Source organism: Anguilla rostrata, chromosome 13 (assembly GCF_018555375.3).
Source record: "Anguilla rostrata isolate EN2019 chromosome 13, ASM1855537v3, whole genome shotgun sequence".
Classification (NCBI taxonomy): Eukaryota; Metazoa; Chordata; class Actinopteri; order Anguilliformes; family Anguillidae; genus Anguilla; species Anguilla rostrata.
Window position 1 is genome coordinate 14,625,844 of NC_057945.1, and position 72,089 is coordinate 14,697,932.

Below are 72,089 nucleotides of genomic sequence, written 5' to 3' on the forward strand. Positions count from 1 at the left end.
CGACAGAATTATGATTGATGTTGTGTTCACCTATGACAACGGCTGTTCAACTTTATATTCAGTGCATGTACTCATGAATCCTCATCAGTAACCCCCCCCCCCCCCCCTCTCCTTTTTGGGTTGTTTTAAGGGCAAGTGCAAAATCTAAAATATGAAGCTCTAAAATGCTTTATGAGCCTTATAAATGATTCTTTCACATATCCCAAGGTTTACCCAAGTGGTGGGTGCTAAAAATTGGTGGAGATTCACAGGAGTGTCCCCCTTCATTATAAAAAAAAATTAAATAAAAAAACCTGAGATACTGATTCCACAGAAACAAGTCAAGTGACAGGTTTGGGTTCATATACAATTAATTTAATGTGATGAGGCATGTGTATAGGGTGAGACCAACATTCTAGAAGTTATTTAAAAAGGTACAATATTTTTTACATTGATCTCTTACAAAACATCAAAGCAAAATATAGATAACATAAAAAGAACCGTTCAAACATACCTGTCACAAAGCTTAATAAATGTTGTCCATAAGAAAGCATAAAACATTAAAATACTGTAGCTTTTTTTGTTTAAAGTTTTATATGTTTTTTTTTTAGTCAAAGACCAATGAAATATGTGGCACTTGAAAGCACATCTCACTCAGCAGACACTGAACAACCCTTTTTTATCCAACGCGCTGTACAAAATATTGTCCCGTTAAGTGTCGCCCTGGCGACAGAGCCATAAAAACATGGACAAAGCGGAAAACGACTCGCTCAGCAGCAATGAGAAATACACGGGAGTCAGAAATCACCATGACGATTCCCGCCTGACTTCTCACAAGCAAAATGATTCATTAAATCAAAACAACCGAAATCCAAGGGGAAAAAATCAACTAATTCAATCACCATTTGGATTCATTACAGGATTCAATCAACACTGTCCTCACCGAGTCACAAATAAATACAAGTGTTCACTTTTTTACTTCACCAGGAGTTTGGAGAGTTCATCGATCGCCGAAATCAGCACGATGAACACTTGCATTTGTTTGTTAAGTCAATGGTCAAAGTTAAGGACAGATGTTGTATAAAACCAGGCCTTAATGTGTCCTGCCTTGCCATGGATATGTGAATAACATTCAGAGAAACATAACATGCACTCCTCGTTTTCTTATGATTTTAGACAATGTACAGAGAGGGAGGGGGGCGTGTCAACCGGCTGCCTAGTGACTGGGGGCGGAGTTACAGCACGCAGCTGTCAGCGCAGTCATTGCCACTGTCAACAGAGCGCTTCTTCAGTTCCCTGCCTCCTTTGTGGTGGGCGTGTCCCGGAGGGTGTTTTGGGTGCTCTGATTGGGCGTCCTGGGGGTGGCGCAGGGCGGCGTCCTGCTCCGGCTCCACCTGCAGGTAGGCGCGGACCCTGTGGTGACGGGCCTTGCTGTCGCTGAAGTCGATGACCCGGCACTCGTACGTACCCTCGTCCGACGGCTTCACGCTGGACAGCCGTAGCTTGTGAGAGATGTTACTCCCCGCCACTTTCACCACCTGCGGACATACACGGCACGAACAGCAATCAAATTGCACAGTCATTTTAACATGGGATCAAATGGCACTGCAAGAATGATTGCCTCAAGATAAAATCAGCCATTGTGCTCTAGTGATAAATAAAAAAACGGAGCTTATACTAGGGTAATAGCGTATACCTAGGCATGGAAGGGTGTTAGGGCAGAAATCGTATTTTCTAGTTAGTGGAAATTACATTTTTACATCAAAAACATTCTTTTTTCTTGTTTTGTCCTCAAGCATTAGCTCCTGTGGGAATACTCTGGGGACAGCCTGCATGCATTTTGAGAGCGTGTTCACGCAGTGCAGTCTACGACCTGGGAAAAACATTGAAAATGTCGACTTAGAATGAGCCTGGAGTGCCATATTATTTATGCTGCCTTGCTGAGAGAACACTAGCGTTACGATATCCCTAGCTCTGTGAATCCCACAATGCTTTGCAGCACGCTCTGTGGTAAAAATAGGACACCCCTCAGACTTCCTGGAGCCTAAAGCCTGCCGCGGACTCAGTCTAGCCTGTCAGTATCGCTGGTGGAAGCAACCCACCACTGAGACTCAGAGAAACGCTCACGCATCGAGAGCCTCCTCAAGGTTGCCACGGCATCCACGCAATGCCACCGAGTCGTTAGGAAGGCTTTCTGCCAGGGAGGCGGATTGAGGTAAAGGAGGGGAGGTTTGGGGGGGGGGCAGAGGAATATGCAGCAAACGGAGCATCGCCTCAGAGACGCTGTCCTCTCTAACAGTGCAGAACCATACACGGCTGTGGGCTTCCTACAGGGGCACCGAAACCAGACAGAATCTTGTTTCGCTTGTACCTCGCTCATCTTTCATTCTAGCAAAATCTCCACCCGTATCGCAATGTCGCTTTGTGTGTTCAACATCTCGATACCTGGGATTCCTTTCAGCTAAGATACAATAAATGTTTGGCCCATGACTATTTCTGACTAGTTCAATGTGTTCCCAACACCAGACAACAGTGACACAATGTTTGCCAAAAGGGCACAAGATTATGGAAAGCTCCTCATCAACAAATCATACACCTCTCCTCTCTTCAGTTTAAATCTGTTTAAAAACATACTTTCATTATTTTGCTTTTCATTCTTTGTAATTTAGTTAACATTTCAGTTTCATGTTCATTTTATTATAGCTCATTATTGAATATCCATTTATATATATTTTTAATCTGTTAACCTCTTCTCTACTTTTAATTATTGTTACACCTCTGCCTCATTCCACATTTGATGTTTGTACATTTTGTTAGGTGTACGTCTTGTTGGGCAACTTTGTGTTTCATGTCAGGTCCCCCTTGCAAAAGAGATTTCAATCTCAATTGGGTTTTCCTGGTTAAATAATGGTTAAATAAAAAAATATAAATATATATTTTTAAATGTCCTTGTAATTTTATTGTAGCTTTTCATATTTTGAAGCTTCTGCTATCATGCATACAAATGTTATTGAAATAAATTATTTTAAGCAGACCAAGTCAACCAGCTCCTTATTATTAATTATTATTATTATTATTATTATTATTATCATCATCTACTTCCATTTCAGAACTGAAGTGCTACTGCAGCTACAATACACTGGTGCATCATCATTAGCTTGCTAAGCCAATATTGTCCTGATCCAAAATAGCTTAAACGCGCTAACCACACAGGGGGCTTTCATTCCTGTGATGTGCCAGCATCTGAATTCTGTTCTCTTAATCACTCTCCTCCTACACAGGTGTGCTTGGATCTCCTGTTGTTCTGTAACTCCTTACTGACTGTCGGCAAATGACCAAATGCTGCAGCCTCTGAGTGAATAATAAAACTGAATGCATAAACGTTTCGCTCGATGTACTTCAAAACCACCATTTCGGACGGACCTTTATAGGAAGTGTTACTGAATCAGTGCAGTACTTTCAACCTGGCAAATACCCGAGTCAGTTATTTATCCACGGTAAGTGAAAAAGGGCACGGTTCTCAAATCCGATGAACGGAAGGCTGATCTTTATGAAACTTACGGCAGTAGCAGAGCGTCAGCACGAAATAAATCACATACTCAACCCTGAATACGGTGGAGTCAGTCTGAACCCTGATGTGAGAACTGAGTGGCTTTAAGCACCAGCTTCTCTGTCTTTATCTTCTGAGGGGGCAAACAGAAATCCATATTCGCAATAATGTGTCCGATTAAATGAAGCCAGAGTCGGGTTTCCCTAAATCAGTCAGTCAGCCAATCAGTAGGGGATCTGACATCCCAGCTTCCGGAGGCCTAGCCAGGGAACAGTCTATTGCATTGCTAATCAAGTCTCTCTGCTGGAATAGCTTTCCATCGCTCACTCCCAGTCGCTATTCTATAATTAATGGCATCAGCAGTGACTCTTTCTTGTAGTTATCGTATGCTGCCTGAAATCATCCAGGCAGCAGGCATGGCTGAAAGACCAATGTTTGAGTATTATTAGGACAGCCCTAAAATCTTGCACCATGCTACATTGTATGTCTGCTTATAAAATTCTCAGTAAATCATTGCAAACATTCAAATACTGGATGAGTTAAAACACTTGATATGTTTACATTTTGTTACAAGGCTCACACGGTTAAACAATGGACATGTTTATTTAACCAATTCAATTTAAATAACTTTGCTGAAGAGTGCTGCAGTCATGTCCAAGTCAGAATCTGAAAATGTTGCCTTTTGTATTTCAATTTTGCTGTTGCAAAGATTACAAAAGTACTACATAATGTGGGTGGTATATAAAGCTCTATGTAAACGTAGCATACATTATCATGTACGCTTTATGGTGTACAGTTCCAGTAAAGTGTTTTCCCATTATGACCACCATAAGGAAGATTTCAGGCTACCCGCTCCTCCCTCGTCTCTGCATCTCTCCAGCGGAATCAGATGGCAACGAAGCCGTTCAGCCGTTCAAACCAGACACGGAAACGACGCGGGTGACCGGAGACAGAGCAGACAGCCGCCAAGTCTCCCGGTTCGAACGGAAAACATTGATGCGGCGGGTCCGCGCCAAGGTTAATCTCAGCAAACTGCGGCCGGGTGCTCGGAGCTGTAAAACATGAAAAACTTGTCTCTCGGAGAATAAAAGTCCTCGCGCGGTCCGCGTGGACACGCACTTTGACCGATTCTGCTGTTTGAGTGCTCAACTGTTTTCACTCGGTGCCAGAGCGTATTCAAGCACAACTTGCCCGTGCCCTGTCAGTCGAGTGGCTTTCTCCGGAGATGCCTTTCTTCTCGACTGCACGCGCATCTTATTTACCGTTTTCTACATGGAATCTCGCGGGAAAGCCAACGTGCGTTGTGAGGCGATTCGGCTTTACCGGTGACATCTTTCTCACTAGAACTCAAGTCGGTCCTGGTTAGAGACAATGACTTTACACGAGATTACCATTTGAGCGTAAGCACAGCATTAATTGGATGATGAGAGAAGTGATTTCAATGTGGCGTCATTAGCTACATCAGTAGCATGGATCCGGTTTACTGTCCCTCGTACGAATGTACGGTACCATGCACTCCTCTAGTCTTTCGCCAACACCGTTTGTTGACTTCCACAGAAGCACACTTCTGAAGTTTATGCATACATCTGCATCTCCCTCTCTGTAAATGCAGCTATTTATTAAAGCGCTCTCGCACCGCCCTGATAGCACCATTCATTACAGTGCTACTTCAGAATCAAAATGGCTGTCAAACCAATATTCATACCCACCCACCCCTTTCCTTTTTGAAATGGATCTCCAAGTGAGGTACTGAAACCCTGAAACCAAATGCGCTTCCTTTGCACTATTTATGAGAGTTATTTATGTACCTGGGAGTGAAGAAAAACATCAAGCATGAGAAGAAGGGCTAGACGTGCCAGTTTAACCTGACTGCTATGTATAATTTAAGGGTTCATTATTCATGTCAAACACTCTTTCAGGGTGACCTAAAATATGAATACAACATGAGACTGACTACGGGGTAGAAAGGCTGACTATATATAGGAGTATAACCTAGTTAGCTAGCTGCATTAAAGGTATTCAACCTCCAGCCATGTACAAGAGATTATAACTTGAACACCAAATTGCACATAAATATATTGCCATTTACTACCTGCAAATTGAGATACACGTTTCCCATGCAGTTACGTGCCTACATCTTTGCAAAGAGCATGCTGATATGATGAGCACACGTACACAGTTAAGTACAGGCAATTTAGACAATGTCAGCTAGCCTGCTAGGTAATAAATTCATTTTCCCCTGAATTCATGTGTTGAACCAAAGCAATGATAAATCTGCAATAATGGAAATAAAAGTTTATCAATCATTGACAGTCAACCGTTCATCTGAAAGTGTATTTTTTTTTAGCTTTTTATCGTGCCCAGGTGTGATGTAGGCCTAACTGGGTTAAGCAGAAACATGTCAGCTTCCCAGTAAGCCAATGCTTGTTTTTGTTGTTGTTTTTTTTAATGCACACACTTTCATGCGCACATTACACTTCACACAGAAATGCCAAGATGTCCTACCTACGCAATATGTAGTTTTTGAGATAAACAAGGACAGGACTCAGCAATATAAAGCCAGATTATGGGGGCATTTCTGGGTAAAATGTAACATATACGAGAATGTGTGTACACAAAAAAACCAAAGCGCGTTGTGAAACTGGGACAGTTTCTGTTTGGCCCAAAGGGGATTATGTGACACTTGAACATTATACTGGGTAGTTTTTTTCCCCTCTAAGTTTGCACATGCCGCCCCCCCCCCTCTGCCCCCGCCCCTCCCCTCCCCAGAGGGGAGGCTGCAAGAGAGACTAGAGAGAAAGTGAAAACATTCGGTAAAAGTAGTGAGTAGACCTAGGCAGTTCACACTGGAAGTAGGAGGCAGCAGTAGAAATATAAGTAGGCCATTCCAACAGTTCCTACAAATTTCCACCGGAAAGAAGAAAACTGACAAAATTAGAACGGTTCGAAAGTTCTCGCATGCGTTTCCTATATAATTGTATTTACAGCAAATGTGATTTCTTTAGTGCAGAAGTCTCATTTTTCTCATTTCCTTTCAATCAGTAGCCAATTTAGACCCTGGAAACAAGAGGTGTGCAGACTCTTTAACCAATCAATTACTTCAATTAAGCGCTTAAGAGCAGGCCGACACAGCGGCCCTCCAGGACTCAAGTTCACCGTCGCCACTTGAGTGCATTACTTCCTTGTCATTCAGTGTTTTTCAAAGTTTTCCTCATGAAACTGGAAATAATCAGAAATGGAAAGTGTACATTCAGCCTTGACCTTTTGGACAGTGGGAGCTGGGAGCATGGTACTAACAGAGAAGGAGCTATACAGCACTACCGCAGATATGCCTCAGCACCTGGCAGGCAGACAGCATAATTCCGTGAAGAAGATGCCTTGGCCGGCTATTGGTTTTTGCATTTCATTAAGAGGAAGGGCATCGCTGTCACCCTGTGTCAGACTTGGGCTAGAAAAACAAGGAAGCTTTTTAACTACGCCCTTCCACTCGGATTCTAGTTGTCAGGCACAATGCACGGTCCTGGGCTTTTACCCCTGGGGTGATATTTATAAGACGGCTGAGGGCGAGAAAAATCTATCTTGCGTAAACGGTCATGACAATAAAGGCAGTAAGAAAAAAGCTTTTAGTTCTTAAGAAAACTCCTAACTTATTTGTAGGCATTGAAGGGTTTACCCGCACTATCACAACACAAGACAGAGACCCAGGAGATAAGATAGATAGAAAGACTGCAGGCCCGGGCCACTGGAAAACGAAGAACGATTTAGAGCTGAACAAAGCTGTCAAGGTTCTTTAAAAGGCTCCATTTTGATTGGGTAGGAATTGTGTTTTTATTTCCTTTAGTGGTTGCTGGATAATGGTCAAATGTTAAATATTTTATGAAGGGGGAAGGTGTTTTCACACATGGGTAGTTATTCAAGGGGACCTCCATTTGAAAAGGTCTGATAACCCTGATACTTGAACATGCTTTGAAATCTACAGTTTACAACTGTCATTTTGAAAGAACAATTTAAGCTAACTCACACTTATTTTGGTAGCATCCTTTGACATCTCTTCCTGGGGCAACACCTGTATTGAGAAAAAGTCAAAATGGGATGAAAATAAAGGCAAGTCATAAAATAAGAACATTCAACAGCTTCCAGAAGTTAACTATGATGTCATGGTTCTGCTTGATACCGACTGTATCCTTTGGCATTTTCATTAGAGAACTCAAATCTGGATAGAACGTGATATTTACTTGCAGTTACGACATTTACTTTGCTTGAGTGACTGGAATGGAGAGAAGAGTGTACTGGGGAGGTCAACGAATAGAAACGATTCTGTTTAACAGTGACAGCAATTATTTTATACAAGTTCATTTAAGCAGATGGAAGCCAGACCGGATCTGTTTGGGTCATAACACAGTAGTTACATTTAAAGCTATTTTAAGGAGGTAGTGTGAGCCATCTGGGAAGACTATTCTGTTGGATAGTAGCATGAATTATGCAGGAAGAGGATTTTTTTTTTTATTGAAGTTGCTTTAATGAATCCCTCCCCCCTTCCAATTAACGTGACTGACAGAACAGCAGGAAATCAGAAATCTTCCTTTGGAGAAACTCCTCGGGTTTATTTAGCAGCAAATCTTTCATTCTTTCTACTGTGCATGCCTTCCATTGACAAGAACCGGTAGCATTTCAACTTTTGACAGCGGCTGAACAGACAGCTAGCTACCTGCTGTGCTTCACCATTTAGCTTAAAGCAGACTGTTCCCCAGTCTTCTCGAAAGCAAAAACAAGATCCTTAATTACTCTGGTTTCACATTCCAATAATCCACCCATCCATTATCTATACCCGCTTATCCTGAGCAGGGTCGCAGGGGGTGCTGGAGCCTATCCCAGTGTGCATTGGGGGAGAGGCAGGAATACACCCTGGACAGGCCGCCAATCCATTGCAGGGCACAAACACATTGCAATAATGACTGTTTCATAATATTCTTGTATGATAAGGTAGTTATCTTGTATTTGCAGAAGAAAACATGCCATTAAAACACACGCAAGCATTTTTAATGAAGGACTAAGTGTATATTCTATCAATAATTTACTGTTATTCCTGAGGAGTCGGATTATGAAACAGGCTGTATAGAGAGAGCTGCTGCCGTAGTGTGTGCTGCACCATTAAATGCCTCTCTTTCTTTCAGACACAAAGTGTGCCCACACACTTATGCACACATACGGCCGCATACAAACACACACAAGAATGCATAATACATATGCATGTACTGCTGAGATTCTCTTGGGCTCGCTCCAGGTGCGTGATCTTTTTTTTCCCCCTGACCCATAGCCCTACCCCTCACTCTTGCTGTCGGTCACCTGATTGGTCATCCAGCCCTGCTTGTCTGTCCATTCTTTGTGGTTCCTGATGTACCACCACTGGATCTCCAGAGAGTAGGAGGGAGAGCCCGCCCCACGGAACGAGCAAGCCATCTCCACGTCCCGCCCACTCTGCGTTGTGATGTCATGGGGGACTTCTGTAAAGAGCGCTGTCGGGGAAAAGGATAAAGGCGATAATGCAGTGAGACGTGCTGTATCGTGAGCTCACACACAAAAAGTCATGTAGTCAGTTTTCATTATGTCGCTAGCTTGGAATCATTTTATTCTTCTGTGAAACTGAATGCTCCAAACAAGTACAGTAAGAGATAGATTAGCACATGAACTTAATCTTTTGAGTTCTCAAAACAGCATCATGTTCTTAAATTTTGTGAGACTCAGGGAAACTGACAACGGGCATTTTATGATAGCAGACATTATGTGCACTCCAAAGAAAATAATGGACGGGGCTTGAATAATTTAAAATAAATAAATGAATAAATGTAACTGCTTATCTCTCCCATTGACTTATTTAAACAAATCAACCTATGTACAACTTTCTTTGAGAATATACTGTACAGTATATGCCAAAAGTATTAGACCACCTGTAGTTTAAAAAAAAAAAAAAAAAAAACATGAGGTAGAAAATAATTCAGTTAATATATGCACATTTATTGAATAACAAACCAAAGCACAAACACTTTTTTCAGTTTCTACCTAAAATAACACCAAAAGATTACTTTTACTTAAAAATCATCTTAGACATGACTTTCCTCATTAAAGCCTCCTTTGGCTTTAATTGCAAAGGGTGGGAGGGAGGTGGAGTGGTAGGTAAATTAACTGAAATCTTGTCAACAACAACAACAACAATAATAATAATGATGATGATGATGATGAATCTACTCCTAGTTTAATTTAGAATTTTGGCATTGATTTTCCACCACATCCTTCTCATAATCAAATAATTTATAGTCATCCAAACCAGATGTGTCTGGCTCAAAAGCAAAGTACGCATCACTGTTCACAATTATTTCCAAGCCAGGACAAATACATTTTTGTTTCCGCTTCAACAGCCCATGTTCTCCCTCACCATGATCCGGCTTTCAGAAAGACCCACTGAATATCCAGTTTAAGAGCTGAATTCAATTTAAATTGTATTTGTCTCGCGCTTTTTGCAAAGGGCACTGTCACAAAGCAGCTTTACAAAATATCCAGACCTGAACCTGAATTTAATCAACATTTGTTTTCAACTTTTATTCCACAAACACAGTTTGGAGAGCAAGTTTTTGATAAATTCACAACATTGTGTCAAATGTAAAGATGCATATTGATTAAATCCGGGCCTATATATCTGGATTTCTGTACTTAAGTGCACTATACTATTCTCACAGAAGGCCTTTTCCTGTGGAACCAGAGGAACACATCCTGTGTTAGCAGATCTGGTGAAAGAAGGTAACTGCTCGGCTGGCCCATCTCCATGCATAACACGGGCTGCAATCCCACACGGTTCTGAACTACCTCTGCAGAAGAAGACATCAGCTTCTCTGATCCCAGCACATCCGACCATTAACCGCATCCAAATCCTCTTAACTGCTCCTTTAAACAGATTTTAATTTGCAGCTAATCCCCTTTATGAACATGCAACCACAGAGGGAGGCTCTAAATAATAATAATTAAAAAACAAAACAAAAAAAAAACAAAACTTTAATGACATTTAAAATGGCCGGGGAACTGACTGCCATCTACAAAGCACAGAAATGTGTGGATATTAGTATGGTGAGTAGTTTTTTGATTGTCAATATAAAGCATTTGTCATTGCGCATCACATTTCAATGACATCGCAATGACTTGTGGCTTGGAGCAAGAAAATAAATTTCAGGTCATTTCAAAACAGCTTTTATAGCAACATTAGACCCCTAGGGATTGCCCATTATTATTTAAGAATTAATGTCATACTGCCAAAACTATGAAACAAGTATCAGAAATCATTGTAGGTTTAATTAAGCCAATTCCTGTGGTAAAAAAAGTTACCTTATTTTGAAATCTATGACAAATTATTCACTGACAGAATACTCTCATTTCACTTAATGTTTTCTTTTTGTCTAGCCTACATTTCAGTCTTTCAGGCCAGGTTTCTGTGAACTTCACAGCATGAATCTATATTTCAGAAGTTTCTGTTCAGTGCTAAAGGGTACATTTTTTTTTCTAGACACCCACGAACAGCATTGTTCAGGCATCCATTTTACATTTCAGTGACATGGCAGACAGACAGCAATTCCATGGGGGTGGGGGTGGAGTACAGCTCGCAGACACAGAGCCTGGGAAACTGAGAGGCATCTGACTGCAGCCTGCCGGTGAGTGGGGCTCGATGTCAAGCCCCGCCCTTTCACATCCTGCCCCCTATTGTCCAATCCGGAGCTCAGAAAGACAAAATTTCTCATCACCAGGTGCACGCGGCAAGGGGCGGTGTCGGATGTCAAATCCCACCCATCAACATCCAACCCCGCCCTCCCACATCCTGCAGTGAGATGTTATTGGGAAAACTCGCCATCCGCACTAGCCAGAGCTCAGCAAGTCTCCCAACCACTCCTGTAATTTCAACAGCCTGACAACCTCCCAAAGCAGTTTTCAATTGCTCCATCCTGGGGGAATAGATTTTTCACAGAACTATTTACAGAACAGCTTGTGAATAAGGTGATTCACCTTATTGTGTACGAGTGTGTAAACAAAGCTTATGCCTTATTAAAATATACACAGTAATCTGTAATATTCTCAGTATACAGTATGCCGATGGTATGCAGTCACAGGCCTGTGCATAGTAATACATTTTTATGCATCTGAATAATACCGTTTATATGCCAAAGTCAGATCACTGAGAGCATGTCCACACAGCACCACAGTTAGCCCTTAGGCCACAAATTAGTCACCCCATTTTATGTGACAGGGACACTGTGTACATGAAAAGGAAAAAAAAATGATTTGTTTTCTTTCTCTCAGGAATGATTAGCTCAGCTGTATTGTCATGCTAAATCCATGTGTTGTTATCACCGTTCCCTGTAGTAAATGAACAAGAATAGCACCATTGGCATGCAAAATTGGTTTATAAATGGAACTATACAAAAATAAAGGTTAATTGATTGGATTGATTAGCAGCTGATTATTCATGCAGCTAGCCTTCTCTAAATGATCTAGATAATCATGTACATTCATCAACTGCTTTTTATTGTCCTTGCTGTAATGTAAGTAGAGGCACAACAGAGTTGCAGCGGTGAGGGGTCAAGGTGATAATGTGATGGCGTGTGGAGCTTTGCCCTGCCCTGGAATATGTGCATACATAAGCCATTCATATAAGGCAAGGTTGATTTCAGTCTTAACGGTTCCGAACAATCATTTTCGCCCCACGTGAAAGTGTTTCTTTCTTGCAGGGAGGGCCGTCTTTCAACACGACTTTGCCCCTGTCCACAGGCACAGCCAGGCGCCTGGTTGTTTGAGGAGCGCGACTCTAATATTAGCCATATTTCATATCTCCCCGTCACTACATCCGAACCCAATCGTGCATTTATGGGATATTCTGGAGGACACGCGAGACAGTCTCCCTCTTCCAGCAGCGAAGCGCGAGTCAATTAACGTTATCATGGAGAAGTGTCATTGCAGCATCCGTCCTGCAGAATTTGAAATGCTGGTAAACCCTATACCAGGGAGCATGAAACCCAATGGCTATAGACAACTGGTGTGTAATGCCCTATTTAGTGACTTTACTTTGGTGTTTTATTAGGCTAATAATAATACTTTATCTGCAACACCTACAATACCTGGATAAATGACAGCAAGTATCTTCAAAGCAGAAGTTACCACACAGGTGAGACTAACTCGTTAACTAAGCGAACTATAAGATTCACTGCCTATATTTATAACCAGTTTGTCTGCAAGGAGACCTCAGTGACTTTGAAAGAGAGGTGACAGCTGGTGCGTGTTTACAGGAAGGTTCTGTCACCAAGACAACGCAAGTTACTGATGTTTCACGAGCAGCGCCATATAAGGGGGTGTCAACACGGAGCGCATCATCAGGAAAGGGCAGCTGTGGGTGGAAGGTCAGGATGGCGAAGCCTGCGCATGAATTCAAAATGCAAGGCAAAGCAGGGCAGGCTACATTTTACCCAGCGCCAAGAGCAGTTTCATCATAATGGCACATTAATGGCATCGGTTTGCATTTTATACACATATACAGTGGCCTTAAATTATTCACATCTTTAAAAGAAGGGGGAGGGGGGGGACCTGTATATAATTATACAAACTAAGCTTTTTTTCAATGCTCAGAACTTGGGAAACAGTCTACTTTTAGGATTCAATGGAATCAACCAAAGACAAATTTTTCACTCGAAGTGTCAAATACTGACAACACTGTTTTCAATATACTGCATTTTCCCTACGCAAGGATAACTACTGGACCTCCACACTGAATCTTTCAGGTGCTTTAGCTGTGTTGGTGGACTGCACTCATTTTTGATCTGATTTACCACCACACTGTTTGGAATTAACTGGGATGTTCGCTCAGGGTGAGTCAGTTAGCCTTGCACTGAAAAGGATAAATTGGATGCGAGCTGCCCACAAAAGGTTTTGGAAGGTTTATCATTCCAGAATATACAAATACAAGCAAGCCCATGTACAAACAGCAATAAGGAGACCTGTAAGTAGCAACAGCAGTTGGTGAGCTAAAATTGTTGGAGCAGAAAACTTGTCCTTAAAACTGATTTGACTCGACCGGTTTTCACTCATTTTCCTTAATTTGTGAATTAATCGCTGTATTGATAATCACCATCTGATGTAGCCAGCACTCCTCAATTAGGTCATTTATCGAGTAAAACAAATATGATTGTATTGCAAAACGTGCATATTGTATCAACATTTCTGGAGACATGCAGACCTCTTCCTTCTCCGCATTCACACTCAGATTTTTTTTGAATTTATCATTGAGTCACCCTAACACAATGTGAAAATGCTGTGTTACCTGCCACTTAGTCAGATTGTTGGCAAGCTTCTTAATCAAGGAAAGTGAATGAAAACAGGCTGAGACCAATGACCAGTTTAAACAAAAGTTGTCCACCCCACTAATTTTCAGCATACTGCTACTAAGAAGGCCTGCTTAAAAGACTTTGAACTCCCTGAAAATTAAAAAGAAAAGGTCTTCCCCATGTTTAATAGCCTCTCTTTCGGTCCTAAAGTTTCAAAGAAATAAACTGTTAAAAAAAAAAAGCCTCACCATCAGTATTAGAACAAAATAAACTGAAACCAGGGTGCACGGAGAACCCAGTACACACAACCAAATCAGACCTCTTACAGCCCAGCTTATATGAGGCCAAAGGCAGGTGCAAGCAATCAGACCATCAGCAGCTCATCAAGGGGGCCCAGCAGAGAGGCAGGACAGTGCCACAGAGTCAGCGGAAGGGGGCCGAATATTCACCACCTCGAAACAGATTCAAGATGGCTATTTAAAAACGGAAAATATGGGGCCAGTTCACCATTTTCCGGCAGAAGCATGCTTAGGATACTTAACTCGTTGAAAGATCCATTTTTGGCAATGCCTGAGCTTCCTAGCAGAGGAAAAACATACAAGAGACACTCTGATGAACTGATAGAGAAACACATCGTTTGCGTCTTATGCTTTAAATGTCAAAAGGTCTTTTTCTTAGTGTGAGGTTCACAAAATTAAAAAGAACTGTTTATATTTAACATATTTTGACTTGCTGTAACCAGCACCTCATACAACATGCCAGTCATGAAACCATTAACAGCTATGCAAATGCTGTCTAAATGTTTGAAGTATGCAGCTCCTTTTCTCAGGTTTACTGAACACCAGAGTCAACTTTAAGTAGACTGAAATGAGTAAATATCATACATAACCCACGTCCCTTTTACCGTGCTACGGAACACTGTATTTATTGTACAGTGTGTCATGCTTCACTCCACTGTAACCACAGGCTTCACCCTTCTTTTGACGGCTTCCCATCTCCAGCTTAATTGGCGTAGTCAATTGTCTAACCGCTTCTGTGCGTGCTGCATACAAAATGTACTCCGTGGAAATGTGGCAAGCCTCGGGTCGGGGCTTGTTGTGAATTGATTGGAACCCATTTTATTTCTCATTTCTGAAATCTAATTTCCATACCCTCTATTGATTTTATATTATCTGGTGGAAAATGGCGAAAGATTCATAATTCACATCTTGAATACACTCATCTGATATTTATTCCCAATCATTACATAAAACAGTTTTTTGTACTGCTGAGTTGTGAAGTTCTGTAACGTGTTTAACTTGATAGAAGTGCGTGGATATTTGTTTGATGGGCATTCAAGCCTTGCAGCCTTCTCAAACAATGCCTGTGTTATTTCCACGGAAAGAAATTTGCACGGCATTTAGAAAAACAGTCCAGAAACAAAGGTGTTTTGGCGAGAGAATAAGCACACAGCATTTGCATTTTTTCATATCTTATACCAGGGGTGTCACATTTCGGTCCTGGAGGACCTCGGTGTCTACAGGTATTTGTTTCCTTTCAATCAGCCTCTAATTAAGGCCTTGAGAACAAGGAGTGTGGGCTCTTTAGCCAATTGTTCATTTAAATGAATTCGCTTGTGAAACACACCGATAACCAGCAGACGCTGTGGCCCTCCAGGACTGGAGTTTGATAACTCTGCCTTATACGTTTGATAACGAAAACAGCCTTGGAGCTTGCATAAATATCCTAACAAAAAAAAAAAAACAATCACAGAAAGTGCAATTGTTGAAACTGTATGTACATATTGTATTTGGGGAGCTTCAGATATTAAGCTGAAAATTCTCAATTCTCTTAAGTTTCTCTGAGCGGCTGGCCAAAGCAGTCTCTGTTACAAGAATATCAGCAATGAAAGGTACAAATTTGATAGAGGTATGTCATAAAAACATACAACTCTACCCTTTCTCATTTTTGAAATACAATCGGGGGTTATTTGAATTTGGTGAAGCCTCCACCCAACCTCATATACTAGGTGAAGGGGGGCAGTAACTGGGATCAGGGAGATTTGGAGTAGCCGTCATAAACAGTATTAGCTTGCGAGCTAGCTAGTAAATTGGAACACAGACGGTACCTAGAGTATTCCATGACATCACTCTCAATAAACGACCACCATATTGTATGGATGGAGGATCACATTAGCAGGGTAGACTGGAGTGATTTTGGAGGACAGCAGCATCGATCGCTGAAAAATATCAGCTAAACCCAATAGATACATCAACACTGGCTAACTAAAATATCAACTCTCCTACAGAATGTCAACAGTGTGAACCATACATTTCTCCTAGTCTGGATTAATATCCCCTCATCCCCATTCTTTCTCACCAGCAGTATTCTATAAACACATCTGTTCCTGCTGGATAATTTTATGACAACCAAATATTGCACAAGTCGTGGCCATGTCTGCAATAGCTTGCTTTGGATCAACTGAATAAATTGTAGTTACTCAAATCATAGTAATGTTAAACCCTTGAGGTCTGCCACACTTCAGTGAAGCTACATTTTCCTTAAAATAAAATAAAAGTAAGACTTCAGCATGGAAGTAGACACCTTGATCACGATAAACCTAGGCTAACATTGCCGTTGTCTCCTCAAAAACCACTTTCAGTGAGTGAGCGCCTGGGTCTGCAGGTAACAATCAATCATTAGCCTGCTGCCGTTCTCAGATCCAGTTGAAAAAGAAAGCAGTATAAATTACATGGCTATCGAGGTAAACGGGGGAAGCTTTGACCAAAGACTTCTGCTTAATCTAACTAATCCTTTTTGCGAGTGCCAGCCGACGCGAGGCTCTGAACTTCAGAGGGGAGGAGCGGGAGAGGGAAAGACGCTGCTGCTTCCATCTCGTCTTTGCGCCGGCAGCGTTCTCCTTGTGTGGAGCGCAGCGTGCAGCGTTGCTTTTGCTCTGAGCCCCTGGGAGCCGTGGGCTGGTGCTGCTCCTACTCTTCTTCAGCACGCTGGGCTCTGAAGCAGGAGGGCTGGCGGGGGGAGGGGGGTGAGGGGGTGGATTACAGCATAGATGCAGAGCCCGGTAGACCTGCGTTAGTCGAGGGTGCTACAGGGACCGAGGACGAATATTTCCGAGGCAACCGCTCCGGCTGACATCGTTTGAGTGGCGGCGGGAAGGCGGGCCCTGCCTTATCAGGGACGCGCAGCGGTCGAACTCCGTCGGAACGGCGCAATAAATAAAGCTTTTGTCTGCGTCCTTTTCAGCATGCCTTCCTCCTGTTTGCTTTCCCTGCCCCTCCGCAAACTCAGAGCCAGAGCCGGAGCCGGCTACTGGCATAAACACTCCCTGCAGTCTTTTAGGGCCACGGCCATCCCTGGGCCCCACAATTCAACCTAAGTGGCGGGTGTGATTTATTCTGGAGCACTTTGGGGACACAGCCGCATGAATTCTTGTTTTAGGCCACTAAAACCCTGGGGCCAGGGGTTCTGCACAGACAGCCTCCATAAACTGCGGTGGGAATTTTCCTGCATTTGATTTTGGTTTGAAAAAGCTGGAATCTGTTTAGGCCAGACGCAGCTCCTATGTGCATATAAAGCAGTGGGCCATGCAGGCAGTGACCGGAAAACCAGGAACGCCAAAGTCAAGTCACTGAACAGATTGTCGAAGCGCAGCCGTTAGTCGCGAACCCGGGTGCACTTGTCCCAGGTCGAAATTTGTATTTTGGCCAGTTTGCAGTTGCTCACCTGTTTTGCCTTGTGCTTCAAATTACTGCACAGACACCATGATTCTGGAGCGTTGCTTTTCTTTATATTTACACATCGGCATCGCCGCAGACACTCCTACTCATGAAACATTAGCATGTTCAGCTGATTTGGTCACTGAAGCTCTCAGTGAACGAACCAAAATGACCGCCCCTCTTTCAAAGTCAGAGATTCCCTCTTGCAGACATGCTAACTACAATAATAGGCAACCTGGCTGGTCTGGCAATTCTATGCATGACCCTGTGACCGCTGTTATTTGCTTAATGAGCCACACCTGCACGGCAGCCTCCCTTGCATATACTTCTTGTCCCTCAATTTACCCAGTTGTTTCATTATTTTAAATTTTTGCTTCTAGGTTTTCCAGTTGAAGTTATTACCTACTTATTGCAATTATGCACTTATTGCACTTAATGCTGGTTAATACACACTGTTTCCCTATCCTAACGACAGCTACGGCTGTATCCCAGATTCCCGCAGTGCTGTCTGAAGAAGACTCAGGTTGAAACGTGCTGTGTGTACCTTCGAGCAGGCATAAGCGCAGCGAACATGTTCTGTGGTTTCTGAGATTCCGCGAGCACACTTTAAGCTTTACCTTCTTAGCTCATACGCTCAAATATGAATGCGGTCAGTCTAATCCTGGCCAGAGTTCCTCCGTCTTCTTTGCTGTTAATCACAGAAGGCACAGAAAGGCTTTTTTGAGTGGTAGCGGTTTCGGTACAAGCCCTCTCCACTGCCGTAGCGGCTGGCTAGCCTGGCTGGTGCCAGTGAACGGCTTCACTGCAGCACAGTGACAGGAAGCACCGTCGTCTCCAGAATTATGCTCATTCCCACCAACAGCAATTACCTGAGAGACAGTCGTTTATGGCCACAATCATCCCTGGGCAATGCAATTCAAAATTGTGATTTATTTTGGAGCACTTTGGGCCAACGACATCATTCTTGTTTTTGGGGGCTGCTCAGCTGCCCGGGGTTCACGGCGCTTAGAGGGAAGTCCGAGCGCTTTCTTTCCGCCTTCCCCCTCGTTATCTCCCCAATCTTCAAACATCTGCTTTACCATCACCGAACTTACTGTAGGCGGTTAGCGTTCCTCACTCAGTTACCAACGCTAATGACCGCAGGGCAGGTTCTCGCTTGCGGGTGGACCGCGGGGGACAGGGTCGAGCAGGACAGGCGAGCGGACGCTGGGCCTCGTTCCCGTTCACCGCGCCCATCTCAGGGCCAGACCAGAAATAAAATAAAGTTCCTGGCTCAGCAAAACCCGACAATTCAGAATGAGAGCACTGGGGGAAGGGGCTGAAGATTTAAACACGAGATTCCAGAAGGGGGGGGGGGGGGGTGGTGCTTCACGCTGCAAAGAAATATTTCCCTCCGCTCTCCTTCTCTCTCTCTTTCCTTTCCTACCCTCTTCCTTTCTGATACAAAATTTAAGAACTTGTTCAGCTCTGCCCCTTTCATCTTTCCCCAGCTCTCTCTCCCCACCCCTCCCTCCCTCCCTTCCTCCCTCATCCACAGGAGATGATTGCAGTATCTGCAATATCTCTCTTTCTCTCTGTGGAGCACTGATTGACAGTCCTGACTGCTCTCTCTCTCTCTTTCCGGGAGCAGGATCCGTGTTTTCTTTGCTCTCCGCCCCTCAGTCACACACTCACGATTTCACGGGCTCCCCCACAGGCTCCGGCAGATGTTCAGAGCGCAGGGGAGCTAAACCTCACCCGCGGTGGGGGAGTGCGAGTACAAGCTGCCTGATCCGGGGAGACCAGGGGGCTCATGGCACCTCCCGACTGCTCCGCTCTCCCAGGTCCTCCTATGCGCCTCCTATAGCACCTCCTGACTGACTATTCCACCCCCCAAGGTTATATTTTAAACTTTAGCAGACACTCTTATCCAGCATACATTCTTTGACATACAGTCCATTTGTACAGCTGGATAGTAAATGAAGCACTTTAGGTTACCTTTCTCAAAGGTACTCTGGTAGTAGTGCTTACAACCTCAGACTTACTGTACAAGCCCAGTTCCCTAACCATTGTGCTACCGTGCTGTACCATTCTAATATAATACATCCTGACTACTGCACTCTCTCATGGCTCTAACATTGGACATTGGGGATCTAATCAAGGTAAAAATAGGTGCTTAACTGAAAATAAAAATAATATAATTGCATATATTATTCAGCTGAGCAGATGCTATGAGACAGAGTGGCTTATAGAGATGACATTTTTCATACAGCTTCATATCTGTACACTATAACCGTACAGCTTCATATCTGTACACTATAACCGTACAGCTTCATATCTGTACACTATAACCGTACAGCTTCATATCTGTACACTATAACCGTACAGCTTCATATCTGTATTCTATAACCTTACAGCTTCATAGCTGTACACTGTAACATTACGGCTTCATTATGAGAGCATGCAGGGGGGTGGTAAAAGTGACAATAATTAAAGATGAACAAGAAAGCAAAAAAAATAATTTCAAAGAAATATGACATGAGGGGATGATATTAAGAAATAAAACTTTATTGCTACTAGGGCCCCTAGGCCCAGTCTTTCCATCTTGATTCTTCTTGTTCAAAAAAGAAGCCCAAAGTAATGGATTTTGGCACAGCCGTGGTCCCTGAAAACTCAACTCAGAACAAATTAAGGGGTTATTCTAAAAAATAAAGACAATTACATTGCATTTAGCAGCTGATCTTATCCAGAGTGACGTCCACAGCATTTACATTGCACCCGTTTATATAGCTGGATATATACTGAAGCAATGCAGGCTAAGTACCCTGCTCAAGGGTACAATGGCAGTGTCCAACTCGGGAATCGAACATGTGACCTTTAGGTTACCATACTAGTTCCTTATCCATTACACTACTCTGCCGCCCCATCACCCAAGCTTAGGACACAAACTTTCCAACATTGCCAGTCAGACAAACTGAACTTGTCCAAACTTGTCATAGAAATAACAGAGGTGAGTGATCCACGATCAGCTCTCCACTGTTCAATTACACAGCGAATGGCTGGGTGCAGGAGGCTAATTAACCCAAGCGACACCCAGTTACTCCTCCAGAGATCAGACCGCCCACCTCCAGAGGAAAAGCCATTCTGCGGCTGATCTGGGATCAGCAGCAGGAGAGCGAATACCCCCTGAAGCGCAGTACAGTAATTCCCTCTCCTAAACTGGGGTGCTTAAAAAAGGAAACAGAGAAAAGAAAATGGAACACTAAATTGAAAACATATTTAACGCAGAGCCTTCAAACAGCCTTCCCGCTTATCATTTTAATTAGCGCTTCTTATATAACAGTTCTTTTTCCTCTGTGTTGTGCTGTTTTTGAAAAGAGACTATTTCAGATTTGATAGCTTGAGTAGAAAGCATTTCACCGTGTGAGGTGGCTGCAAAATTCAGTTCCAAAAATGGTCTTTATCGGTTTTTCATTGTAAAAGGATGTACCTGAACTAAACTTATACTATATAAACTTCAGGAGGTAAAATTTGTTCCAAAATAAAATGAGCACTTTTTTGTGGGTTACACAAAACCAAGTGAAGAAATTAAGATGATATCAAATCAGTCAGTTTACATCAGGCAGCAATGTAAAGTTATACTCATTTCATGATTGCTCTGAAGGATATCAATATTATGCCCATTGGGTTCTGTACTATTCTGATTTACATTCAGCCTTCAGGCATTTAGAATAAAACACGTTTCAAGTAAATGGCTGAAATTACTAATTAAACATATGGCAGACATGCAGTTAGTGTCGCGCTGAATTAATGTACTGCAACAATTTTAACCTGTGAATATACTGTCAGCATACTTATGATTTCCCTAATTTTACCTTTTGGAATGTTTGACTGCACGCAAACATGCACAAACACACATGCACACGCACGCACGCATGCACACATACTTTTCTCAGACAGCATTACTCATGAGGAAACCGATACTTACCTATGGGAATTCAACTTTTTTCCAGCTTCATTCAAGGTTTGATGACGAAAAATTAATGGACCAATAAATTCTGTACTGAAGGCCATATTGTGCGTTGCAGGCCATCAAGAAAGCAATACAAATATGACCTCAATATCCCAAATGTATGGTGCCCCAAGATGAACCACTTCAATTCAAAAATCAAACCTTCACCATTACAACTGTTATTTTTCGTAGCAATCGGTTGTCCTGTGCAAGTTCTACAGTGCAGCAAGCCAAAGAAAATCCTGCATATATGCTCTACATGCCTTTAATCTCTTCTGTAATGTTCAGACAAAGACCTTAAATGACTGAGCACAGTCTTCCATCAAAAAATAATTCTGGGGTAAATACAGGGGAACATATTAATGTCACACAAACATAAGGGTTGACGTCGTAACAACAAAAAGCTTCCCCTGTAGGAGCACAAGCAGCAGGAGTACAAGCAGAGAGCATAAGGACTGCCTTAAGTCTGTAAGATTTCTCTTAAGGAATAAATGAGAAAGGCTCATATAACAGCAGTAAAGAAGGCCAGGCCGTCAGAATAGAGGCGTGTCTCTTTATCCAGCCACTGTGATTGTCATTTAAATTTCATTGCCTCGGCACAGATTCGTTTTAAAGAAAAAGCATTTCACTGGCAAATATATAACAAAGAAAACAGAATGTTGAACACACTGCATATTATAAACACCCTGCAGTTTGTTGGCCGAGAAAATATTGGTTATACTTACAATTACCTGGAGTAAATTATCGGCCAGTAGCTTTATCAGCCAGGTGTTAATGAGAATAGACAGAAGCTCAGCATAGTCATGCATTTCCATCTGTGGTAAAGTGGGACACGCCCCACTCTGATCCACTGCAACTGCTGTAGACTCTTCAGAGAAATGATAGAAGCAATTTTCCAGTGTTAATCAGACAGCCTGAATCTCTCTTGGGCAGTCTCGCCTTGTGATGTTACATGAGTGATGTAATGTCTGTTCCCACAATGCCTGATCAGTTCTCACGGACTGATTTCTATGCCAAGGCACACAGAATGTTCTCTAGTGTGTAGGAGGAAAGGCCTAATAGGAAAATTCACCAATAAAATCCGAATATATACCTACAGCTGAGACATTCCGCAGCTTAAAAAGTGCACAAAGTGCTAAGTGTCTGAACAGAAGACTTGAAGCTGCTTAAACTGATACAATTAAAGCTGAAATAACTGAATTTACTTTTCTCATGAAATGGAGGTATTGAAATACTGTTGTAGTAATGCTGGCTGCAAGCTAAAAAGCCTTTCCCGCTACACAGTTGCATGTGGCAGATCCAAGAAATCATATAAATAGAAATTCTTTGTTTACCTGCCACCCTCCTTTATAAGTCAGAGGCAGGAAATACATGTGGAATGATTTCCATTAAATCAGTGTTAAATTCTTTTTTTTTTTTAAACCAGCGGTGTGCCAACTTTCTCTGCTCTGCCAGAACGGATCAGCACTAAAGGAGTGTTTTATAGACTGCCCGTACGATCTGTACCAAATGCCCTGCCACACATAATTACCACACAGTTTCTGAAACAAACTTTATTTAAATTGCAAATGGTTGGATCCCATCGCAGTGATGCTTTAAACAAATGCGCTCAAAATATTACTTATTTTTTTTTTTTTTAAAGCGCAGAGCATTAACGTCGTTACAATAAAAGTGGAGGGGACATCACAGTGCAATGAAGATCCAATCAAAGTTGCTTATTAATGGGCCCATAACTGTTATGCTGCACATTAAAAGTACAGTTCATGGAATGGTTTTAAAGTGATAAAGTTAACAATGCTTTTACAGTGAAAATAAATAAAAAGGGGGTGGGAGGGGGTGATGTATTAAGTTCTGGTAAAACAAAATGAGGTTCAGATACAATGGGGAACGAGACTGAGAGAGTGTGAGAGTGAGTGAGAGAGAGAGACAGACAGACCCACACACACACAGATATTCTGCCCACCAATTACATTTTGGTGGGCTGTAACACACATAAATGGGTTTAACACACCAGTAGATCTCCTTTGATAGTTTAAGCACGCTTGTAAAGATTCTCGGTCCGCGGCTCGCACTCCGTTATAACTGCCGTCATTCTGACTCAAGGAAAAAAAAAACCACCTCTTTATTTCGCACTCACGACCACTCTGTAAATCAATACTGTAATAAAGCAGCGTAATGATCTCTTTCGAATTAAAATTAGGTTAAACCTTTCCCTTCGGTTTCAGAGAGCGCTTTTTTTCCCTTTCACCAGAAAGCGAGAACTCGAAAAAGGCATTATGTTTCTTGGGTCCCAGCGGGTGTGGAGACGGAGCCGTAAATGTGGCCTATATGAAGCCATCTATCACCTTCCGTTTGCAGCCCCGAGCGCAAAAGCAGACACCGACATTAATTCACAGCCAACCTCCCGCTGTGTCCGTTCCGTTTAAGGGCACATCTCGCGCGTTGATTGTAACCGGGAGATACGCGCTGTTTGTAAGCCAAGTGACAGTGTTATTTAAAGCTGGAGAAATAAGGGATGGGGGTGGGGGGCGGGTTCAGTAAAATGCCACAGCCGGACAAATCTGGAGTAAAAGCAAGCATGGGAGTGGGCTGTGTTTGCCGCAGAAACTCCCGAAGGACGAGCAAGCCAAGAACAGTAGCTACGTACGTGACTAACATTGAAAGGATGCAGCGCTATTAGGCTCTTTGCTAGCTAAGGTAAATTTCACAGCGGTTTCATTTGTTTATCTTTTCTAATCAAATCACCCTGCGTATATCATAAACACTGGCACTGCAGGTACGTGGACAGAAAAAAAAGCAGAGGCAAAGTTAAAACTGACAGGAGAAATACAGACATCAGATAACTAAAATGGAACTGGTATTCCAGTGCAACAGCAGGGATCTGTGTAATTACATGTAATTGCTTGTCGCTTTTGATCTTCACTTTATTTTAATATATGCTTGGATAATCTCCTAAAAGCCCACCTTTCAACTAGGTAGAGCAGCCAAGTAGCTTAATAAACTATAAGCCATCTGTTAAGCTACTCAGCTGCAAACATGATCATCCAGATGTCCAGTCAGCTTTGTAGAAATCTAAATTTTGACACCAGGGTGTTAATTTGCTTGTTTTATTGATGCACCCCACACAGCATATTCTGAAATATACGTGATATTGAAGCCAGGAAAAAATCCCTTGGAGTGACGAACTGTTGAGGGAGATATCTAATGAACGTAATGCAAGCAGGCAGCATCGACTCAAGCCAACGAAGTTGCCAAACTGCCACTTAAACTTATTATCAGGGCATTTGCATCACTCGGTACAGCAGACACATGTGCACAGGCGTGTATGCAGACACACACACACCTATGAATAAAATAGTCATATGCGTTTAAAATTCAACCACAACTGCTGTTCTGAATTGCCCAATGGGTAAGAAAATTTATTTCATTCAGGTTTTTAAGCAGATTTTGGTCTGACCGATCATGGTCTCATTGTACCCCTTGTGCAGTAGCTACAGAAGTGAGCTAACACAGAGGAGAGGTGTATCTTTAACTGTGTTGTGCCAACACATTTTAGCCATCCATGTATCCATCCATCCATTTTCTTAAACCGCTTATTCCTGGTCAGGGTCATGGGGGCACTGTGGAGCCTATCCCAGGATGCAGGTGTACGCCCTGGACAGATCACCAATCTATCAAAGGGCCCACACAGCATTCACTCACAAATTCGAACCTACGGGCAATTTAGAGTCTCAAGTTAGCCTACTCTTTGTCTTTTGACTGATGGAGGAAAATGTAGTAGGCTACCTGTAAGAAACCCAGATGGGGAGAACATGCAAACTCAACACAGAAAGGCCCTCAGTCAAGATTCAAACGTGGCACCTTCTTGCTGTGAAAGGTAAGTGGCTGAGTTGGTTTGAATCACTGCTTCCAGTCCCACCTACACAGGATCATGATGTCATAAGCAGTAACTGTACATTGGTTAAGTAGCAAATCACATCCCCAGAAGACTGGTGGAACCATTTCAATTCAGTTTGTCAACCTGATTAGGCGCATAGTACCCAGACGATGGGGGATGTGCCTGACAAGGTTATGCAGGATGAATTCCTCCTCCAAAGCTTCAGGGAGGGAGTGCTGATATTTAACTTGCTAATATGCAAACTGTAAAACAGGAAAGAAAGCAAAAAGATGACAGACATTTTCATTTCTAAAATAAACATATATATTCTACAGTAGAGATGGGGTTTTTTTCCCCTTTAGGACTATTTAAAAAAAAAAAAAACAAAGAAAAAAAAACCCTTTCTTGCTACGTGCTTTCTTGCTATCTAATTAACTATTGATTAGCGAGATTTGTGTGACTTCCCACAACTTAGACAATATACCTTGACCGGGGAAGTTATGGAAGTTAATTCTAGTTTATTAATCGCCTCTGTTCAAGGTTCTTGGCTCTAACACTTGTAAGGTCTATAAAATGAGCTGGCATTGCTCCACACTGTAAAAGCGTTCCATATTTTGGTGCTTTAAAACCCATACATCATCCACATCCTGCAGCTTGATTGCTTAGATTTCTCTGTTGTATCACTGTCATTTCTGAATTTTTGTGTGGCACTGGCAGCTATTAATATATGCAGATATTAACTTGGTGTTCAGCCATTTCTTAACACAGTGCTGTGCACCAAGCAGTTTAGTTGAGATCACAACATAAACCACATCAGATTTTTCAGCAAACTTGCACATCCACTGCAAGATTTTAGTTTTGCAGTTACGGACATCTGGAGTTAACCTTTATTTGTAATAACATCAATGATTTTAAAAACAGTATTTAATACACAGGAGCTCTTTGAACAGTAAGATATTTTGCATTTTGTTCACATTTAAGCTACTGTTAAAAGAGAAAGTTAACCAGAGTGTATGCAGTAGCCAGTGTCATAGGCCGAAATCCCTGCATGTGGTGCACTGGAATATGATGATGCCCAATCTAACAAGCACCAAGTCTCTTCCGCTGGCCTCGATTGCTTTTTTGCGCTAGTCGTAGTGGTGCATGGACATGGTAAATATTGCATTTTGATTACGTCCAGCACCCTGACAGGGCAGTAAAACACATTAGGGACTCTGAGTAATACTGAAGAGGGGAAGGGGGGGGGGGGGGGGTGTAGACAGCTCATTGTGGCAGAGCTTCCTATTAGTTCCAAGGCTTAGGGAGCTCTTCAGGACCACGGACAGCGACGGCTTCATCTACAGGCACACATAAGTGAGGCTTGCTCAGGCCGGCTTTGTTCATTGCCTTTCTCTTTATTCGCCGGTCTGACTCGCGGGGGCTGAGCAAGATTAAAATGGAGTGACTGAGTGCTAGAACAGGAGCACTCTCTGATGTCTGATCCTCCTATCAGCAGTCAGACTCCAAAACAGACACTTAAATGGGCTGTTGGCATAACCTGGAAGAAGATGAGTTGGAATTTGAAGTCTGCTGCCAATGCAAATCATCCCTGTCTGCATAAAAAGCATTTATAATACCTACCATGGAAAGATCAGCATAGCGATCGACACCCTGGTCATTTTAAATATCAGTTTTTGCATCACATTACAGGCATTTAGCAGACGCTCTTATCCACAGCAACTTACACTACTTTTACATAGCATTTACATGGCATTCATTTATACAGCTGGATATATACTGAAGCGAGGCAGGTTAAGTACCTTGCTTCGGGATTCAAACCTGTGACCTTTACGTCACAAGACCAGTTCCATTATACTACACTGCCGTCTAGTTTTACAGTAAGGCATAGGTTAGCCCCTACTGCTGAGCTCCCTATAGAACATATGATATGTCTAGGGGTCTGCATCCTGACAGGGCCCTGAGATTATGTTGTGATCAGTCCGGGTATCGGGGCTATTTTCAGCTCTGTGACGTAGGGTCAGATCAGGGATTGGACCACTGTCAACTAGGGGCATGACTTCATTTTATTTTATATTTATCTTTCTTTTGAAAGAATCAGGAAACTCAACACCTTATTACTGGTGTATCCTCTCAATACATTTGCACTGAGATGCATACAGTTACATAGTTACATACGTCTGCTCTGTACTACCCATGGCGCTAGGCTTTTCCATGTCTTGCTCTCTTATATCGGCCACAGTATTTGCTTTTGCAGTCCGCTCTGTGGCTGCTTTCGCAACTTCGTATTTGAAAGCACATCTTGGCTACAGTTTGGATAGGGCGTCGGTTTAAATTGAAATGTCCTTGCTGGCGGAAGTGATGCTCTCCTCTGTTCTCGGATTGCAAACACCACCTACACTAGCAGCTTTCCTGTGGGAAAACACTGTATTATATTGTATGGCGCTGCATTGTCTTGTTATTTCAGCAATCGATCTATCTAGGTCCAGGCTAAAAAACTGGCGAGAGTTCGTACGGCTTACCCGGGCTTGGGCCTCATTTCTACCCTGATCATTTCTAGCAGACCTATAATAGTGCATGCTTGCTCTATGACCTTGATCTTTATCCCTTTGAAGAGTAGGATTTTTGGAATGTTTTTTCAGTGTTCTAGAACTCCAGTGCTTTCAGGTGCCAGTAGTGATTGCTACGTCAGCATTAGATTGTTCAGTTAAGAACATTATAATCACATATTTGTGATCTTACACCTTGAAGGGTTAAAGGGTTTCAATTACATTCCCTAGAAATAGTCGCTTGGCAACCCATTCTTGACAGCTTTGATCTTCCTGCGTAACTTCTTCTCAGACCTGTGCATCAGAGCCGTTGAGATGTCCTTTGACAGCATCATGATGAGAGGCAGCATTAATAACCTTTCCATGCTCCATTAAAAAGAATAACAGTTAGAAAAAGTGTCACAATTCATAAGCCGCGATGCTGCAAGATGGTCTCTGTCGACCTTGCAGATTAGCATTTGGGTTGTGAGCTGCTTGGGTTGGCACGCAGCACTAGACTGAAGTCTTACTTCTGAAGAGCTGTAAAACTGCCCTTTCTTTCTTCTCAAACTTCCTGTTTCTACTTCTTCATTCCTTATGACTTTTCCGCATTAATTAGGAAAAACTTTCCCCTAAATTCATATGATGTTCTGGGGAAAGTTTCACTTCTTTAGAAATACTTTTCTCAGTTTCTGCCACTCAGATTTCATTTATGCACACACCCTCATTCTGATTTAATTATTGCACACACATTCTGATTTAATTATTTCACACACCCTCATTCTGATTTAATTCTTGCACACACTCATTTGATTTCATTCTTGCACCCATCCTCATTCTGATTTCATTCTTGCATGCACACATTCTGATTTCATTATTGCACATTTGTCGGTGCATGTGCAGGCACGCAGCAAGAAACGGTCGCCAACGCAAAGTGCGGCCAACCGGCAATTCAGGAACTCTCCAGCACAGGACATTATGTATGGTCATCGGGGCATGTTGCACTGCCACCAGGGTCCAGGAAAATCACTCGGAAATCAATTTAGGGGCAAGAGGACTTGGGAGCACGCGCTACCTACAGATACCAGCTCTAGGCAACAGCAGCCGCAGCACCTTTTCCCTGACGATAGACAAAAAGAAGAAAAATCCGCGCAGCAGAACATTGTCTGGAATAATAGCTGACCTTGGCTGTGTGAACAGCTGTTCAGCCTGGAGGAGCCATTCCAAAGCAGGTCTCTATTCAGACTATCCGTAACCCTTCCCTGCCTACTACATGTACTGGCATCGCAAAGCCTGATAAAATGTATCAGTTCGACCAATTCTTAGAGGTAGGCACCCTCTACCACAGTGGTTCTCAAACCTGTGTATGCTGGTTTTCCTTCCAGCCAATCGCTTGCTCAGTTCAGATTATTGAACACGTGCTTAAATTATTTCATGTGTCATGTGGCTTAGGAGGGTAAATAATCCTTGAAACACAAAAAGCTTCAGAAAAATTAACATCTTGATAAACGCCTGATTTAGAGTTTGCAGACGACACCACTCTCATTGGACTCATCTCTGGTGGGGATGAGTCTGCCTACAGGAGAGAGATTGAACATCTGGTGTCCTGGTGCAGCCATAACAACCTGGAGCTCAACGCCCTAAAGACAGTAGAGATGGTAGTGGACTTCAGAAGGAACGCAGCCCCACCCGCCCCCATCACCCTGCATGACTCCCCAGTCGACACTGTGGAGTCCTTCTGCTTCCTGGGCACCATCATCACCCAGGACCTCAAGTGGGAGCTGAACATCACCTCCCTCACCAAGAAGGCTCAGCAGAGGATGTACTTCCTGCGGCAGCTGAAGAAGTTCAACCTGCCAATGACAATGATGGTGCACTTCTACACTGCCATCATTGAGTCCATCCTCACCTCCTCCATCACCATCTGGTACGCTGCTGCCACTGCCAAGGACAAGGGCAGACTGCAGCGTATCATTCGCGCCGCTGAGAGGGTGATTGGCTGCAATCTGCCATCCCTCCAGGACCTGCACACCTCCAGGGCCCTGAGGCGGGCAGGAAAGATTGTGGCCGACCCCTCCCACCCTGGACACAAACTCTTCCAAACACTCCCCTCCGGCAGGAGGCTGCGGTCCATCAGGACCAAAACCTCACGTCATAAGAACAGTTTTTTCCCGACTGCAGCTGGCCTTATCAACAAGGCCCGGGACCCCCACTGATGCCACTGTCACTGCACTGTTATCCTGACCCCCACGGACACCAACAGACAGCACCTGTACTTAAAATCCACTTTATCCCCTTGCACTATTGTTATTGTTGCACTATGTTTATGTTATGTTATGTTATGTTATGTTATGTTATGTCTGTTATGTTTTTTACTGCACTATTTCTTACTCTATTTATCTTATCTTATCTTATTTTATGTTCACTGTTACGCACCACCTGACCAAAACAAATTCCTTGTATGTGTAAACCTACTTGGCAATAAACCCGATTCTGATTCTGATTCTGATTGCAATTGTGGTTGGAACAAAAAACCATCATACACAGAGGTCCCCCAGGGCTGAGTTTGGGAACCACTGATCAATACCGCAGCAGTCATTTTAGAGGGCTTTGACATGCCAAGGTTTTTAAACCCATTACATTACATTACATTTACATTACAGGCATTTAGCAGACGCTCTTATCCAGAGCGACTTACACAACATTTTTACATAGCACTTTACATTGTATCCATTAATACAGCTGGATATATACTGAAGCAATGCAGGTTAAGTACCTTGCTCAAGGGTACAACGGCAGTGTCCTACCTACCCGGGAATCGAACCTGCGACCTTTCGGTTACAAGCCCAGTTCCTTACCCACTGTGCTACACTCCGTCCTTCAAACCCCTGTCATTAGTGAAGCGCAATCACATTGAGACCATGTGTGTACCAAACCAAGGGCAATGGTATGCTATGGTACCTATGGATATACCTTTGTAATGTGCATCACATAATTTGTAACCAGGGAATATATTTCTAGAGTACACTGCTTATTATATTTTTGACCAAGAGCCACATGCTGTAGCAAACAGCAGGACTACCCTGCTGCTCATTCCGAGCAAGTGGGCGGAACCAAGAGGGGCGAGAGGTGATTTCAGTGGACCTAGGGAATCCAATATCCCATCTGGACCAATAAGACAACAGGTGTCCCAGCGCTGCGATGGGGACCCTGTGCCGCAGGAGACGTCTACCTTTCGGACCAGACATTAAAACCAGTGCACCCCTTGATGATCAAATGAGACTTACTGAAGAATGTATGGATGCTGAACGCAGATGTTTCCTGTGACCTGGTAGCTAATCATCCCCCGGTTTGCAAACTCCCTGCTCTGACAGATGTGGGGTGAGTACTCTTTTGTGGGATAGCAGATGTGCATCTTCTCGGTGGCTGTTCCACTGGTGGGACATGACAAAAATGAACATGTGTGGTAAGGGAAATAAATGAAATTAATTTAATAAAACCAACATTAGAACGAGCAGAGCACAAAAATAGCAAAGCCCTGTGTAAGATAAGCACTTTTTTGGCAGCTCAGTAAGACAACAGTCCCTTCCAGCTGGTTCATAATTAATTTTCTTAACCCCTCAAAAGCAGTGGAACAATATCAATTTTACTGACTAGATTGCTGAATATATGCCAATTATTTTGTCAAAAAATTTGATCTGGTAATGAAGGTACAGACACCCGATTTCTAGAAATAGGCCTACAAAGAACAAAAGAATCCCTTGCAAAGACGATGACACACAATATTCACTGATATCTTTAATGTGCGGAAAGTGCTCAGCAGCTACGCTTAGCCATTTCGCGGGGGTTGGTGAGAGGAAGGAAATGAAAAGACAAGTATTGCGCTGGGAAGGAGCCTCATTAAAAAAGAAAGGAGGCAGGATGAAATACTATAAGGCAGGGGGAAATAAGTCGTCTGGGGAGTGGAGCTCCCAGCCATTCCGGCTCAAAAAAATGAGACGAGCGCACTCAGCGGCCTCGTTCCGTCTCCTCGCAGCCGCTCGCTCCGAAGGGAGTTGCGGCTAGGAAGCGCCGCGGCGCCGTAATTAGCACGGGCCGTAGCAGCGTCGTTAGAATGCATGTCACTTTGGCACGGGGGCGTGGGTGGAGTGCACCAATTGTACACCCGGTCGGTTCTCGGCATGGCGGCGAGCTGGTGGTGATAAGCAGTTGCCGAGGAGTGAAAGTTTGCGACAGAACCTCGTCATCTTCTCCCGCCGTCGCGCCGGGCCTAGCTACCGGCCATGGAGGAGGCGGCTTATGATGTGCATTATTGTGTGTGTGTTCTTTCACTTTCACATTATTGCCACTGATTTATAGAGGTCAATGCTGCACAGTGCGATACGCAGTTTTACGACATCCGCCGTTCAGAAATCAACAGTCACGCAGGAAAAGGTCGCAGAGCGAGGATGTCATCCAGCAGTAATGAATGTGACTGGCAACACCAGACACCACGGCCTACACTTTAAAAGTAATTTGATTCATACAATGAACATATATTTAAGTTCATGTAGGAATTTCTTACGCGCTGCGAATACTGCGTTCGATGATGACGTAGAAAAGAGCGTGCTGGGCAGTTTAAAATAACCGCTTGGCTCCGCCCACGAGACTCGCGGTTTCAGAGATTCACGAATCACCTTCGGGAAACAGGGGCTCGCGTGCTGGACCTTCAGGCTTTTCCGAAGGCGGAGGGGAGAGTAATGGAAGAGGAGTCGCTCGATAAGAGGCGGAGCGGGCGTTTCGGCGTCGGAGCGAACCCGACCTCGGAGAGTGCGTTTTTCGCGGACCCTTGGGACGGGCGGCGCCGAGGCTATTTTCTCTCCCCCTCGCGCGGCGGGAGACCCGTTCCGCGCCGACGGGAGCGTGCGGCCATTTGCACGCCGGGAACCGCGACGGAGAGCCGGTGAGCCGCGGGCGGCAGCAGTTCTCTCTCTCTCTCTCTCTCTCCCTGACAGGCCGACCCCCGGAGATGGAGCTTAGCGCCACGCTCACCTGGGCCTGATGTATGCCCGTGAGGTGCCTCTCTGTCATTTTGGGATGGGTGCGGGGGGGAGGGGCCGCGGATGATCAAATGGAACACGGGCCTGGATTCAATCAATATTTGTCTGTAACACTGACTCACAAATAAATTTGAAAGCTTGTCACCCCTCCGAAAAATATATATTCTATAGCATCTGAAAAGGGACATTACACTTGACATACAAGACTGGTGCTTGAAAGGTTTTGCTGGTATCGACCAGCATTGAGCTGACTGGTAATCCACCGCCTTTTCATATTTCGCCTCTCCCCCAGACCCGTTTTCCACCTTTGGTGTTATTGATCTACCCGAACATGGCATTGCCAACATCTGTAGATGAATAAAATGGAAATTTCAGCTTTCAGTGTTTTTTTTATAACAATTCTACCATTTCAAGGGCTTATTACAGTGTTTCTTATGTCCCTTCTTTGGCACGGCAATGCTTTTTAAAAACCTTTCTGTTTGTCATCTTTCACACTGAATGATGAAACAGGACATCCACTTGAGTCTGCCTCTCTCTTTGTATTCTAGATGCATGTGATCACTATTGTTTCAACATTATAGCCTATATACATATAGTTACTGCTTTTAAGTGGACAACAGATACAGTTCCAAATAACTGTAAATGCACATTGATCATGAATCCAGCTGTTCATGCTGGATTTGAGCTGTTTAGGATTTCTGCGCAATTTCCCAGGAGCGAAAAAAACAAATTTCATTCAAACCGCTCCTCAAAGCCAAAGGACGTTTAATCCAAACGATGTCTGCGTGGTATCTTTAGGTGACCCTCCTTCGAAGAATACTGACATGACAACCAAACCCAAGTTTTAGTTGGTTTAGTTTATTTTTTTTTTTTAAGAGGGTCTTAAAAGAGATGCGGGGTATAAGAACCTTCAGGCACCGCAGCCGTTTGAAGGGCTAAGTCTCCAGTCTTCCTTCGTATCGATGGCGCTTCCCGACCGCGGCTCGCTGCCAGCAGTCACGCGCTCTGATCCGTTCCCAGAGAAGCAGCTGCGGCTGGAATGTGTCTTAGGCGAGATAAGCCTTCCCAGAATAAATAAATAAATAAAATGAATGAATAAAAAAAATCCCTCTGGCTCACTGCAGGCGTTGCCGAGGATTCTTCAACTGCCTCTCCGGCGACGAAGGACGTGCAATTCCCACCCGTGCGGAATTCGTTTCCGATGTCCTGGTTTCCTGTCCGCGCGGACGAATCGGCATCGCGGGGACCGTTTCGGGGTCGTCCGCCGCCGTTCCGAAGGCTTCTCGGCTGTCTCTTTCGGCAGTCGTCACCGCGGCGGGCCTGAGGCCCGGGCTCACACCGCACAAGGAACGGAGAGACCGGCGAAAACCCGCCCCGAGCGAACTCGTCCTCAGCCGCCAGAAATCCGTTTATAGGCGAACAAAGCGAACCTCTTCGGGAAAGCCGTCCTCACTGACTGCCGGTCAAGCCGTGACTTTGAAAGACGCTTTTGAAAGTCTTAAAGCCTTTTTTCCCCCCATTCTTTTCCAAAGGGCCTGTCCTCTGGCCGCTCAAAGGGCCCAAGACACCTGATCCCTCTGTTAAAGAGCTCCAGTTTTCCTTTCCTTTCACCCGGAAAATCCACCGGGCAGCCTTGGCCCCGCTACGATCAGCAGCTGAAACAGCTCAAGCTTTTCACCAGACCAGCGCTCATCCAGGAGGACCCCGGATGGAACGCACCTGGCATCGTACTAGAGCACTAGAGCACGCGTGCAGGTATGTTCATCGGTTGGTACCGGGTGGCAGGCATTCACAATTGGTTCCCAGCACAGTTTAATGCTCCCAAGTGAAATTCAGTGTCCGCATCACAAAGAAAAGGTTCAGATCTAGTTGGCCATCGCGAGGCGGTTGAGCAGACAGTTTAGACCGCTGCAGCTGCCATCTTAGGCCAGGTGTACGGAGCACAGCCCTTTCAGTGCACCGAAGCAGCCCTTTCCTTCTGCCGTCATTTTTACATGTTGCATTTAATCAATTCAGCCATAAAACAAATTAGTCATTTAATCAATCTACCTATCATGTATTTACAAATAAAATTGTACTTTGTAGTAAAAAAGCACTATTCAAAGTAGTGTGTGTGTACTGGTGTTGTATATATGAAAAAATATGACTTTTTGTACATAAAGGGAACCTGGAGAACAATTTATGATGTGACCTTTATGTGTCGCCTTTGATAAATGCAGTCTACATCTAGCTTGCTACGATTGCTAGCACAGCCAACGCCTCCCGACTGGGACTGGGCTATGCTTGGAGCAGCATTCGCTAAATTTGTCAGCAGCTATTCCTAGTTAAACTCCCACCCTGGCTTCCTAAATCTGGTCACCAATCCATCCCCAGTTCATTTAGCTTCATACCCCCCTTCAGACTAAGATACTATTCACTGAACATTCTGGTTCAAAATGGCTGCCATGTGTCCAACTCTTGGATATCTTGGGTCACTCACCTGTTGAAGTGAGCTTCCTTTGCTTCACAGCACTTTCAGATAATTAGAAGGAAGGCCCTATGCAGTCTGTTACCCATTGCTGTCAGTTCCGTTCAATGCTCATATGAGCACATACTTTGAAGCTTATTTCTGCGTGGTGCAATCCACCCGATATGAGATCTGTACATGGTACAATCCACCCTATATGTGATCTGTGCATGGTACAATACACCCTACATGAGAACTGCACATGGTACAATCTACTCAAAATGTGATCTGTACAACCCACTCTACACGTTATCTGTACAATCCACCCTACACATAATCTGTACAACCCACCCAACATGTAATCTATGCAATCCACACTACATGAAAATCCCAAATCCACGGGGCAAGGGAAAGAGAGTTCCCGCACAGTGCTGTCGCCCAGCGGGTGCTCTAGATGAAGGCGCAGCAAGCTTTCGGCAAACAGGCAGGCCTCTCTGCAATCCAGCTGCGCCCGCACGAGTCTTCCCCAAGCTCCCCCCCCCCCCAATCCCCACCCCCCTCCCCTACCCGAGAAAGGGCTGTCACACAACTTACGCCAACACGGTTTCGGTGACCGAGGGGCATAGCCGCTGCCTTGCGAAGCCGAAAGAACCGCTCTCTTTCACAAACAAAAAATTAAATAAACAGAGTTGCACTCCATGCCTAGTAAATGAGCTCCCCGTCATTACACCAACTTCCTTTTCTCCCCCAGGGGTGGGACTCGCACTGGAGAAGGAACTAGCTTTAACTCCTTTTTAATTAAATTCCCCTCCCTTCTTCATAAACGCTAATTCATTCGTTTTTTTTTCTTTCTCAAAATCCAAGCAAATCCATGTCGATCTGGTTTACATTGTGTTAACTCGTTTTTCTACTGAAGTGAGGGCCAATGCTAATGTTTAAGGCAGTGGGAGAGCTGAAAGTGCTCCTGATGCTTTCTGTCCAATGGAGAAAGGGATACTTTATGTTAGTTATCATGCAACTGAGAAAGTGCCTGTCATCCACAGAAAGCTGCCTTTTTTATCATTCTAGAGCTGCTTCCTCAACTCGCCAACTGTTTGTTGTGCTCGCTGTAACAAAATTCATACACTTGTGTTGACAACCTCCCCGTGAAAGAAGTACATTACATGGAGGCAATCATCTGGCAGAGACTTAAGCGCTTTTGATAGCAGCTACGCACCTTCTGTCATTCGGGGGACTTGGTGATCACCGGTTAAGCATCAATATCAGTGAGAAATTGAAGCTAGATCATTGGACAGGGGAAGCATCAGATTGGTTTTAAGAATACGCTTAACTTGCAAATCAATCTAAGCCTTTTTTCCCCCTCAATGTGAACTTTTCTGACTGACAGGCCTAATAAAAGGCTCATAGAATTGCCAATGGAAATACTGTATAACAATGGATAAGAATACATTTTTGATAAAGGTATCCCAATGAAACTGACATGTTTATTTCTTGTTGCTGCACAGATGTTTGCTGTTAAATGAAGTACTGTACAAAATACAAATTGGGTTAATGTAAAACAAGGTATCAATTATACAGTATCAGTTATGCAACTCATTACGTGCCAACAATTCTCATACATAGAATAAATTTAGCCTATTATGGTCTGCATGTGAAACATGTTCAGTAAATTATTCAGATTTTAGGCTACACAGCATACTTACCGATTAAGTAATTTACGCCTTCTCCACAAATGCAAAGTATAGAAAGTACACTTTGCCTCATAAGGCGTTCTGTCAGGGCCAGCATAAGCAATGGCCTGGGCTCAATCCACACTTGTCTTTAAATGTAGACTTGTGCCCATGCTCTGTGTTTTTCTTCAATAACACAGTTTGGTGACTTGAGTCATCACAAAAATAAATGAGCCGAACGCTTTCAATCAAAAAAAGTAAATCTTGCATTTAATTGCGCAGAGTTAAGGGTGTGAATGTTAACTGTATCCAGCGTGCCCCGCGACAGACGTTCATGGACGTGTGCGTGTCAGTCGCAAACGCAGAATGGACCAGGGGCATGTGGGGGGGGGGGGGTGGACTAGCATGTGAACTGGCCGTTTCTATGCATGATAGCCCTGGGACACGTGGAGGGTGTACGTGTGGTTTCGACTGGACAAGCCAAGGATTCTTCAGACAAAGGGGAACAAAGATACAGAGAGCGAGAACTGAATCAAACAACTTTCCGTTCCTGTCTGCTTTAAAATGCCTTTACTGTCTTGTTTGTGGATTTTAACGGATTAAGTGCAGATTAAGGAAGGCAATCAGCATGCGCTGCAACCATTCAAGGTCATAGATGGGGACCCCGCCCCCCTCCTCACCCACCTCCACCCCGTCCAACAGGTAACTCAGGCTTTCAAGAAGAGGTCAATGGCTCAATGAAAGAGATGCAATTTTAACCCTTTTATAGGTCTATTAATTTGAATTGTTTTGGGACTGGCTATATTAATAATAAGAAAGGGAAATCATAAATATCGCAGCTTCAGCTTCAAGCTTGGCTTGAGGAAGACAATTTATTGTAAAAGAAATGTTGTGTCGCTGGTGCTGGGGAACTTCACTGGTTCACAGAACTCATTATTCAAGTTGTCATTTTCTGAAATGCATTTCTGGACGTGTGCCTCCGCTTATAAAATATAAAAGTAAACATTACTTAAAATTTTGTTTTCATTTATGCCTCATGTGCATTACCAGTACAAGACTCATTCAAGAAAAATAAATCAACTACTAAGCATAATAAAATGAATACGGCTGCTCAAGTGTGTCGAAAGGGCACGTCTTCATGAAAACTGGCAGAATAACCTTTACATTTACCGAAATACAAACACCTTACCGCACATAAATTTACAAGGGGAGATAAAATATGCAAGATTAAAATCAAGCAATGGAAAACATCAATCAATGTTGAATTAATAGCCTGATCAAACCAAATGGATTGAGGTACACAATGGGACGGAAGGGCCAAGATTAGTGATAATGACTAATACTACAATTATTTTGGTTCTGCAAACAAAGACTACACATGTTTTTGCACCATTGCATGAGTCACCCTTTTTAAGCCCAGTTTGCTTTCTAAGCATCTTACTTTACTAATTTAAATAACCTGGCAATATTCTCCAATGCCCAATATTAAACATTCATCACAGTCTTTTCACAAAGTCTTTTGGCAAATTAGGTCTAAATACAAAGCCTGCTGCAAAGCTTATCAGCAAACAAATCATTTTTTAAATGTTACTTTTCCAACAAATGAGATGTTATACCAAAAACACTACAGTTTATCTGAAGCCCACCATCGAAGCACTACATTACTAACGTGCTTATAGGAATGTATGCTACACTAGCCTGCTGCTACAGTACCTCTACATCCTCCTGCTGCTTTTATACAGTACATACAGCCACTTACAGGGCCTGACCCCCTCTTATAACACTGAACATTATACCATGCCCTCCCCCGCTCCCCCAATCTATCGCACATAGCTAATCGGTCAGACCCGTTATGGCAATAACAGTCAGCTGCAAAGCATGACTTAAGGAACTCAAAATGGCTAAATTGATGTATACCCTCCCCCACTAATTTACAATGACAGCATTGATTTATCACTCCCGCGGTTGAAGGTTGATTGATTTTTTTTCTCCTTTGCCTTGTGTCGGCAGTTAATTGGCAAAGACCTGGAGAAACTGTTATACAAACAGCGCGAGCGTCTACATCGCCGAACACTGCACATGAACTCTGACAACCGTTGGAATGCGGCACGCGATAAAAATCAACAACCCTACCAAATTAACAACCCCAGTACCTCGAGTTGCAAATTAAAGTTATTAATTAAACAATCATTTCGCAGGATGTTGAAACAACGTTTAGTAGAGTATGTTTGCTTCAGGACCTTCGAGTGAATGTGTGTCTGTTCATTTGATCTTGCTATCTAATAGTTTCATCAACCATGTTTTTAAAAAGCTTCTTTTTTTAAATCTTGTAAGATATATCAGACTTCTGTGTGGAGATAAAGCATTTATATAGCAGATAATAATGAAACTCCATTCTGGTAAAACTTCTATGTAAGTCAATGCCAAGGTGTGGCAAAAAGCTTTTTCAGTTGCCTCTAAAAAAGAGCAGACAGCAGATATTCTCATTGAGTTTATGTAACTCAGAGGCTGCAGGTTCAAATCCCATGCACAGGCATTACCACCATACCCTTGAGATAACCTTAATTATCACTAAATGCCAGTCCACCTGTATAATTGGATTATATGCAAATATATGAACTGTGCGAGTCATTATGCATGGTAAAGGGTCTCTATGTTAAGATGTACATGTAAATTCCCAACTAAGGTTCCCCTTCAAAACGTTAGCAACATTAATTAGCGAGTAACCTTATCCAGATTTTCCACCTGGACCACAGCTTGGGCACAACTGTTTGATTTGCAAGAGAATTTAAAAATCATCCGGTTTACTTTTCTTAACAACAAACTGCATCACAGAGGAAAACCTGAACCTACTCAGACATGCAGTTCAGTCAACATGTAATTAAACCACACATAATTACTGTCATAGCGTCTGTTTCAATGATCTCCTATCCAGTGTACAATACTGAAGTTAAGGCGGGCTGTACGCTACTTTGAGACGTTATGTGATTCATCCATTAAAACTATTCTGCCTGACTGAATAACGGGGAAAATGCAATAATAATGCAATGCATGTTAATTGCTACCTTCGATAGTCTAAGAAGAACAGATAATTTTGATGAGCCCAGTAGCTTCCTCCAAAAACAGTGTGGCAGATAAGGTACAGGACAGAAAACCCACGCACGCCGCGAAAACGACATTCCAGTATGCTCATATCTCGGAGACATTCTATTATGACCGAAGACATTTGACGGGTGCGCAACACTCCAGCAGCGCGCCAGTGGCAGCAATATTGCTAACAACGTTATATTCCAATGAAAGAAACTAAACCACGAGATGTACAGTATGAGATGTAAACCACTTCTCGTTTATTATAATCCTGATTTGCTATTTAAAAACAGGGAAGCGATTAGCGACTAACGAGCTTTAGTAGTTCGGAGAGGATTCAGTTAGATGCTGATGCCCTTTCCGCCCTGACAGCCCACTTTTCCACGGAACAATTTCAAATCAGGGTAAAACATCTCGAAAACATTAGTCATAAAGCAACCCCGCCCTACATCCACATTCACCTCATGCTGTCATTCAAAATGTGGATCTCACCGCTGATTAACCTTTGCGCAATTACTTTTTTTATAATAATTTTTTCCTCATTTTTTCATGCCAGCGTCAGGAAGCATTTTACGTACCGTTTCCAAAGATATGGTTCTCTACCTCAGCGTGTCCACCTTGTCTGGACGAGGCGCTAAGTTGGATGTAGAGTCCTGCGTAATGTAAAATCCCTACTATCACTCCAAAGGTTCCCATCGCTTTTGTGTGTGCTTCCAGTATTTTTTGCCAGTCTCACATTAGGCGGAGGGAATCGGGGGGCGGAAATCCAGTCAGGTCCTGGGGGACTATCCTCCCTTTAAAATAAAATCACCCCAGGCCAGGGAGAAAAGTGCCTTTTGTGGCGCTCAGTGCTGCAGCTCACCACCTTTCAGCAACGGCTGCTTCCCCTCACGACAGATTGCTCGATTCTGAGTGCCTCCGAACTGCGGCGGAGGGAGATTGGTTCTGAGAGCGAAAAGGAGAGTGCCCAGTCTTACATCGAGGGTGTCAATTAGGCGGAGGGATCTGTATTGGTGATTTTTTCATTAAACTTTTACAAGTCCATAATTCTTAAAGCTATACAGAGAGTATTTGTCATGCAGCGTTAAAATATAACACGTCGATGAAAATGGACATCTTTGTAAAATCAAGGATCGATACCGAGTTTTCAGAAGATGATTTAAAATGAACGACATTGTTCTTTCAATTACTAACAAATGAAGATACTATTTGAAGCCTATCAGCGGAGAGGGGAGGGGAGGGGGGTTGCTGTTATGGGGCTTTCGTTTATCCCAATAATTACAATAGTTCCGCAAAGTCAAAAAGTGCTGTCTATCGTTGTGATTTACATACAAGATATTGTTGAACCTTCGAGGGAACCTTAAAGTTAAATCCTCATTGAACACCTAAATGTGTTCGCATCAACATAGATCCTTTTTACAATTAGAATATATATCACTGTGTATTAGTTCAAAAACGAAGTGTAAACAAATAAATGAATGAACAAAGGAAAACAGCACAGAACCGAAGGCAGAATTTAGATTGGTAGGTTTAACATTTACGACGTCTATGCAGAAAAATGTTACACAGTGACTTTGACTGGTACTGGCACTAGATGGCTGTAATGGGTTTTAAGAAGAAATTGCGAATGCATGTCTGAAAGTAAAGGGGAAATTGCTTCCTCGCCCTTGCTATATGAAAACAGTAGCCTACTGTACCCACATTGGGAATTGCTTCTGAAACACATCGTATAGATTTTCTCAGTTATTCTGTAGAGCGACACGGGTGCTTCTTTAAAGATTAACCCATCAAAAGTGGGCGACAGTTTAATGGGTGCTTCTGTTGCAGTTAGAGAATTTCAGCACTGTTTGACAGAACAGCTCCCATTTAAAATAACATGGTGTGGAATGCTTTGCTAGTAATATAACAGACTTATCGTACACATTCAGAACAATGCATGCCATTTTACGTCACCGTTAAATAGAATAGAATTAAATACATGATGCCGCCGAGGTTAGCAGAAATTGCACCAGATCGACACTGCATTGTGGAGTTTAAAATTGCGTTTGCTCTGGCCTTGCATTGTAAATGCTGTAAATGTGTGGCTCTGTAAAAGAAAAAGAAAAAAGAAAGAAAAAACGTGACCGAGAGCGCGCTGACATTACTAAAGCTATCACTTCTAACAGGCTGATGCTGGATCTTTTCCCCCACTGCAATCATTTCCCTGATTAATGCAATTTAGCCAATTACCTTACAGATGTTTATCTGGAAATAATTGTAATATTAGTCGCGTCTTTGAAACTAATGAATATTCATATGGTGATATTGAAAATGTCTCTGTTGCCTGGTGGAGCGAGAAGGCCGGCAGCAAAAAGACATTATATGGGTAATTATCTTAATTATTACCAGAGGCACTCTGATTTGACAAACTAGCAGTGTCATTTACAATGGAAGTTGTCTCAGACCTTGGATTTTAGTATATCTAATCAAATTGATATTCAAACTTGACCATACACATTCTATTTGCAGAAACTGCAGAAAAATATCTTCTAGAAACTGAAGGCACATTTTACTTGTAGCAGAAATATTGGAATGTACAAGCTGATTGGTTTTAGCCTGTTTTAGCTTGCATTATGTTATAGGCAGTTGTGCTGAATAACTGCCTCCAATTGGAGCTTTAGCTGCATGAGATCATGATTTGTAAGAACCAACAGACCATTGTTTTGTGAGGAAAACACCCCAGGAAGTGGGTGGACCCATGTCACATCAGAGCCAATAGCAAGTGAGGCAGATTTGGATCTAATGTGGCCACCCGCATAATAGGTCAATTCCCCTTATGTCAGGGACCCTCAATTGGTCCTGGAAACCAGGCAGGTCTGCATCTCAAAATCAGTGATCACTTCAAATCAAACAAACTAGATTAGGTAAATTGTACAGGTAAACTGTAATTGCCTGCTTTTTATCAAGAGTAGTTTTACAACATACTCATAGACAATAGGTAATCTGAGTCAACATAAAACCACAACATTGAAAAAACCAACATCTTTTCAAAACAGTATTTATGACAAGATTTTAAAAAATGTAATTGTCCCAAAGGGATTTTTGTGAATATTCTGGCACAGCTATTCACAAAACACAACTGTATAAGTTCAACAAAATTTCCCATTATCGCTGTTATAATTCTAAAATTACACTGGGACATTAAAGGCCACTATACACTAAAATGTCCAAAATCCCTGTGGTAATCATTACACAATGTTTAATAAATTTAACAGCTAAAGAAGGTACCCAGTCAATTTGAGGTCCAGTACCATAAATCCTTGCAGTAATAATTATAACCTCCACAAATCCCTGTTGTAATAATTCCACAATGTTTGAGAAATAAAAACACATCCATCTGCTGTCAAAGGGTGAAAATACCACACAAACAAATTGCACATGGCAAACGTTGGGGAAGCAAGTCTTCCCATTTTACAAATATGCAGGTCAGTCAGGAGACGAAGATCGATCGAGCTAGATTGATGAGCAGCCAGGTCGGGAAAGGCCTGACTTCTCCCTGTGACGCTCAGTGCATCTCAGAAGAGAATGTTTCAGGTTTGTTTACTCAGGTAAGCTATTTCTGGCCTGTGCCAAACGAACAGAAGCGGGCCAGAGATTGACACAGCCCCTCTTCAGTTTAAGGCGTTCTCTCTCTGTGGGAGCTCAATTGCACATGCCTGCCTAAACTGTAAACTTAAGCATCAAGAACAGGCATTTACACGCAAGTATGGTTTTGTGGCTTGTTAAGAGAGAAGATCTCTGTTGCAAGTTTAAGCTTTTAGGAAGCACCACTTCTAAATGAGGGAGAGGTTTGGGGTGAAGAATATAAGGCTTCCCTGAGCAAAGATTGTCTAAACTAACCACGATGGTCATTGCTGGTGTTTCTTTTTATATTTTCAGCATTTAGCAGATGCTCTTGTCCAGAAATCCGTTGATACACCTGAATATTTTACAGAAGCAGTTCAGATTATGTGCCTTGCTCAAGGGAGCAATGGTGACACCTCAGGTGAAAATTGAACCCACGACCTTTGAGTTACAAGCCCAGTTCTCTGACTGTTGTACTACACTTCTGTCCAGTCTACTCCTTAATGTATATGTATATTCATTAATAAGCATGACCACAGACTTATGGTTATACTGAACATAACATGCATCAAATATGTTTGTTTCAGCTTTAGTGGTAGAGACAAAACATCCAGTGTGGTAGAGGCAAAAGATCCAGTATGAAATGTATAGAGCTGACCATTGCTGATTGTAAAATATGCACATTGAATCAGTTATAATCCAGGTGAGCAATGTAACAAGCTGTAGAAGTTAAAGGCAACATGAATATTGTGGTGCAAGTGGTGATATAGGGGATGGTAATGGGGGGGGCATCTGCAGACATCTTTTCAAATAGAATTATAATTCTAGAAAGATTACTTCAAACAGAACTGATGGCAGTACAGCATTACACAGATGCAGTATTCATCTAAAATGCTGTAATCTCTCTCACATCAAGAACGCATTATAGCACAAAATTTAGTCATGTAAATCATAGCGAGCTGCAAGTTGTTCACCCTTGAACAAAATGAACATTGGCAGTTTTTTTTTTCCTCTCTCCCCATCAACAATCTTATAATCAGGATAATGCAAAAACCCGGAGGTTGGGTTTGCTTCGTGCTATCAGTTTCCCGCCGTTTGCGGCCCGTGCTCCCGCCGTGATCTTTGTTTATCCTTCTTTATAACCGAGGACTGGCGCTGTGCAAATTTCAGCTTCGTCAATAATTAAATTCACGGCAGCAGACGAGAAAAAAAAAAGAAAAAAAGAAATAAATAAGCAAATAAAATACAATGCTCGCTTGATCTAATCACTAAGAGACAATTATTCCACGTCCTTTCTGCTGTGAAATTGCTCTTCAACTGCTGGAGTCATAATCAGCGATTAGGGGAGCGAGTGACACGCTCCCTAACAAACTGTGCCAAGGAAATTAGCGACCGGGGCCTGCTAGCTGTTATTAGCGGCATTAGAGGAGAGAGCGCAGCCCCCCTCGCAGCAGATGTTAGTCCGCACACGGGCTGCCCCCCACGGGAATGCCCCATCACCGGTGAGCCGGATTGCCGCACCGATAACTCACCTCCCCCCACCACCACCACCCCTCCCACCACCAGCCCCCCCTCACCGACAGGCATCACGGCAGAAATGACGCCCTTGAATTTCAATATTGGCACTGGCTGGCAGCTCCTCTCCCATTTGCATTTTGAGTTTGACAGCACGGCTGAGGGCGCATGCGGTGCACCGGCGCCACGGTAACCAGCGGTGCCGTTCATCACCGTCGCGGCTCCAAGCTGTTCACGCGCGGTTTCGCGAGGGGCTTTTCGGGAGGCTAATTCCGGGAAGCGTATTTCACGTGAAAATGAATCGCCCTGACGGTGTTTTTTTTCCCCCTGAAATTATGCCGCTCGTAATATCCCTCCGATTGCCTGATGCTCTGAAAAACTGCATCGCTCTGCCGGAGGTATCTCCTACTGCTGGAGGCTGGAGGTACTGAGTCAACTCCAATTCTGAAAGAAAACAGAATCACCCCCTCCGGGAGTCTACTCCTGCAACTGCAAATTGTCTAACTATATTTATTTTAATACAGTGGGTTACTGAAAAGTTATTCAAACAACTTGTGAGACCAGGGTTAGGGGAAGGTTCAGAGAAGACTACTTACTGGCTACAGTTGAATACTGTGCCGTGAAAATGTATTTGCCCCTTCCTGATTTCCTCTATCATTGCCTATTTTCCACACTCAGGTCAGATCTTTCAACAAAATGCAACATAAGACAAAGGAAAACTGAGTAAACTTAATTTATTTAATGGGGTGGCATGGTGGTGCAGTGAGTAGCACAGTCGTCTCACAGCAAGAGGCCTGGGCCTTTCTGTGTGGACGTACCCGTGTCCGGTGTGGGCCTCCTCTGGGCACCCCGGTTTCCTCCCATGTTAGGCTAATTAAAGACTCTAAAGTGGCATAGGTATGAGTGAATGGTCTGTGTGTGCCCTGCAATAGACTGGCGACCTGTCCTGGGTGTATTCCTGCCTCTCACCCAATGCATGCTGGGATAGGCTCCAGCACCCCCTGCGACCCTGCCCAGGAATATGCGGGTATAGATGATGGATGGATTTATTAAATGAAAAAAGTAATCAAACACTCATATCACTGATGTGAAAAAGTAATTGCCCCCATTGCACCCTTAGTTACTCTATAAAACAATTTAAATTAATTGATAATTAGATTCAGCTGATTGAACAGAGCCAGGCTTGATTATAGTTAGCGCTGTTAAATCTAAAACTCGCTCAGATTGAATCTTATCATCAAAGTGAAGTAGTTACCACAAAGTTTCTGCAAGCACACTGCCGCAATAAAAGTAAATTCCAGAAGAGATTACAAAAAAAGTTGTTGAAATATATCAGTCAAGAAAGAGTTACAATGGCAAAGGCTCTGGGACTCCACTGAACCACAGTGAGAGCCATTGTCTCCAAATGGATAACATTCGCTTGAAACAGTGGTGAAACTTCCCAGGAGTGGATGGCCTGCCAGTATTTCTCCAAGGGTGGCTAACTCATTTAGGAAGTCAGACAAGATCCCAGAAGAACATAAAAACAACTGCAGGCCTCCCTAGCCTCAGTTAAAGTCAGTGTTCATGACTCCACAATAAGAAAGACTGAGCAAAAATGGGATTCATGGAAGATTAGTGAGGCAGAAACCTCCGCTAACCATGAGAAATGTGATTTATTGTCTCACATTTGCAAAAGAAAACATCAAACATGGTGGTGGTACCATGAATTGTACAGGGATTCTTTGCTGCCTCAGGGCTTGGATGACTTGCCATTTTTGAAGGCGCCATGAATTCTGCTCTGTATCAAAATTCTTAAGGAGAAAGTCCAGTCATCTGTCTGTGCACTGCCGCTGAAGTGAAACTGGGTAATGCAAAAAAACAATGATCCAAAATACAAAAGCAAGTCCACATCTTAACGGCTGGAAAGAAACAAAATGAAAGTTTCGGAGTGGCCTAGTCAAAGTCCTGGCTTGAACCCGATAGGGATGCTGTGGCAGGTCCTGAAACTGGCAGTTAATGCTCAAATACCTACAAATTTGCCTGAATAAAGCAGTTCTGCAAAGAGAGGTGGGATCCAATTCTTCTACAGTGATGTGAAAGACTAATATCAAATTATAGGAAGCATTTTGTTGTGGTTATTGCTGCAAATGGTTGTGCAACCAGTAATCAGGTTTAAGGGGGCAATTACATTTTCCATTAAATAAATGAAATGATTAAAAAAAACAAAAAAAAAACATTTTCACAGGACTGTACTTTAAAAAAAGCATGCCTCAATCCTTCCTTCCTGATCCCTGTCACTCCTTGTGTCCTGGAAGGGGCTAACCGATGGTCAAGACAGTTAATTGTTTATGAAACAAAGGGAGAAAATGCGATCCCTCTTTGTTGCCACGTTTGGTGAAGCATACAATGATGCATCCTTTTTTGGAAGCAATTTGGGACAGGCACAGCTGAAAGACTCACAACTGTTCGTTTCCAACAAGAAACTGAAAACATAGCAGAAAAAAGTTGCTGTTTAAGTAAAATTATGGAGGAAAGGAATGCTTTCAGAAAATAAAAGCATACATATATATACTACTCTCTGGCCTGACAGCACTCATGTAAGGAAGTGACAATCCGTATATAAATACACAAATATATAGCTTACTAGTTCAGAGAACAGACGAATCAGAGCACTGTTGCATCCTGCCATTTATCTCTAAGTGTATGAGGCACATAATGCAAGAACCCTCAGAGGCATTAGTTCCCGCTCCATTTAGTTAGACCTTTCTCACTAGCATAAAAGCTCAAGGGCTGCTTGGCCGCTCGTCCTTGGCATTTTTTCCCGTCTCTCCATTAGTATGCCATGAGAGAGATCACTCAAAACATTGCATTAACGACACAACAGGAGCTGAGCTCTGACTCAGGACCCAACACTCAGCGTTCAGGCGTGCATTTATTTCTGTGTGTACGCAGGAAGTACAGAATGTTCCAGAGTACCTGAATTTAAAAAGGGTTATTTGGTCCTCTCTCAGTCTGAGGAACTGTAAAAATCACTGACAGTGACAGAAGGGCGTAGTGTTACTTCATTTGGAACAGTTTTCACCCAAATTTATTAAAGAAGGGAAGAAAAAAAAAACACAGCATGCACTCGTGAGAGAGTGACGAGACCCAAAATTAAGAAGCCATCGTTATGAAGATGAAATTATGAAGACCAACAGGAATGTAACTGAGAAGCTACTAAACCTGGCTATTCGGATGCAGTTTACATCACCTGTAAACTCAACTTCCTCCTTCCAGTTCCCCCAGTCCCCCCCCCCCCCCCAAAGAGCCCACCCTTCCCCCTCCAAACCCCTCGGCTCCGGACTGCAGAGGTGCAAGTTAATCTGAAGCGGACGCGGGCGGGCATCTGCATCTGGAGGAGGCCGTGACATCCGCTTTGCTCCCCGACTCCGTGTGCTAAGCGATGGAGACAGCCCGTTGGGCCGGAAACTCCATCACGCCAAGTCTGGCACTCGCGGCTAATGGGGAAAAAGCGGAGAGACGGAGCTTCGGCGAGCGTTTCGTCTAAAAGGGGCGCCGTGACGCCGGAGGGAGACGTGACGGTCGACCCCCAGAGGAAGATTTCGGAGCAAGTCCGAGCTGGCAGGCATGCGTTGCTTCTGCCAAATTTAGAGACTGAAGATAGCCGATATTGATTCTCTCTGCCGTATTGCAGACATTTTGTTCTGCCTGTGTTCCAATGACAAACCAAGGTTGTTCAGTTTAAGTGGTTTTTAATGTTCTCTATTTAGCAGTGAGATAAACACCTTCATGTATGCTTTAAACTACTAATGGAGACCGTTCACTTGTGCCTGTTTTGACCATGTATTTAATGGTGAATCTATCAGAACGTAAATGTACAGCTCTTCAGTAATGTACTAGCCCTTGTCCTTTACTCTCATTTTTCCCCTGGTCATGTTTATTTCATGTGAAAACTGTGGTAAATGCCAATCACATGGTAGATAGTGATGCAGTTAAGCCATTATAAACCAATTACCCATTACGTGTCAAGTCATAATGTGATTGTTTTCCATTCAGAGTATTTTGACATTTTATTATTATCAAATATTTTGAAAACTGCACAATGAATAAGGTTACTTCCCTACTCTTTTGATTATGCCATGGCATTATTCAGTATGTATGTAGCAAGGAATGCATTGCGCTTTAGATTAACAGATGAAGACTTAAGGCAGAGGTATCAGTGTACCCATATTTTAACAGCCTTAAGGAAAAAAAGCCAATCATTGAAATACAAACACAAGCAGAGATGCGGTCGTATTTCTTCGTGATAAACCGTGTTGTCACTCGGCCTTGATGGAATCCCTAATAGGAGCATCATATCTGGAGACTTGTACACAGTTTGGGTGATGAGAATTTGCCTCAAAATGAGTTTCCCCCCGCACGTCCGGCATTCCCGCAGTCAGTTTTTTATATCCATCTTTTCAGTGACGGCTGTGCAGAATGTCCGCGGCACCCCCCCCCGCAGAAACCGCACCCGCCACTTCTCAAGCCCATAAATATTAAAATCGCGGCGCGAGATTTACGGGGAACCCAGCAACACCAGCTCTGTCCCCATGGGGTAAAAGCTTAGCTGGCCACAATGAATTCACACGCGTGTGCAGCCGCACCCATGCTTTGATGGGGTTTTTTTTTTTTTTTTTACAGTCTAGATCCGTGCCCCGATCCAAAGGGATTTAATTCCAGTCGTTCCCCTTTGCTCTGATGGCAGAAGGACTTAAACATGTAAACCGCAGGGGTATTACTTCTAAAGGCAGGGGCCATTTGTGAGTCAAATGTGGGGAGAGAGAGAGCACTAGAGCTTTGCACAGGTGCCAATCTCCAAAGGATTACACTTTAAATCTCATTCTATGCTTCTGGCTAGTAGAAATAAAAACGGAAGAAACCAAAATAGCAAAGGAAATTGTTTTTCAAAAAAAATAATACATAACTTTTTATGCAAACTAGGCACTAATGTTCCCCCCACAAACTGCACCATAGTGAATCGCAGTGGGGCAAACCTGGAGAGAAATTGTAAAGAGTCAAATAATCCATTACAGGCATTAATCCCTCAGAGCAATTGAATCTCTGGAACTTTGCTGCATTGTGAATTCTGTCTGACCACACCCCTGGCTGATCCCACCCCTGTCTGACCACACCCCTGGCTGATCCCACCCCTGTCTGACCACACCCCTGTCTGACCACACCCCTGGCTGACCACACCCCTGGCTGATCCCACCAATGGTCTGAATGAGTTTTACCACAAGCCCTGTCATGTCCGCCCAGGGTCATGGAGGATTTAATTGCGTTGTAAACTGATTAATGTGGTTTTGCCCAGTTAAAATGATAATAGCAACCCATAGACAGTGCGGTGGGCTCTTGCTGAATACACATTTGCAATGATACTCTTATCTCATGAAATAGAAATTGTGTTTGGGCTCCTGTTCACATATGGAAATAAGCAGTTGTAATCCAATTTTGAATTTGGCAACACGGCCTCAGTTTCCATTTCGAACGGTTCACAAAACAAAAACAAATCTGATCAGTTTGATTGAGGTCAATTATTTCCTGGTGCTTATTCATCAAACCCAGGATTCACAATGTGCACATTCTAATAAATGCAATATGATACAGTCCAGTGAACAATGAAACAGGATACTGGCACATTAGCATCCCTTTATAACATTAAATAGCAGATGTCCGCCGTGTCTTTTCTAGACTGATGTCAGAGAATAATCAAGGTGACCCTCGCTGAATGAATCCATTTGCAGGGCTATTGATTTTGCATAGGCTGTACAATTAAGGAGGAGCACCAGAAAGTAGAGTCCAGTGTCTGAATGGCAGCAGGACACACGTGTTGCATTTTAACACTGATAAACAGGCACATCAGTCACACAAAATTGCATCAACATCGGTGTGATGACTAATCTGTTCTGATTGTTTCCAATCTGAGAGAGCATAATACGACAATGAGAAAGTATCCTAAAGACTTCATGTAATGCGAAACAGCTGCATCACAGAATTAAATGACACCGCAGTAGAATAAATAATAATAATGCACGGGTGCCCTCTGTAACGTAAATGATGCACTGATTAACTGAAGAATACACCTGAAAAAACCCTAATTTGTGATGCGCTGGATATTATATTTAACCTCAAGGTTATTGTTGCAAATGAGTAATGCATCAACAAATCATCCCTGTGACAAGTGCGTAAAACAAGGAACCAAATATAGCTTCAAGGTGATTGAATGTGCAGCCTACACCAGGTAGGAGAAGATCTGCGTTTTTAAGCGCAGTATAAATAATATTTATACCACACAGTCCATTTTCTGCATTATAAACCGCCATTCTGAGATTCATGCCACATTCCCAGGCCTCACGGTGATAAAACATTAGCCCACGATTTACAGAAAGAAAGAAAGAAAAAAAAACTTCCCTGTCCATCTCTATTGTCTATCGTCTAAGTCCGTAAAAGATTTTGCTTTTTTGGCACAGCAGATCCTGGCAGTGATGTCACATGGGCTCTTAGCAACAAGGGGTTAATTGGATTTCCGTTCTTAAAAGATCTGTTAAATTCAGTGTCCCAAGATGCCTCTCACCTTCTGCCCCGGCAGGTTGGGACGCCCCGCCTGTCATCTGGCTGACCGGGCAGAGAGGAGGCGGCGGTGAACCTCTGCCGCCATTTTATGGTTCGCCGGGCAACGGCTTCCCGCTCCCATGGAAACAAGCTCTCCGGTGGTATTTCAGTCAAAAAAAGATAGGGGTTAATAAAGCCAAGATCTTACGTGCCACGCTGAAGAGAAAATGTGTACGTCTGGTGTAACACATCTCCATTCTTTTCAGTGTCTGTGAGGAATCGACGGAAGACGACGATGGATGACACGATGTGGGCTGCGTGGGGAATTTTGGCCAGATGATTTACCGCATCTCTAAAATGTCATTGAGTGTTGATTTGGCCTACAAACTCATTTACATCCTTGCAGGACAATCACCTTGCATAAAGTCATTTGTTCTGAGCATTAAAGCGATCACTGTTCCTGTGATAGGGGAGTGATTAGATTGCTGTGGGTGGATCAAAATGGATGGCCCTGCAAAGCATGAAGAGTTTTGTCCCTGCCTGGCTTCTCTCAGGGCACTTGTGCATCGAGATCAGAATGTACCCTTTTGATTACACCGTATTTTGTTGGAAACTCTGAATTCCTACAGCTGTGCACTGTAATAGGGCAGGTGCGTTTTCTAGCACACGTTTTTAAATGTGTGCCATTCTGCAGGATATCTGTTTGTGCGCTCTCTTCCGAACGCGTTCCGCTAGCTATCGCTTGTTTTCGGTTCGCGGTCACTGAGTTCTGCTGGTGCCCGTCGGAGAGCAGACACCCTGAATGACTGGGTCAGCTGCTCTGCAGGCAGAGGCCAGAGAAACCTTACAGTTGGGGTTGGGTGACCGACCAATTAAAGGCCACCCTACAGAGCTCACAGCCACAGCACTGGTATGGTTTTGAAAAACTATAACTGGTGCAAAACATGGCATGCAAGAACTCAGACACTTAATGTAGTAATGGGATTGTGTGGCATAATGAATTCATAACATATCCAGTTTGAGCCATTTATAATGTCTCACGATGCCAGCTGTGGATGTTTCATTTTTTTTGGTATTTAGCAGTTGCTCTTACCCACAGCAACTTGCATAGCTTGCATTTTACACATGCAATCTATTTCTACAGCTGGATATTTACTGAAGCAATTCCTGTTTAGTACCTTGCTCTAAGGTATTACAGGCTCAGGGGTACTTGCCTGTAGGTGCCCTGAAGGAATCAAAACTATAACCTCAGAATTATAAGCCCAGTTCCCTAAACATTATGCTACACTGCACTTTAATAAGGCTTGTGCAATTTACAATGGCTGCCTCTAGTTCGTTTTCAGAAAATTAGAACATCAGGTGATTTGGTCTCTTAAATTAGAATCATTTTAACTGCCATTGTAACTTCTACATACTGCTATAGTACAGCAGCTTTCACAATCCCATTAGGATGGCAAGAGCCACAATGCACTCTCACAGAAAGGAAGAGAATTTGGTTCCAGTGGTTCATTGATGTATTCGCACTCATTGGAGGCCCATCACCTGGCAGGGGTGTGAGGGAACGGTGTGCTCGATTACCTCGCATTCCCTCCTTAATAACCTGAGAACCGCCACACTCCCATGCCCCCGAACTGCACGCTCCCTTGCCAAGGCCGTTTAATACACCGGGCGTCAGGCAGCCCGCGTTAATATACATTCTGGTGGTCAACTAAGAATCGAGGAAGTTTAGGAACAGAAAAAGATTATAAGAGCTGTGCGAATCTATTACAGCTGTGAAGACGCTCGCCGCCTGCAAAAATGGCCGCGAGCGAGGCGCCACGGAGACGGCGCTCTCTCAAGCGCTCGGTTTGAGCACAGCTGCCGCCGGTTGCCGAAGACGGCTTTTTAATTCACCGGCAATCTTTACCACACCTCCTACCTCTGTTGGACTCAACCATTACCCAGCCACCCGGTGCGAAGGCGAAAGAGAGAGAGAGAAGACTGTGTCCTTCAGAAACTTCTAGAGTGTATCCCCTCAAGATCATAGTGAAACAAACAAATCTCTCCCAGGGAAGACTAACTGGTCTGTTTTGAACACCTCTTGTCAGAAAACATTTAATGCATGCATTACTCCTCGTTAGAATTTAATCCGCTTCTATACAGACTTCAGGAGTCACGACATCTCTTCCAATTTATTCCTTGTCCCATAAGCAGATTCTGTATCGGTGTGTCTGCAAATGATACATGAATTAGCATTTGCTAGCATTTACTCACTTCAGCTGTGAGACTTCATACCTCCCACTGGCTGACATTTAGGCCCAGATTGATGGAGAAAAAGGGTACAAGTCAAATATGCACTAGTTCAATATGATCACAGCGGCATACATTTAACCACCAACTGAGTAAGAAATGTTTTAGAACAAAAGTTTGTTACTTAGTCACGTAAAACACACAGTTGGTTGCGTGGTCAGAGGCGAACACTTCATGCATGAAAACAAATGTTTGCCAGGGATAATTGACAAAACATTACAACACTGAAATATAATTTAAAATATGAGCACAAATTGGACTCATATTCTGCATAAACAATGTAAAATCCATGTCACTTTTAATTTAAAATGACCCATCTTCTGAAAGACTGAGAATGCATGATTTCTGTCCTTTCTATGTGTTCAAATCTCTAATACTAAACCCTTCAATTTGCAAACCTCCAACAGCCCCCAGCATCTGCCCCCAAACAAAAAAAACTGGGAAGTATTACTGCTGCAAATTGCATTTCCCTGTCCCTTCCAGGTCACATCAAACTCTCAAACAATTACCCATTAGTTGATCTTTATTTAAAATTCCAGCGTTGATCCTAATAGCATTCAACATGGTAAGGAAGGCTAAAAGGTCAAAATGAATTGGTATGAATCTTTCAGCCAGTTTTTAAAATTAGAATTTTGCCAATAAAGATATTAAATGAAGGCTCTGTCTGTGCCAAATGCACTTTTTTTGGTGGTCTTCTTTTTTTGGCAAAACGTAGGGAAATTAGTAACTTTTTTTATTAGCTTTAGTTTTCTTACACTTTAATATGCAGGTATAAACTCTGCATATTAATTCAATCTGAAAACATTGCTTAAACTATTATTCAAGTCTGCAAAATCACTGAAGCAGACAATCTGAATCTGTCATCATAAGAGCACAGAACGCTACAGGCATTTATAAGGAAAGATTATTTTTGCTCCTAATTCAATAAACATTTGTCCTGAGAATTGGCCTCGACTCAGTAAACATAGTCTACCACTGCCTTTGCTCCCCGCAAACAGTCTGCCAAGTTATTTATTTATTTCACTGAAAATTGCTGGGGGAAAAAAAAAAAAACTCTTGCCTTTGTGAATCAAAGATAAGGGACAAATATTTATCGAACGAAGGCCAAATATAAGAAATGCTGACCGAACTGAGGTCTGTCAATGTCTGTTATCAGGGGCAGTTTCAGGACAAAGCATGAAAATCTCAAAAAAGAAAAAAAAAACGCTCCCGAAGGAGCTAACCTGAGGAAACGTTCCAAATATTCTGTCGCAGCCTTCCCTCCCTCGTTCTCAATCATCGCAAATGGGTTATAGCGAGACACATTTCTTTGCATATAATTTTGTAATGAAAAATGTGGCGCGCGCCGGGTGCCAGCTGTGTGTGAACTGGTTCAATGAAAACCGAAATACCGGCGCGCGGAATATTAATCACCGCGACGGGGGGGGCAGGAGGGCGGTGAACCGCGGCGGGACCGTACTTCGCTTCGGTCTGAGTTCCCCTTGCCCCCGGCCGCGGTCCAACCTTGCTAATCATCTAGGGACCGGTGCCCTTGCTGACCAGCACCATGGACAATCCCCTATTATGTGGCCTGGCCAGATGGTCAGCCCTGTACTGTTAACAATGGAAGGTGACATAGCTTTCCAGCTAATGTAATCAAAGACATCACTGGGGTAACTCAAGTGCAGGCATGATTCAGTGCTGGATACTCTCTGGACAGTAGGAAAATGACGTGAGCACTGATTGACTGGATGTCATTATCAAATGTTCTACTGAAAGGTTTCAGCTTTCTATTGCTGAAGTTGAAAGGTTCCAATTTTATGAATCTTATCAATATTCATCAGGCAGCATGATTAAGGACAATATTAGTCATTCCCTGGGCACACACATTTGTGAGAATTACCAGTACAGCCCCAGAAACGCCTACCTCCAACTGGAACCACCTAGAATAAGGAAGGGACACTGAAGCTAGGTTTCAGTAGAATATATGTGTTTTGAGATTAAGACCAGCCATGTCCCATACAGGGGACCAAAGTGAATTGCTGGGTCTTAGTAGGATATAGAAAAGGCCTACATTTACACTCACATAATGAGAAATAAAGAAGTTTGCACTGCAATCTATTCATCAACATTGAACTCTTGTCAAAAATGAGCTATAGAAAAGTGCAATTTATCATAATAAAGAAACACATACCATGCATTTCAATTTATTTTCACAGATGGCCCAAACAATGAGAATAATAAAAAAGCTATTTGCAGTCATTTCGTGTTTATATATTGTGGACAGACCAAGGGACAGGGTACAGATGCTTAATGAGTTTTTAATTTTTATTTATATTTTTTTATTAGCCTACCCAATTTATCTATTGATTCAAAAGCTGCTCACGAAAACCCAATATTTTCTGTTTTAATGCATTTTAAAAACTGTTATTCCTGCAGTCTTTTTTTGTGTGTGGCTGTATTCCAGCTATGAGAAGGGACTATGATGCCCTGTCACAGCATGGAAAAAAAAAAAAAGAAAAAGATTCAAATGTTTTTTTTGTTGTTTTTTTTTCCCTCAGCTTGGACAGTTTGTTCTCACCAAGCAGTCGTTCCAAAAAAGCAACATGACAGTTGGCATTTTGGCGAAATGTAATTGCCTCAATTGAAAGCCGGCTTTTCCCTTAAGGATGAGAGCCGCTCGGGTGGAACAACTGGCGAGCGCATTGGAAGAGTCTGTTTCTGTTGCACATATAGGAGAAAAGGCCGCACTTGACCTGGGGGTAAAGTATACTTGGGGGTCCAGGAAAAGTCAATTTTGATGAATAGCAATTACCACATACAGTACATCACTTAAAACATTTGGGTGCTTGGGGGGGAGGGGACTGCTGAAATGACTTATTAATAACCAGCGATGGCAAATTAGTGACTGCTAATTTACACCGCATGATAAGGACAATGTGCACTCCCTATAGATTTCATCTTACTGCTTACTACCTAAAAGTGCCCCTCACATTAATAGATGAAATCATATCGCCACACAATCTCTGAATCCCATTTCAAAACAGTTTGTACCACTGTGTGCTGATTGGATGAACCCACCGGAATAACACCCCTGGGAGGGTCTGCGTTGAACAAAATTAGGGGGGGGAAAAAAAAAGCACTCACAATGGTTAGACCATGCTGCGAGCATTAACGGCAGCAATCATTTACCGAAAAATGAACACAAAATTTGAAGTAGAAAAAAAGGTTCTAGCCCATTAATGATTATGGTACAAAACGCATCATAAAAACTCAAGAGCGTCTCTTGCATGCCTGCAAGAATAAAAAAGGCAGCAACAAAGTGAAAATGAAAGAAACAACGGCTCAGGCTCTGCATGCTAAAATTAGATTTAGGTTTTGCAATCTCCCCTGTAACAGCAAGAATCAACAGTGAGTTACACAACTTGATGTTTGCTGCTCCGGGGGGGAAGAGGGAAAGCCCCATGGGGTAGGGCTGTATGATAACTCCAGTCTGGTCGTTCTGTGCATATAAAAACGGCTAGCGCCATTCAGCTTTTCATCATGTCGGTTTAGCGGGCGCTCCACGGGCACGGCTAAAATACCGCCCTGCGCGTGCCAGCCCAGCCCACAGCGGCGGTTTCCAAACCGCGGGGCACGGGAGCAGTAGATGCAGGTCATGAGACATAAAATAACGAGGCTGTATACAGCACACAGCTTGGCAACCGCCAGTATGTTTTAAATTCACCTATAGCAGTGCATTCCTTGTACCGTTTGCAGTGGACATGCAGCTGTTCTGACCAAAGAAAAAAAAACTGTTCTGTATTTGAATGCTTCTTTTTTGTATCCGTGAGTCACAGAATACATAAGCTTAAATCAGTGGGTTCTGAAAGTTTGGGAACCCCGGTTCTACAGCCAGCTTGCGCCTTGTTAGAATACCAAGAATCCAGCCTTTGATATTACACTGATTAGCACAGGAGCTTGTGTGAATGATGCCGCCAGGAAAGAGCCTGATTGGCTAATCAGTGCGCTAAGCAAAGCAGGTTTGAGCTTGCTTCTTTAGCTACTGTAACTGATTAGATTGTGGAGGGGCAATGTGCTAGCTGAAAACTGCATTCTGCATTGCATGCCAGAGTCTTCTGTTTGAACAGGCACTTGTCTGGCTGTGTGACCTGAGCTTGACACTACTCCAGTGCATTGACTGTAGGAGCTCAGCTTGGATTGTGGAAAAAAAGCAACTGACTGCTTGTTCACATTTTCCAAAATTGTCAGGGGACATAGCAGTGACAGCATAGTAGAGGGTGATTGGTTATTCCAAACTGGGAGAGAAATACAAATGAAGCTAATTTTATTTCATTAGCTAAATGGCTAAAACGGTTAAGCATTCTTAATTACACAAACGAGGAATCGCAGAATCAGCTTCCTCACCGTCACCAAGAAATCCACATTTCGGAAAGGGAACTTTAAGTTGGACAGAAGCTGTTCATGCAGAACAGGTCTGCCTGGCATTTATTTATTTTTTTTTGAGAAGCAGAGGATTTTAAGTCGCTATTATTTTTCAGCTCCCGCAGACGGTATTAAATCTACGCTGGCAGGAATAAAAGGCTTGCAGGGTGATTTCTGCTCCGCTGGGACGCGGAGCGGCTCCATCGCTCCGACTCCTTTTATCAGCACTTTCCCTCAGCTTAACAATTTGTATTTACAGGGCTTGTCACATCTGTTTACTTGTGAGGCCTCAGCAATTCCTGGAAAGAGATGAGATGGGGGTGGGTGTAGGTGGGGGTGGGGGGGGGGTGGACTGATGGGACAACTGAGCACCTGTATGTATGCAAAAGAAAAGTTGAGATTAAAAAAATAAATGAAATAGAGAAGTACAGGTTTGTGATTACGGTTAAAGTGTTTTAGAGAAACGTTTAACCCTTTTAAACACTTGCTGAAAAAAGATGGTATTTAAGCAGGCTTAAAAAAATTGTTTCTGTGGCACGAATTGTAAACAGGCAAATGTATTGATGTTCGTAAATGGCAACAAGAAACACAAATGGGAACTCCAAATTCAAATATATGTGCTAATTATTTTGGCCTTTCGCTAACGAGCGATGATCAATTGATTGGTGACTCGAAGCAGACAAGCGTCCTCGTTGAAAATCATCCCGGAACGTTCCCTGCCGCCTCGGACGTAGCGATCGAGAACTGCTGGGGATGAGACGCGGCGAAGTGCACCTTTCAGGACCGATTTTCATACAGATCCTGTCAATCCTACCGCATGCGCCAAGAAAGCCTCAAGTACACAGGGATGAAGATAATGGAGGCTGCTGGAGGAATGTGACTGCACTGCTGAAAAGTGGAGCGTTTCGTTTGGGTTGGGCTGGGGCCTGCCAGAAGAATAAAATGCAGTGATTTTAAACCAGGCTAGAGGAAGCCAGAAGAAGAAGAAAAGAAAAACCGGCACTGTGGAGATGCCCCCTAGCCTCGCGGAAGGGGACAGATAATGATTTCCCCTCTAGTCAAAAACTAAAATGGCAACATAAACATGCACAAGAACCAGAACATCCAGAGCATGGATTGCGTACATCATGGTGCCCCACTTGGGTGATGCATGGCAGCCATTTTACAGCAGCTCAGAGGGAAATAAGCCGGTTAGAAAGTCACCAAGGTGCGGGTTAATAATTCACATTTCTTTTGGCAACCTTGATTCAAAATCCCTACAGTGAGTTTCTTTAAACTGGGGCTTGAATGAAGATTAAGATGCATGAAATGCCCTTTTTTTTGTACCGGAATAAATCGTCTTAAGGGTCTGCGCTAACATTTTCGTGGCTCTCCGCGAATAAATCACGTCCATTACAGGAAGTGCCATAATGGCCCAGGGTTATGGATTCTTTCCCTCGGTGTTTGCACTGGAAATGTCCCTGGCACATAAAAAACGCTGCGGTTCTGACAACGGGATAAAGTAGTACAGGTGTTCAAAGCGCTCCTCGGACTTCGGCGGGACGCTGGGCGCCGCCGGAGCCCCGATTAACCCGAACAGAGCCGTGCCGGTAATTACCCGCCGCCGGCACAAATCAATTTCGCACCGGATCAGAGCTCGCCTTTTACAGATACCATCTGTGCGCAGAACCGGCTTCGGGAAAGACACCGCAGGGTGAACAGCTCCGTGTGCACAGTCAGCGTCGCAACCTCAGGTTCGTAAAGCAAGTCGCCCTTTACGGCGAACCGAATCAATTATTGGTGCTGCTGAAATTATTATTAGCGGAGAGAACTGCTTAGGTTAAATGCACACTGCAGAGAGTGGTGAACACTTAAAATGGAGGTAGGTGTACTGTTGCAAAATGATTTAAGACATACTCACCCACATGCACGTACTCATGGCACTGACAGAGCTCTTATTTTGAAACATTTTGAAATTAAAAAATGTTATCAAAGGGCCCAGAAATTAATATTACAGGGCATTATTCACAAAATGTAATTATTCAGATAAAGAAACTAGAAATGTCAGGCTGTTTGTTTCTCTAGAGGTTCTTATAAATATATTAATTCTAGAAATGATTGGGAAAAGTATGGATGTTTCAACATGTAATTTTATAATAAAGAACACATTTGAAGGTTTAAAGCAAAGTACAAGAAACTCGTGACTAACCTTCAGCTAGGCTATGAGTTGCTTTTTTATGTACCACAGATTATTTAAATTCATTCTTCAGTCATTCATTTTTGGTCTCACTTGTTTTTGTGATGTCAGTGAAACTACAGTACATTTTGACAGAGGCAATTTTATTGAAAGGCTTGTGCTATATCAAGGCAAGTAGAGCTCGAGTCTGATTTAGTGAGCAGCACCAAGAACAAGAGGAGGTCAAGTCTCAGTGAGTCAGAAAAGTCTTTGGCATCATGCAATAACGTTTTAAAAATATACCTACTTTATTGGGGGCTAGACATATTGTAAGTTGTCTCCCAGGAGGAAATCTCATGAATACAAATCTCTAGAACTGACGGTTCAAGCGTCACGTGACCAAAACAACCATTTAAGATTTCTTAATCCACTGCAGTGGATTTTTCAAGCACTACCAACCCCTGCCCTACACTTGAAACGGAATAGCCGGCTCAGAAGGACAAGGTCTTTCACTTATTATCAGCATAGTAGCAGGGGCCATTTTCAAGCCAGACGCTGCCAATGTCACTTTGTCCATTATAAACAGAAGGTACTCAGAAATGAATCGGAGGGGCTGGTTGACAAGACCATATGGTTCATTTGAAATGGTTTACAGAGATGGCTTGCCAAGAATTACAAACACCTGCAAATATCCTTAAATTGCATGAGTCATCCTGTGCAATGATATGTTTTGGCACACAAAAAAAGTTGTTTGCTTAGAGGACCTTGATTGGCCATGATACAGGTGTAAATTGACAATTTGGCCAGTAACCCAGTTCTAATGTGTGGTTCTGTCCATGATGGGTCTTGTAATGGTGTGTTTCAGTAATCCTTTTCGATGGAAATCCGACTGCCTCTGTACTCTGAAATCGTCTGCCCAAGGCCATGACGGTCCCCCAGGCTCTGAGAGACAGTGTCATAAAACAAGATTTTTATAAAATTGTTTTTCAGCCAAATTAAACTGAAACGCTGAATAGCATATTCCTTTCCTTTCGCATACTATCCCTGCCCTAAAAGCAGACCCAGCCTGCTCTGTGCAGTGATGCTTTATATTCCATTCCTGCTTTCCAGCTTATTTTACATGCAATGTTTAAATAAATACTTTAGCCATGTCTAGCCATGTGCCTTTTGTGTTGTGTAAAGTAAAGCATGACTGCTATGTGCCCATGCAATAGGTGGGGACAACTAATAACCTTTTGCAATAATACAGAGTTATCACATAGCCTAATCATTAGCAATAGTGCAGAGATACTTCATCTTTGTCTAATATTGATGATATTTACATTTATCATGGGAATTAATTATTTCAGTTCAAGGCTTGCCTTTTTGCTTTTTCGAGCTGGATGTTGATACAGTATAACTGCGCATGCTACTCTGGGACTCTTACGGGTGCAGTTGACTGGGACGGAACTGTTGGCTGCGTAGCATCACAAGTGAATCAATGAAACTCAATTGAAGTGGAGAACAAGCATTATGTTTCTTAAATAGTTTGGTAAACTGAAAGTAGCACAGTCTGTACGCATATTAGTACTGCAAATTATAATAAATAAATAAAAAGAAATAAATCAATACTTTAGGCTTATAACCAGCTAGGACATGCCACATCTATCTTCTCAGTTGTTCATACCTTATCAACATTTACCCGCGGAAGTGCTGTACATGCTAATGTGGCGACTCACTTGTAAATCTCCCAGCCAAGTAAATCAAACATGACGCAAATAACAGTTCACTACGGCATCGGTGCAGTAGCATTAAAGGGAAAGAAGTCAAGCAATCCGATTTGCCGTAATGAAACCGAACCTCCACCACACCCAAAGGTAATTCATATCTCATAAACCGACCTCTTTAACAGCAGCGCTGCAGGTGCATGACGGTCTCTAGTCGCCAAATTACCGAAATTGAATTGAAAGCGCTTTCATTTGCCACTGTTGTGAGTTAGCGCACTAGTTAACCGAATTGTGCCTCGACTGCTAAGTGCTAAAATCGGGCGACGACTTTTTTTGTTGTTGCTGCTGCTGCTTGTTGTGGCAGCAGGGTTCTTGTTTTTGTAAATAGGATTTTTTGCTTATCTCAATGTATTTTCACAGGTGGGCGCGACTCTCACGAGATGCATGACGGACGCGCGCGTGCCCGTTTCATCACTGGCACATCTAAGGCGCATTAGAGCCCGCCACCTTTATTAGCCCCTGAATAAACACGGTCGTCGATCACGGCCGCGAGCGTCTATCTCGCCCACGGGGAGCGGAGAGAGAGGCGCAGCGTAGATAAACGCCTTATCTGCTGCCCTTAGCGGGGCTGTGGCTGCCTTATCTGGACAGGAGGGGAGGCCCACAAAAAGCGGCTCCCAACGCCGCTGCCACCCCGCCAAGCTCCAGAGCAGCGGCTGAAAAGGATCCGCGGGGGAACGGTCGCAATGTCACCTTCACACAAACGGATTTCTTCAACAGTGATAGATTTCGGAGCATATAACGCAGCTAGTATAATTGTGTGCGTTTAGTTTAGTTTTTTTATTATTTTTAAAGCACATACATTACATAAAATGTGTGTACAATATATATGTATAATGTATTATAATAATAATATATATATATTTTTTTTTTATATGTAGGCATCCATTTCATTGGGATGTGGTTACTGTGCCAGGTGTTGAGTGCCTATAAAAAGGGAAGATGGGTGAAGATGGCCATCAACCGCTTAAATCCTTTTTTTGGTTGGGAATCCAATGTTTCAGAGGGCAAAACATTTTATAGCATACCTTCATTCCAAATGCAAGATTGTACTATGAGTGTTTTCCAGAGTTCTGTACAGAAACACAAGTTTAGCAGTTTATCAGTTTTAGGGAAATGTGATTGAAAAGTACATCTGGGACTTGCTTATCAGCTGATTAGGAGACTAATCTGCTAATGGTGCTGGTCCTGTTAATAGATAAACGTAAGTTAATGATGGACAGTGTGTGGGGGTGAATTAAGGTGTGTTTCACTAATCTCATTTCAGGCGCTGTAGCTCTTGCCTCCACTCGTGCAGGAAAACAGCTGCAGCCCTCCTGGGTGGTGGTGGAGGCTGATATCTGCCAGCTGGTTTCAAATATGGAGAACAGCCCGCTGGGGCCCTGTGCCCTCCCCGTTTCTATGAAAGTCGCGGCAGGTACAGCTTTCCTTTGCAACCAGGGTTCGGTAACTGCCGTTTCTCAGTCGTCAGTCAGTCGGCTGCATGTTCAGTCTGTTCCATTCCAATCTGACACACAAATGCCCCCCACCCTTTTCCCTGCAGCACAGCCGATAACCAGGGGTCTTGCCTTTTTTTTTTTTAATGGGAAAAGAAACAGATGGGTTGGCGGGGTTGGGGGTGTGAGAATTCAGCCAATCTGATTACCCTTAACGAAAGTACCACCACAGGCAATTTTTTCTTTAGCCAGCCACTTTTACAACAGCCCTGCAGGTGCACTTCAAACATGATTCTCAAAATTACTGAAATAGTTGGACACTTAATTCACCACCACTGTGTCTGTGCTAAAGTTTGAAAATGGTACTTTGACTGAAAAATAGGGCCCTTAGTGTGAATTGATCCTGGGAGAATGGTTGAGACTTTTTGTCTCTCCCAATTAAAAAAAGAAGGTTTTGTTTCATGTGAGACCTTCATGAAAAATTAAACTAAACGCAAGAGACATAGATAATGATCCCGGGGTATCAGTTATACTAAATATAAAATAAGGTTATTGCCTGAAGTACCAGAAAAAATGGCAATCAACAGTGGACTAGACATGCTGGCGTGGAAACAGAATGGCTGGTTCTTCATTCAGTACGGAAAGTGCATGGAGAGTATTTGACTCGTTAGCTCATTCCTAAAATCTGTCCAAACAAGTCAGTGTTGGAGGGAATAGGTCTCTAAACGCACAGCCAAGAGGCCACTACAATCAGAAAAATCCATTGGCCTTCACTCGCCACCCTGCCGCTGGCCCATGTCCATTTAGTGCAGAACATGTCTGTTCCATGCACTGATGTCAGGCTTGGGACTGCAAACAGCATCATCGCGTGTGACAGACCACCGAGGATGCAGCGTGCTGGTAAATACCAGGGCAAATCGTGCGAGCAGCGGGGGCTGAGCAGTCCTTTTCTCTGCCATCTTCCTCAGCCCCTTCCGTAGGACTCATCTCAGCCATAAGTGGCCCTGGACGGTGGCAGAGAAGGGCTTTTATGCTAATTTTAGCAAATTGTGGATGTTGATTGAAGGATGTGCAGGGAGAGAGAGCGAGAGAGTGTGTTAAGCTCGTTTCAGTATAACCCGAGTCCAGCTGTAATCACGGTGAACTCTCCAGTAAACACACGCCAGAACCTGTTTGAAGTGATTTTGGACAGAATTTCTGGATAGGCACATTCTATAAAGTCTTAACCGAAGGTCACAGAGCATGTGGTTAATGAGGGCTAGAGTCTTGTGAAATCATTTGTAGACTACTCTCACCCACTGAGACTTGCGTTTAAAAATGCTCTGGATTGGTAGAACAACATAACATTCTGACCAATCACTGGTGAATCTGATTGGGAGCAGCACAGGGTAAAGAATGACAGGTCATAGCATCTCCAAGGGCAATACCTGCTGCTCTAACACAACGACTCCACAATGACCACACACACACCTCTTCAGTGATCCCATTTGGAATGGCCCCTTAGTTCATCCAGTACCCATTATATTCTTAGAACAATGGTGGATGGCATTGGTGACATAATATAGAGAAGAAAAATTGTAAGCAAAATATAAAGGGAATATAAAAATCAAACCATTCAGTGAGTATGGGGAACAAGCGTCTAGGACAAAATGGGTACTCACAGATTGCGACATTATTATTTAACCATGAAGGAATATTGAATTGGAATGCAAACTGTAAAAAAATAAAACCATAAAAAAGTACAAAAAAAAAAAAAAAATACAAATGGATCAAATACTCTTTCCCCTGAGTGTAAATTGGCAATAAAAGACAATCAGAGTGAGGAGACTTTGCAGGAAGTGGGCTGTCATGGAACTGTAGTCAACACAGCTACTGTTTGATGAACTCTAATTACATTTCTCTTGAGCGGAACCATTGCAAGGAATGCAGATTAAGTGTCATTCCTGGGGATCTTTAATTTTTCAAAAATGTTACACACTTTTGGTCAGCACTAATGGAAAGACTTAATAGCAAATGCTAACAGCCATAAATATTATTCATTTTAGCAATCTGTGACAGGCAGCAAGACCGTATTAAAAAGGAATAACACATTGTACCATGCAGTAATGTTATATTATATTGAGTCTCAGATGGAGAAAATGTATGCTTATACTGAGGAAAGTCCTAGTCTTATAGAACCTTTAAAGACAGCTTATATTGGATAAATGTTAAGATTCTTCTTTTTTTCTTTTTCTTTAATAGAAAAAGAGTGATGGAATTTATTTTATTCAATTCTCCACATCATTTTTTGTCAGCTGTATATAGCAAGCTGCCAAAAAACAGGCAAGTTCCTGTTAGAGATTAACTGTGTCGAGAGAATGAGTTCTATCTATCTATCCATCTTGAAGTGCAGGTACTGTATGCACAAATATACTGTGTTTAATTGAGTACAGTGCTCATTGCATTTATGTGAAGCCTGTTTCAGGCTGACATTTAAAAAAGAAACAACCAACCAGTTTAACCAACAAAATCTGTGTAATCCGTGTGCAGTCTCAGTTTAGTGCTCCATTAGTACTGTACCGCATCAGTGGCTGCCAAGGCATTACCCAGAGCTACTAAGAACATTAGATTACATTATATTTATTTGGCAGACACTTTTATCCAAAGCGACGTACAATAAGTGCATACCGAAGGTCATTGGAACAACTACAAAACACAGGTTTTATCAGGTACAATACTCATTATGTAACACATTATGAACACATTAGGTCCAGTTTACACAGTAAGCATAGGCTAGGTCAAAGAGTAATGTTAAGTCAAACTAGGAGGCATGACAACAAGCTACAACATCCAAGACAACGATACAAGTGCAATATAAGTGCTGGAAGGAGGTACATGTAATATGAAAGCGGTACAAAGCACTTTCATGTTATGCAGGTACCTATCGGAACAAAGTTGAAGGATATAGTATATGATAAGAATGATCCTAGATTGGGAGTGCTCTGCAGAGTGGTGATAGTTAGTCCAGGTATAATCTGAAGAGATGGGTCTTCAGACCACAGAGGAAGATGGGCAGATGATTTGGGAAAACTAATTTTGTTTACTGTAAGTTAGTTTAGACCATTTTCATTTGAACAGACAGCCCAGGAATGCATGCGTGTTCACATGAGAGATTCTCTGAGGGGAATTGCATCCAGCAGCAGTGTGAATGACAAACCAATATCGGCTAACTACAGCCATAAAGACTTCTCAGAAACCTTCAAGACTTCCATTTATTTAACACTTAAGCCCATTTTTCATTTCTCTCTCAATTTCTCAAAACAGTAGTTTTCATGGGCCCGTCTTATTGACTAAGCATCGTCCTCCATTTTGAGAGAGATCAGGTGTCTGTGCATGCTCCTGCCAGCTGGTGCTTCTTTTCACTCTGCCGTCCACCAGCATTTCTTTGGATGATCACATTTCATCAGGCACCCAATCAACTAGAGGAAGAGGCCACCAGTGCGCGGTGAGATGCATATAAACCAGCCAACCAGAACCTTTCACCCCAGGGGGACTGTGCCCAATCACGTGCTGCCCTGTGGGGCCGTCAGTCACCGTTGGAACTTTCATCAGAATGAATTACCTGACTGTAGGGGCAAACCCAGTGTAGAATTCAGTATCTTAGTAGGACGGACCACTAAGTAGTCAAACAGACTTTAGCATTAGAAATTCTAGGTAGTTCCAGGTTCAAAGAACACATGACCATGTCTAAACCGTGAGCTGTAAAAAAATTTTGGTTCTGAAGCTACTCATTTAAAACCTCTCCAGTTTCTCTCAAAATCTCTCTAGTTTTAATAATTGTTTTTGTGCTATCCCACAATAACTGCTTGGACACTGAGAAAAGTGCAGTGTTGTTCTTTATGTTGTTAGCTCGCTTCATTAATAGAAGGTAAGATTGCATCTTTTCCTGAAGTGTGTAAAAGTGGCTGGTAGTACATTACTCATTTCAATCAATGGTCTGGTGGTGTGTAATTTTAGTTAGTGCAAAATGAAATTGTATCCTTTAATTTAACCCACATTAAAAACTCCCACTTGGAGGACAGGGAGATTGACTTCTCTTCCTTACTTACTTTAAATATCTCAGATTTTATAGTGCTGTACCTCACAATATGGAAGACAATTACAGTGAGCTGAAAAAACCAGTTTCTTCAAAGAGTTGCAAGAAAGATTTGTCTAAATTACAAAGCCGAAGAGCTTCAGTGAGAGTCATCTTAATTGGAGAATTCTGTATGCAAACAAGAGAGCCTAATGACAGGCAACAGAGGGGGATTCTGGGTAAATAACTACATACAGGAGTGTTTGTTTCCTAATTACCTTAATCCTTGTTTTTGTAGCAGCTGATAACTAATTAATCTTTACGGATTCCTTGTGTTTCTTTGAGCATTGCATTGAGCTGATACAGCAAAGGAGAATCCATTGTACTGTGCCTTCTAAAAAGATTATTCAGAAATAGATGCGTTTTTAATGAGACTGGAGAACTGTTCAATCCAGCAATTAAAATAACAATCATTTCAATTTGACATTAATTGTGGCAGGAGGTCCCATGTATTTGTGAGGGAGTGGGGGTTTTGGGAGACCAACCGCGACTGAACAGGGGGTTCTTTAAGCTATTCACCAAAGGTAGAATAACCACAAAGAGACAAAAGGACAGCGGAAAAATAACGGAAAGGAAAACAATACTCCTAAGGGAGAGTATCCCAAAGAAAAGCTCAAAACAACCCACGTCCTGGGTAAAAATAACTAAAGCTTAAGGAGTATGAACTTTCTGAAAATGAAACAAAACTGCCTGAGCAGAAAACGGAGCAACTCAAAGAAAACTGACCTCGAACCGAGGCTGAAAAGTAACACCCTAAAGAAAGAATTCTGAGTTTAGGTTGTGGCACTAACTTGTTACCAACAACCTATTAGCTAAAGACTGTTGTGCTAATTTTATAGCCACAACAATCCAATATCGCAACTCTCAATCCTTTACCTTTACCTTTACCTTTACCTTTACCTTTACCTTTACCTTTACCTTTACCTTTACCTTTACCTTTACCTTTACCTTTACCTTTACCTTTACCTCGCTTGATCGATTATCGGCTCTCGTGCAACATAAGTGACACTGAAGCAAAGCTTATCAGCTTGCTCGAGGTTTAAATAGAACACCAACAGGTGCAAATTGTAAAAAGAAATTTGCATGTGTATAATTCAATCAACAAAATGGAGAACTGAATGGCCGTAATAACTGAAGAAAAGGCGCATAAAAAAACCAATGGCCGTAATAACTGAAGAAAAGGCGCAGGAAGGAAAAGAAATGGTGGTATCAGCCAAAACCATGACAGTATTACCTTTCAATATGCTCATATTTTCTATCTTGTCTATCCTTTGACTTAATTTTGTGTTGGAAACCCCATGTGAAATTCCCTCAGCACCCCCAGTACCTCTACATGTAAAGAGAAATTAGTTTGAATAATATGGTACTAACTGTTTGCAACCAGTAGCCATTCTCTAAACTGTAATATAGAAGCGTGGATTACATGATGTGGGAAACCGTAATGATTTTTCTCCCTCTGAATAACCTACTCAGTGATTCTGTCCTTGCCCATCAATTAGGCGTTGATTAATTTTGTTATCAGAATCAGAAAACAAGAGACAATTCTTTTCACCCCATTGTGGGAAGAAATTAACTGCAATAATTAAGAGGGACACTATTTGTCATCGTTATCATATAATGCTTCTGGATCCACACGCTTATTTTTGGGTGATTTCGTGAAAGTAATCTCACAGGGCAGAAGTCTTGAGGCTGAACCTGAGTGTTAAATACGACGTCCTGAAAAATAAACGCAAAAATAAAAACAGATGCATCCAGCCTCCTCAGCTCTGTGTAGGAGTTCGCTCTAAAGACACTTGGAAGCAAAAACAATGAAGCACTGCAAAACGAAATAACCTTGGCCAGCACTATTCTGTGGCACACTATCCTTAGATATAACCAAAGCAGGCAACCGAGACACATTATCTTGTAGAGCATTCCAGGGGAAAACAGCCTCACAATTTCAATATCAAATATGTGACTGTATTTGCTAAACAAATACACTTGGGCACAGTTTTTAAATACAGTGAGCTCCATAATGTTTAGGATAAAGACATGGTTTTTCTTCATTTGGTCCTGTACTTCACAATTGCAGATTTGTAATTAAACAATTGACATGTATTTTATGTGCAGATTCTCAACTTTTTAAGGGTATTTTTATACATGTAGAAATTACATCACCTTGTATGCATAGTCTAATATTCAAAAAGAGACCCACATATTATAGCAAGTTATTTGGGGAATGTGTGTCAGTCTGCTTATATATTTAGTCATTCATGTTCCTATTTCAATTCCAGCAATGTCTTTATTTTCCTCTTGTTAAAAGTAAAAATGAAAGCGCATTCCTCTGATGGAAGTAACATCTGTTATTCATACAACTGACCATTGCTTTGTGCTTCTGTTCTACACTTCTGACGTTTACAAGTGATTTAAAAGGAATGTGTTACAACCTGTTGTAAGTTTTGTGTTTTCGTTTGTTCCTGCTGTATATGTGGTTGTCTCTGAAAAACGTGCAGGTGGCCCTTCAAATTTGCTCAGTGATTATTTCCTTGGTGCATTTGACCCCATTTTGTTCCAGTCTTGTCTAGCCCTTCTGGATTGTTTGCTGAGCACATTTTGTGTCTTTGACCTTTGTTTTGTTCAACTCGGGTTTGATTCTCGTCCAGCCCTTCTAGTTTGTTTGCAGAGTGGATTTCCTGCATTTGACCTTTTTTTGTTCGATTTGATCTCAACTCTCATCCGGCCCTTCTAGTTTGTTTGTCATATAGTAACTCTGGTTAGTTAGGGTGGACCCTGCTGGATTGCAAATTGTTCTATTGGGACACAATTTTGGAGGGAATGATGAACAAATAAGGGGGGAAGCGCTAAAAACTTCTCACCAGAAGGATAAGGCTTGTATGAATGAAGTATGCCTGACTGAATGAACAAGTTAGACTTTGACAAGCAGTAAGGTAAGAAAGGTCAATTTCATTATTATTAACTGTCCACCATGTTGAGGGATGACATGGGCGATCACGCAGTCACATTTTTATTTGAGATGGGATGAAATATATTAACTGGAGACACCTCAGACAGAAGGCAGGAACATGTGTACAGACTGGGAGGTGAATCGCGGATCAATATGGCAATTTTGAGCGCCCTGAGAGAGGTAGCTAAGCCTGCTCGCCAGCAGATTTATAGATGCTGTCAGAGGAGGAAGTCGCTCTCTCAAATTTGTTATCTTTGCCATCTTCAAGAAGAATATTTGAGGAGAACCCAAATACCCTTGAACTTAACCAGCAAAGCGAGGAAAGAGTCGGGTATTTCCAGGCTACAAATAATGATGTATGTCCACGGCTCAAAGGCAACACGTATGAAGAAACTGTGCCAGCGGTACAGCATGCACTGTCAACACTGGTTCACACTGTCACAGTTTTATGGAAATTTATGGCTATGTGCCATACTATTAAAATAATAATGCTTACCATTTTTCTTTCTTGTAGATGCATTTTGAAATAATGAAAAGTCAAATAAAACTAATGAATACAGATTCTCCATAGGAGGGAAATAATTTTTTAAACTCTAAAATTAATTTTTTTTAAAAACGAGGATAATTCTGTATGTTAACCAGAGGGAAGAAGATTTACAATCCGATGTTGTATGTACCAAATCAGATTTACTTCCTCAAATGTTTTACAGGTTATGTGTATGAATTTTACCATTAGACTCTGGTGCCACTCAGATGTGTTCCCGTCTCTTACAGTCTCCAAAGACTGGCTTTGTGAAAAGACTTGACTGAACAGGAAATGTCAAGTCTGGGGTTAAAGTGTGGACAAAATAACCACGTTTTCAATTTTGCTTTCAGGTCCTATTCTTGTACTGCACGTCAAAAGCGATTCCATCTGTGCAAGAGATGCCATCTCTCAGACCTTTCCCCACTGTGAAGCTACTCGATGTCAACACCTTATCCATTATCAGACAGGAAAACACTGGCTGTCCTGAGGGCAGCTCAGGAAAGCCTTCGTCTTGGACTGTTTTCTG

The 72,089-nt window shown here is 42.7% G+C and overlaps 1 protein-coding gene across 1 annotated transcript; it reads right to left on the reverse strand.

Moving 5' to 3' along the window:
- Window positions 1-332: 332 nt before the first annotated feature.
- vstm2l (V-set and transmembrane domain containing 2 like) lies at window positions 333-41,191 on the reverse strand. The gene is made up of 4 exons (XM_064305663.1): window positions 40,814-41,191; window positions 8,876-9,045; window positions 7,551-7,595; window positions 333-1,517 (listed from the first exon to the last, which is right to left on the reverse strand). The coding sequence occupies exons 1-4, from the start codon at window positions 40,929-40,931 to the stop codon at window positions 1,215-1,217; spliced, it is 636 nt and encodes a 211-aa protein (XP_064161733.1). The 5' UTR covers window positions 40,932-41,191; the 3' UTR covers window positions 333-1,214.
- Between the last annotated feature and the right edge of the window lie 30,898 nt (window positions 41,192-72,089).

Excerpts from the sequence above, each read along its gene's own strand:
- vstm2l (XM_064305663.1), bottom strand. The coding sequence starts at position 40,931 with ATGGGAACCTTTGGAGTGATAGTAGGGATTTTACATTACGCAGGACTC. Across the intron at positions 9,046-40,813 it reads GAACCATATCTTTGGAAACG|CGCTCTTTACAGAAGTCCCC; the intron begins GTACGTAAAATG and ends TTTCCCCGACAG. Across the intron at positions 1,518-7,550 it reads AGGATGCTACCAAAATAAGT|GTGGTGAAAGTGGCGGGGAG; the intron begins GTGAGTTAGCTT and ends GTATGTCCGCAG.